This window comes from Pseudorca crassidens, chromosome 6, assembly GCF_039906515.1.
Source record: "Pseudorca crassidens isolate mPseCra1 chromosome 6, mPseCra1.hap1, whole genome shotgun sequence".
Taxonomy (NCBI): domain Eukaryota; kingdom Metazoa; phylum Chordata; class Mammalia; order Artiodactyla; family Delphinidae; genus Pseudorca; species Pseudorca crassidens.
The window spans coordinates 58,371,908-58,443,996 of record NC_090301.1 but is presented as its reverse complement, the minus strand read 5'-3'; the positions used below and the strand labels follow the sequence as shown (position 1 = coordinate 58,443,996).

The window sequence follows — 72,089 nt, the reverse complement described above, 5'->3', positions numbered from 1 at the left end:
GTGTATTCTTAACCACTGCGCCACCGGGGAAGTCTCTAGAACATAAGACTTTGAGTATATATTCTTAGAAATAGGTATTCTAAGGACAAAAAGAAAGATAAATTTTAAATTTCATCTAGTAGTCTAATTAGTGAAAAATACTTGGATTACTCTGAAACTATTTTATGGACATTATAGAGCAAATAATTATGTTAATGTGTTGGGATCCAAAATGTATAAAATGCGCTCAGGATGCCTTCTACCTGAAAGCAAGGAAGTTATCAAAGACTGTTGGGATCATATCAAAATGACACAAAAGTCAATTTCCTCTAGGCTCCCTCTAGCCAAATACAGAACAATTTAAACATCCAAAAGAAAAATGATTGCAACAAATTGAAACACGTTGGATGTATAAAATCCATGCATTCATAATGATATGAAAAAGAGAAAGAAAGCTAATTAATTAATTAGCTAATTAATTACATAAATATACAAAAAATTACTGGTCACCATTACAAGTAGCTAGGGCATTGTATGCTCACTAGGGCTGCCATAACAAAATACTACAGACTAGGTGGCTTCAACAACAGAAAGTTTTTTTCTCACAATTCTGGGAGCTAGAAATCCAAGATCAAGGTGTCAGCAAGGTTGATTTCTTCTGAGGCCTCTCTTGGCTTGCAGAGGCCCACATTCTCCCAGTGTCTTCACATGGCCTTCCCTCTGTGTATATCTGTGTCTGAATTTCCTCTTCTTGTAAGGACACCAGTCTTGTTGTATTAGGGACTACCCTAATGACTACATTTTATCTTAATTGCCTTTTAAAGACATCTCCAAACACATACTGGGGCTTAGGACGTCAACATATGAATTTGAGGAACAACACAATTTAGTAACAACAGGCACCGAGTCCTTACTTTGAAAATTAAAAACTAAAGGAAAAGAGGAACTTCTCTGGCAGTCCAGTGGTTAGGATTCCATGCTTCCACTGTAGGGGGTACGGGTTTGATCCCTGGTCGGGGAACTAGGATCCTGCATGCCGCACAGAGTGCGGCCAAAAAAAAAAATTTGTTTTTAATTAAAAAATTAAAAAAAAAAGGAAAAGAATGTATCCTGCCCATCCTGTACAAAATACACTAAATCACCCTAATTGAGGAGGAAAACCCAGTTAATAAATTTAAACAGAGGGACTTCCCTGGTGACACAGTGGTTAAGAATCCACCTGCCAATGCAAGGGACACAGGTTCGAGCCCTGGTCCAGGAAGATCCCACATGCCTTGGAGCAACTAAGCCCACGCGCCACAACTCCTGAGCCCGCGTGCCGCAACTACTGAAACCCATGTGCCCAGAGCCCATGCTCTGCAACAAGAGAAGCCACCACAATGAGAAGCCCGCACACCTCAACAAAGAGTAGACCCCGCTCGCCACAACTAGAGAAAACCTGCACGCAGCAATGAAGACCCAAAGCAGCCAAAAATTAATTAATTAATTTAAAAAATAAAAATAGATGTAAACAGAATGATTGAGTTAGAAAAACACTATTTTGTGGTATAGGCAGTGCTTATCAATGGATGATTAAAACTATTAAGGAGAAAGGTTGGTAGTTCACTTTACAATGATTAAGCTGTTACCACTTGAATCTACCAATCAATGTAGCATCACTAAAAGTAGAATAACCAAAAAAAAATTAAAATAAAATAAAAGTAGAACAACCAGATGTTATATGCCTCCTGATGTGATTCAACATAACTTATGTGGCATCGCCTACGAGATATTCTTGCTAAAGAAGCTAAAACTGAATCTAATTCAACCTTTAGTACTGACTTCCAGTTTACAGGAAATACAGTGGATGGGAGGACAAGTTGAATTACACTATGAAGGAACAGTTATCCAAATCCAGAAGGTAAGACATTCTACAGGGTAACTGACCTGATTTTGTCAACAAGTCAATGGCATGAGAAAATAAAGGGAAAGACGACTGTTCTAGATTAAAAGAGACTTAATCACAACAAAATGGAATGTGTTAACCTTGTTTTAATGCTGATTTGAACAAACCAACCATAAAAAGTGTTTTTGAGATAATCAGAAAAATGTGATCATTATCAATGAGGGATATTAATGAAGTAGTGTTAACTTTTAGGTGTGATGATATTATAATATGTTTTTTTAAGTCCTTATTGTTTAGATATATACAGAAGTATTTAAGGGTGAAATGATAGAGAAACGTCAGACATTTGCTTTTAGAAATACAGAAGAGAAAGGAAAGAGGAAGGAAGGGAGGGAGTGATAAATGATAGATATGGCAAAATGTTGATAATTGTTGAAACTGCTAGGCCAAAAGTTCTCAAAAGTAGTCCCCAGACGAGCAGCGGTAGCATCACTTGAGAATCTGTTAGAAATGCTAATTTCTAAACTCTGAGGGTAGGGTCCAGCAATTTACAGTTTAACAAACCCTCCAGTTGATTCTGATGCAACTAAAGTTTGAGAACCACTGTGCTGGACAAAAGGAGGTCTGAGAATTTTAAGTGTTGAATATTTTTCAGTATGTTTGAAAACTGTCATTATAAAAAGAAAGTTAACAAAACACAAGCATTTGTGGTATATGCAAGAGTCTGAAGGAGAATAAATTGTAACTACCTGCAGGGGTTTGTCATAGCATAAATAACCCTAAGAAGTGAATTACAGGGCATGTGAATTATCTCTCAATAAAGCTGTTTGACAGAGAAAGTAAGTTAGTGTGTTTTTCTGTGGATCTCCTTGAAGGTGCCTTTCTAAGGCTTGTATTTTTTTTTTTTTTCCTAAGACAGGCTTCCCTTTCATTCTCTCCTTTAATAAGCATTTATTGAATCTAATGCTGTGCCAGGTACTCTGCTGAGGGATGGGAAGATAAAGATGGATAAAATGCAATTGCTTTCCTCAGTGCTTCCATAGCATAATGGGGGAAAGAGACAAAGGAATCACAGTGTAATAAGTGAGGGTTAAACTGGGGGTGAGTAAATGCGGTATGGCACCAAGACCGACAATGATGGAGGGCTTACTGGAGTAGGGGACACTTGTGCTGAACTGTAAAGGCTGAGTTGAGATTAATGAGATGGGGAGCAAGTCTCAGAGACATGCAAGAATACCACTCACTCACAAAGTCACAATAAAGAGCTGCCAGTGGCTAGGACAGAGCAAGGGGTTCATGGCGGCCGTGGACAGAGACAAGACCCTAAAGGAACCAGCCTGCCAGGCTTTTCACCACTGTTGTCTCCATCAGTATTTCTGTGAATGTACACAAAATGTAGTAAAATCCCTAGCAACTGGAAAATAATCCTAAGAGCCAGACTATGAAATTGTGAAAGTCTGGAGCAATCAAATAAAAGGAAAAATTTGGCCTAAAACCATTGCTCACATTTGTATAGAACTATACTGCTAAAAAGAATGCTAAGAGACTCCTTTGTATAGAATTGTTAGCTAAATATAACTACCTAATCATTTGTGAATAAATTGAAATGAGCTATCTTGGGAAAGAATAGAAATGTCACTATTCTTTAACCACAGATTCCATCTTAGATATGGGGCTTTGAAGCAGGTATTTCAAGCTCTTTGAAGATTTTTTTAGTGTTATTGTTCTAATCCACATTATTTTTTTAAGTCAAAATCTCAGGAATGTTGTGCCTGTCAAATATAACTATCTTCTGTTGCATTTTCTATATTAACTTTAAAGAAAGTGAAATGTAATGAATATATATATATTTTTTTTTTTTTTTTTTTTTTTTTTTTTTTTTGCGGTACGCGGGCCTCTCACCGTTGTGGCCTCTCTGCTGCAGAGCACAGGCTCCGGATGCGCAGGCTCAGCGGCCATGGCTCACGGGCCCAGCCTCCCTGCGGCATCTTCCCGGACTGGGACATGAACCCGTGTCCCCTGCATCGGCAGGCGGACTCTCAACCACTGCGCCACCAGGGAAGCCCTGAATAGATTTTTGACAGCATTAAACCAATCGAAGAATTCCATAAGTAACAAAATGAAAGATTTTTCCATAGAAATATAATTAAAATGTATTACCAATATAAGCAAGGAACATATCTCCCTGTTACTTGAATAATACATGCTAAAAGAGGAAATTTCCTCTTTAAAATAAAAGTCTATAAAAGTTCTATAAAAGTCTATAAAAGTTCAATAAAAGTCTATTAATTGAGACTATGATAAAGCAAAGATTTGGCTTTCTATGCATTAGCATGGTATATAAAATAAGAATTTTCTAGGACTTAATATAAACAAGGTTTCCAGAGTAATATTGTTTAAAATCACCAATCATATTTTTCTCTATGTTAAACCTGAGGTTTGCCCATTAATTATAAAATATTGTTGAGTGTCACAGCATATTAAATAGAATACAGGCTTTGGAGCCAGATAACCTAGACCTGAATTCTGGTACTACTGCTTACTAGCTATGTCATTTGGACCATCTTATTTGTCTCAGCCTCAGTTTCCTGATCCTACCACCATCTTCCTCACAAAGGTTTCATGAGGTCTAATGAAAATGGTGTGTACAGCAGCAACCAGGTTACCTGGCACAAGATGAAAGCATTCTTCAGATATTATTAGTTCCCTTCAACTATAGTCTCCTGTACAAACAAAACTTAGTGCCTTAACACAAATATTTAGTGTTTCTCACATTTCTGTGGGTTATCTGGGTAGTTCTGCTTTGGGTGGAATTGCTAGGCTAGGCACTGGGATTGCTAGAAGATCCAAAATGGCCTCACTCATTTGGCTGACATTTGTTGCTAGTCAGACGGGGCTGTTGCTTAGGGCACCTCAGTCCTTCTCTACATGGCCTTTCTCTGTCACTCAGGCATCTCACAGCGTGGCGGCTGGGTTCAAAGAGGGAGCATTTCAGTAGCAATAGGCAGTGGAAGCTGTCAGTTCTCTTAAGGTCTAGTTCCAGAAGACCTAGAATGTCACTTTGTCTATATCCTACTGGTCAAAGCTAGTCTAGATTAAAGGAAAGGGAAATACGCTCCATCTCTTAATGTGAAGAGTGGCAAGTATATTTGTAGGAGAAGTATTTGTGGGGGACAATCTTTGGAAACTAGCTACTTTAGTCTACCCTCTGGCCACAACAATTCACATCCTCCCAATGTGCAAAATATACACACTCTTCAGAGCTCCTAAAATCTCGTACTTTTATGGCATCAGGTCAAAGTCCGGGACTTTGTCAGTTAAATAAGGTCCAGGAGCAACTGAAGCTCTTCAAGGGTAGTCTCTCAAGTGCAGCCCTTATTTGCAAAGACCTGTGAAAAAGAAAACTTATCTGTCCCACCTGCATCCAGCAATACCATGGTGAAAAAGGGACAGTATAACCACAATAGACACCTCCATTCAAAAAGGGGAATAGATATGATCCAGCGATCCCACTCCTAGGCGTATATCCAGAGAAAACTCTAATTCGAAAAGATACATGCACCCCAATGTTCATAGCAGTGCTACTCACAATAGCCAAGACATGGAAGCAACCTAAGTGTCCATCAACAGATGAATGGGAACTTCCCTGGTGGCACAGTGGTTGAGAGTCCGCCTGCCGATGCAGGGGACACAGGTTCGTGCCCCGGTCCAGGAAGATCCCACATGCCGCTGAGCGGCTGGGCCCGTGAGCCATCGCCGCTTAGCCTGTGCGTATGGAGCCTGTGCTCTGCAATGGGAGAGGCCATAACGGTGAGGGGAGAGGCCACAACAGTGAGAGGCCCGCATACCACACAAAAAAAAAAAAAAAAAAAACAGATGAATGGATGAAGAAGATGTGGTATATATACATATATATATATATAATGGAATATTAGCCATAAAAAATGAAATACTGCCATTTGCAGCAACATGGATGGACCTAGAGATTATCATACTGAGTGAAGTAAGTCAGACAAAGACAAATACATCACTTACATATGGAATCGAAAAAAAAAATACAAATCAACTGATTTACAAAAGAGAAACAGATTTGCAGACATAGAAAACGAACTTATGGTTACCAAAAGGAAAAGGGAGTAGGGGAGGGATAAATTAGGAGTTTGGAATTAGCAGATACAAAATACTATACATAAAATAGATAATAAGGTCCAACTGTATAGCACAGGGAACTATATTCAATATCCTGTAATAAACCATAATGGAAAAGAATGTGAAAAAGAATATGTATGTACATGTGTGTACATATATATTATCTATCTATATAATTGAATCACTTTGCTGTATACCAGAAACTAACACAATGTTGTAAATCAAATATACTTCAATTTTAAAAAAAATTTTTTAAAGGGTGGGAGGGATAGGAGGTACATAGCAGTCACCAGACTATAGTCATTCTGAAATTAGGCCAAGCACATACTATCATTTCCTCCAACTCTGAGATCAGAGAATGTGCCTTAATTAAGGCCCAGTTCCACATGCTGGGAGTATCAGATTCTCTAGGCCCTTGGCTCTGCCCTCTGAGTCATTCTTCATTTTCCATAAGAAATTGTCCAGGGACTTCCCTGGCGTCGCAGTGGTTGAGAATCCACCTGCCAATGCAGGAGACACGGGTTCGATCCCTGATACAGGAAGATCCCACATGCTGTGGAACAGCTAAGCCCGTCCACCACAACTACTGAGCCTGCACTCTAGAGCCCTCAAGCCACAACTACTGAGCCCATGCACCGCAACTACTGAAGCCCGCATGCTCTAGCACCCATGTGCCTCAACTACTGAGCCCACATGCTGCAGCTGCTGAAGCCCGCGCACCTACAACCCATGTTCTGCAACAAGAGAAACCACTGCAATGAGAAGCCCATGCACCGCAACGAAGAGTAGCCCCCACTCGCCACAACTAGAGAAAGCCTGTGCATAGCAATGAAGACCCAGTGCAGCCAAAAAAAAAAAAAAAAAAAGAAACGGTCCATGTTTGCAACTGAGTAGCAGTCTCTGCTTGCTTCTTGTCCAGAGGAAGTTGTGGGCTCAGAGGCCTCTTTTGTTTTTACACTATCTCTGTCCCTTCAGGCCATGCTTATATAATTCCTTTTTTAAAATCTTGAAGGGCTTCCAGTGTATCAAATTTTAATCCACTCTATTCGATAAAAGCCACACCCTCAAATCTCTGTGAGACAGGCTCCCTCTATCTTGGATTTAGAGTCAGGTGCTATGGGACAATGCCTTTAAGATTCTCAGGGGTCCTTTTGTCTAGCAAGGAAAATCCAAGAGGTGTGCACTTAAAATTCTTAGAAGCCCTGTCATCTAGTTGGCAGCACCTTGGATTTGATTCTTGCCAGCAAAGTCCTGGCTAGGACTCTATATTCCTGTTTCATCATATGCAGCTTAGAGAAACCAACTGGTACGTGTAATATTCTGCCTGCAAATCTCCTTAGCCATGTTGACAAGTTCATGAGGTATGTTTTCTATCTTGTATTGATGTATTACTATAGTCAACAGGGTTGCCAGACTTTCCACCACTACTTAACAGGGGTTGCCTTTTCTCCAGTATACAATAACATTGTTATCACCCTCCTTCCAACTTCATTTACAGTTTCCTCAAAGCCCTTCTGGCCTCTGCCCTCCAGCTGGTCCCAAAGCCAATGCCACACGTTTTTAGCTTTTTATTACCATAGCACCTCACTTCCAGATTCCAATTTCTGTTGTAGTTTTCTATTGTTATATTAAAAAGAAAAAAACAGCCCCAAACTTAGTGACTTCAAATGACTGCAGTCATAGTGGTTGGATCTATAACATACACATGCTTCTTTACTCACATGTTTGGTCCCTCAGTGCTCTTCCTGTGGCCTCTGTCTCCACATGATATCTCATCCTCCAGGGTCACCATATGAGGCAGACATCTCTCCAGCAGGATAGTCAGCACTTCTTACATGATGGCTCAGGGTTCCAAGGTGCAGGAGGTGAAGTACCAGCTCTCTTAACCTGCGAGCTTGGAAGTCCCGGAAAGCCACTTCTGTTGTGTTCTGTTGGGCAGAGCAAGCCACGAGACCAGCGCAGATGGAAGGGGAGTGGAAATAAACTCCATGTCGTGAACTGAATGTTTGCATACCCCTAAAAATTCATATGTTGAAATCTAGTCCACAGTGTGATGGTATTAGGAGGTGGGGCCTCTGGGAGGTAAGTAGGTTTTGAGGATGGAGCCCTCCTGAATGAGTTTAGTGCTCTTCTGAGAAGAGGCCAGAGAGCTAGCTCTCTCTTCCTGCCATGTGGGGAGGATACCACATGAAGTCAGCCATCTACAGCCTGGAAGAGGGCTCTCACCAGGACCCAAACATGCTGCCACCCTGATCTCAGGACTTCCTGCCTCCAGAACTATGAGAGATAAGTTCGTTTGTGCAGTTTTGCTATGGCAGCCCGATCTGACTAAGGAATGACTAAGCTAAGAAGTGACTACGCTTCACTTCTAAAGAGGAGGAACAAAATGTGCATTCAGGGAGGGGAGGAACTGTTGGGGCTCAATTGTAGCCCCAATTTTATCACAACAGTTAAGTCTAGCGCTGCCTTGTTTAGAGTAAATTGCAGGAAGTCTGGGGTCTGACTCCTTATATGTTAGTGCATGTACGTGTGGAGGTAGATCTCTGACTAGAATAAGCGCTGCCACTCTCACCCTCAAACCCTGATTCAGGTCATTGGGGAATGTTATGCCAGACATTAGAAGATTGCTGAGTTCCCCGTCCCTTTTTCTCTTTCCTTCCCTCCCTCTTTTTCTTTCTTTTTTCTCTTTCCTGTTTTTTTTTTCTTAAAGAGGCCATGATCTTGGTAAAGAAGTTAATCTTGCTTCTAAGTCAAATTAATATTTCCTTTGACTCAATCACCTTTTCTTCAACTATAAAATGCTATTTCAGTCAATTACTATTTGACTGGTTTTCCCAAAGCAGTATAAGAGAGTGTGTCAAGTAGTACATTACTTATTACTGGTAGATTCCACTCCTGGCTCTTCGACTTACAGACTAGAGACTCAGACTCACCACTAAGAGTTCAGTATGTGTAATGAGACTTTTAAACAATGGGCATAAATAAGAAATGTTCAATGCATGTAGAAATCTTAAATTCAAACAAAAAGGAAATAAGACCAAATGATTAAAAGATTGAGTTTGACTCTGTTTTTTAAAACCTTAAGTCAGATAACTTCATAGCTTAAGGGTGATAGACAAGTATAGCAAGGCAAAATAAACTAGCCATGGGGCAGAAAATTGTAGTAAATGGTTTATTTCTGTGTAGCATGTCCACTGTGTCATATAGACCTTACTTTAGTCTCTAGTAGCTTTCTTCACTTTATTTTTTTGTTGAGATATATTTCACATACCATAAAATTCACCTTTTTAAGATGTACAACTCAGTGTTTTTTAGTATATTCACAATGTACAACTATTACCACAACCTAATTCTAGAATATTTTCATCACCCCCAAAAGAAACCCTATACCCATTAGCATATACCCATTGGCTCTTTGTGTCTGCCTTCTTTCATAGCAGTACCATATATCAGTAATTCATTACTTTTTATGGTCAAATGGTATATAATTATACGGATAATACCACATTTTATTTATTCATACATCAGTTAATAGACAATTGGGTTTTCACTTCTTGCCTATTACGAATAATACTATGAACATTTGTGTACAGCTTTATTCACTTTAAAGATTCCTATAGAATATCCTAAGTGAACAAGGTTAATGCTTTTTCTTTTTTTAGTTTTTGTTTTAATATTATAGAGAGTTTGGAAAAGAAAGCTGTCTAAAAGAAAACTGATTTCTGGAGGGAGAAATTAGGGCAAATAATGAATAGTTAGATAAAGTGCAGAGTGTGAAGTTAGAAATTACAGGTCCACTTTACTAATCAAACTCATAACCCCAGGAGGATGACAAGAACATAAAAGAGAATTCAAGCTGTTTTTCAAGGGTAGGGGGGATTTATATAACAAAACTTAAATAAAAGTTCTCTGGTTTCAAGATTTACGGGAACTATAAACCAAATAAAATTGCCTTATTATGAAGATTTAAGCAAAGAATTCTTTCTAGCTAGTTATTTAACATCGAAAAAGGCAGAGTGCTTACCTCTCCTGTCCTGTTTCTTGTTTTGAGGGTGTTTTTGTTTTTACATATAATTAATGGTCCCCAGATGTACTTGTTTCTCAGAGCTCTATCTTTTCACTTTCGTCTTCCTTAGGGAACAGAGGTTTCCAATATTCCCCAAGCCCGAAGTTTAAAAAAGACCAAACAACAGAGCCATGTTGACAGCATTTTTAGGAAATGTTCCTTTCGGGTCTAATATCAAACTCTCCTGTGTCATCTCAGCACATGTCTCCACTCATTAACACTGACTTCAGGACACTGTCGCTACCTAAAGCTTCTCTTTCCCCTGAAACTTTTCATTAGAAACCTCTTTGTCTTCACCACCGCTTCCTTTCCACCTGCACTTCATGTGTCCTCTCTTTCATTAAACCAGCTCTTCAGCCTTATCTCTACCTCAAACGTCCTAAGTTGTCAGATTTCTAGCCTCTCCCGGTTCCTTTTCTCTCCCCTGGCCTGGATCCCAAAATATCAGCCACTCTCTCACCAGCCCCCCCAGTTCCCTCAGCCTCGGGCTTTGGCCTCATCAACTCTCTCAGCCATCCAAATAGAAACTCACCTCATTCAATTTCTCTGTTCCAGGACTACTACCCTCCTGCCCCTCCACACTCCTGTGAAAGCCATGCACTCCACTGAGTATAGCTCAGAAATTATTTTATTCCCTTTCTATTCACGGTGGTCACTCCAAATCTTTACTATTCTCCTCAAGTCCCAGACTTTATCCACCATCCTCTTAACAGAAGCAGAAACAAAAGCAAAAACAGAGGCATCAGGCAGGGACTCCTTTAATGCCCCTACATCTGTTAAGCTCTCTGAATCCTTCCTCATCCTTACATCTTTCTTCTTTTCTTCACTGACCGCCTTCTCCGTGCCTTTTGTGCCCTTGGCTTCCTTCAAGACCTCATCCTGTCCACTTGCTCATAAGAGCTTCGGGTTCTTCCACACCATCTCCTCCCCTGAAGTCTCTACATAGCACCCTGAAAACCTCCTTCCAGCTTCCTCATCTCTCTGGATTCACCCTTAACTTCCTAATTAGTTTCCTTGCCTTCAAACACTTTCCCCCTTTACAATCCAATCCCCAGTGCAGACAGAGTATCCAAAAACACAAATGTGGTTGTGCCATTTCCATAATCTAAAATTTTCAGGCTTCCCAGGTGGCGCAGTGGTTAAGAACCCACCTGCCAATGCAGGGGACACAGGTTCGATCCCTGGTCCAGGAAGATGCCACAAGCCACGGAGCAACCAAGCCCGTGCGCCACAACTACTGGGCCTGCACTCTAGAGCCCGCGAGCCACAACTACTGAGCCCGTGTACCACACTACTGAAGCCCATGCACCTAGAGCCCGTGCTCCACAACAAGAGAAACCACTGCAATGAGAAGCCCGCGCACCGCAACGAAGAGTAGCCCCGGCTTGCCGCAACTAGAGAAAGCCCGCACACAGCAATGAAGACCGAATGCAACCAAAAATAAATAATAAATAAATTTTTAAAAAATAAGATAAAATAAAATTTTTCATGGCTTCTCATAGTCTCCAGGATAAAATCCAAACTCCACAGCCTGGTAGACAAGACCCTTCATCCTGTGAGCCCCATCTACCTCTCCAGCTGCATCTCTCCCCACTCCCCAAAGAGCACGTTACACGTCTGCTACAGCAAACACCCAGTCATCATCATATACTTTTCATGTCTTCATGTCCCTGCCTAGATTGCTCTCTGTTATGGGATGAATGTGTCCCTCCTCCCAAATTCATGTGTTGAAGTCCTAACCTCTAGTACCTCAGCACTGACTCTTTGGAAACAGGGCCTTTAAAGAGGTAATTAAGGTAAACTGAGATCAGATGGGTGCTCCCTAATCCAAAATGACTGGTGTCCATGTAAGAAGAAGAGATTAGGACACAGACAAACAGGGAAGGCCATACGAAGACACAGAAAGGTGGCCACCTACAACCCAAGGAGAGAGACCCTCAGAAAAAAACCAACCCTGCTGATATCTTAACCTTGGACTTCTAGCCTCCAGAACTGTGAAGAAATTAATTTCTGTTGTTTAAGCCACCCAGTCTGTGGTACTTTGTTATCACAGCCCAAACAAACTAATATACTTCCTATGTACTATACCAGAATCTCCTTCTAAATACCTACTGCCTCCTTCAAACTTTGTGAATCCCATCTCTTCTCTAAGATACTTTTCGTATTAGCACACAGCCCCTCCTACCTTGAGCTGCATTCCTCCAGGGAGTCCTGAGCTACCTACAGGCTCCATTACATTGTCACCCTCATCAGTCATCAAGGTTCTATATGCCTCAGTTGCTTCTTTAACGCAGAAATAGTGAGAGTAGCATCTATATTACCGTGTGATCAAACTCTAGACACGAAATATTAGGAACAGATATTTCTTTTCAGAGACACCAGTAGCCTAGAAACCATCATAATTTCACATCCATATGAAAATTTCTCAGTATCTCCTAGTAGACCAACAACCTGACGTGATCTGAAAGTATATTGTGTCACACGGATGTTTGTTCAAGAAGTTTCTGTGTATTTTAAAGATTCTTGCCATGTACAATTAATGACATTTAATGATTTTTAACGTTGAGCTTTTCAGATCTTACCTGTAGTATTTATGCCACCTAAAAGTGTGTTTTAAAGCATGGGGGTAAAGGATATGGGAGAATTTTACGTAAGGAAACAGGTAGTTGTAGAGTGTTGCTTTTTAAAGACACCCCCAAAAAAGAGTAATCCTTGAAGATGTGAAATAGGTTACAACCTTTGCCAGACCAGCTGGAGTTCTTACAAGACTGCAAAAGGCATCTTCCTTTAAAGATGGCACTCTCTGCAGTAACGATGGAGACAGAATCTGGCTGCATGCTATCCAAGGTCAAAGGAGTAGAGAGAAAGGAGCAGTGACATGTGTCTATATCCTCACTCATTAGAGCCAGGAAGAGCATCTTAGGCAGGCAGACAACAAAAGAGACTACAGGAAGATCACCTCTGTCATGATGAAGGCACTGGGAGAACTGTGTGCTTGCCATATAGTTGGAGGTTGGAGTCATCTCAGTAAGGCTTGCTTCAAGCACTTTTCAGGGTTATTGTATGACTATCTAGCTTTATTATGACTCAGTTCTAACATTTTAAAGGAAATGAAAATGTGGTAAACACTTCAGGTGCAGAATTTAAGAGCGGAAATTGTATTTTGTAGGTAGAAGATAACACCTCCAAAAATCTAGTCTGAAAAAACAAACACAAAAAGACAGCCCAGGGAATTATGGAGGAAGAGTCGCCACAGACAGTATAATGCACGGAAGACTCCATAGTCTCATTTTCATTGCTGCCAGATGCTCTGCAGCAATAAAGGAAGATAGTCCCATTTCTTGGCTGGTACCTTCCTCACTGATTGCTTAAGTCACTATTCTTAACTGCTAGAAAAAATCACAGTCAAAATCTAATCTGGTCCAGTTTGCAGTAACTCTATTTCCTTGTCTGTTTCCAACTTTTCTTATCCATATTCCATCCTGTATAGACAATGACTTAAGCAATAGGAGAACTCATTGGCCAAGAAATGTAACAGCCTCCCAGGGCTTTTTTCCAGTGATGGGAATGAAATTGTAGGACACTGCTCCTTCCTGCTCTGGGGTTATCAGTGTCAGATTCCTCTCTTTCCCACCGTTTCTGGCTCTTACTCACCATCAAAAGGTATCTTGGGCTTCCCTGGTGGCGCAGTGGTTGAGAGTCCGCCTGACGATGCAGGGGACACGGGTTCGTTCCCTGGTCCCAGAGGATCGCACATGCCGTGGAGCGGCTGGACCCGTGAGCCATGGGCGCTGAGCATGCGTGTCCGGAGCCTGTGCTCCGCAACGGGAGAGGCCACAACAGTGAGAGGCCCATGTACCGCAAAAAAAAAAAAAAAAGGTATCTTATCTCAGGTGCACTGAAGTCCCACTTTAACCCCTAATTGCCAGAGGCATAGTAGCTAATGTTTAGGTGTGAGGGAAGGAAGGGTATCTGGGGCAAAGGTACCAAACAATGGTACTACCTACCAACTTTTCACATCATCTTACGGTCTGCACATTTTCCCGTCCTGTTGATCATTTTGTACTGTGTCTGTGGAAAAGATCTTGGGCTCCAAACCTGAGTTTAAAGTTTAACTTTGCTTCTTTACTCTTCCATTGTACTAAGCACCCTAATTGCTGCCTTGCTGTAGGTTCCTGGTGGTTAAGAACAGCAGTCTCACATCTGCACTACTCATTCTGTTATTATGACATTCAGATGAGGTGATGTATATGAAAGGTCTCTGTGAACTCTAAATCATTATGGAAATATTAATAGTCATTTTTATTGTCATTGTTCTAACATTTCGAATATACTGGGGAAAAGTGCGCTGCAATTCATTCCTTTCTTCACTCATTCAACAAACTGTTGACCTTAGAGATGGAGAGGTAAATATATATATATGTGTATATGTATACATATACACACACACACACACACACACATATATACCATTTCTTCACTTTTACTTTGTCCAGAAAAGCTGTTTAAATACTTTACATAATTTATCTCATTTAATTCTCACAAAAGCTCTTTCAGGTAGGCTATGAGGTAGGTATTATTATCCCTATTTGCGTAGGAGGAACTTTTGGCTTCTATACATGTATAGCTCAAGATCTCATAACTTTTAAGTGGTAGAACTGGTTCTTAGCCCAGGCTTTAAAAAGGTAATTTATTTTTATTGTGGTAAAATATATACAACCTAAAATTTACCATTTTAACCATTTTAAGTGTACAATTCAGTGGCATTAAGTACATTCACATTGTTGTGCAACCATCACCACTATTGATCACTAGGACTTTTTCATCTTCCCAAACTGCAACTTTTTAGCACCGACTCCCCATTTCCCCTTCCTCCCATCTCCTAGTAACCACTATTCTACTTTTTGTCTCTGTGAATTTGACTATTCTAGGTACTTCATGTAAGTAGTATCATATAATACTTGTCGTTTTATGTCTGCCTTATTTCACTTATAGCATGTTTTCAAAATTCATCCATATTGTAGCATGTATCAGAATTTCATTTTTTTAAGGCTGAATAATATGCCTTTGAATGTATACCATATTTTGTTTAACCATGCATTGCTTGATGGACATTTAGCTCACGTCTTTTGAATGACAAACATCTTAACCATTAAACCAAGCCCAATTTTTATTTTAATAGCTATTACGTTGTCAAAATATACTAAAAGCTAAACTGTTGCCCTTAAGATTTTACTCTTGGTGATTCTAGGAACCATTTAATTTCCCTAGCATAATTAGACATTAATAGGATTTCTTGCCTAATGTAATAGTACCAACTCAGATTATCAAGGATGATAGAAAAAGATATCTGCATGAATTGTGTCATTCTAAAATTAGAATTTCTTTTGAAGAATTACTTTTCTCATTTCAAAATTAAAAATCTATTCTTTAAAAACACTGATAAGAGAAAAAAAATCTATTCTTTTAGCAAAAATGACAGTTCTGATCACCAATTCTAATCCAGTGTAGTAAGAAACTTTTTAAGTTTAAAGGAAAATAATCCAATGGCAGTATCTTAACGTAGCCTGGTGTGAATTTACCAGAGCAGAGGGTTGCTCTCTTGTTATGTTTATCTATCCATAGGAGATCCTAACCCAGATGGTATTCCACTTATGATTTGGGAGACATCTAACAACATCATCTGAAAAGTTATACATTGGTTTTTCAGAAATAAATCTTAATGTTTTTTAAGCAGCTAGATTGAGGTATAAATGACATACAATGAATTATGTATACTTAAAGTGTACAACTTGACAAGCTTTGACATATGTATATATCCATTCACTGTCATGCATGTGGATATCCAAACATGTCAGCACCATTTTTTGGAAAGATTATCCTTTTTTCACTGAATTACCTGTATACCTTTGTCAAAATATCATTTGTTCATATACATGTGGCCTATTTCTGGACTCTCTATTCTTTTTCATTGATCTGTTTGTCTATCTTTGTGCCAATATACCTCACTGTCTTGGTTACTGAAGCTTTACAAAGTCTTAAAACCAGATAGGGGACTTCCATGGTGGAGCAGTGGTTAAGAACCCACCTGCCAATGCAGGGAATACGGGTTCGAGCCCTGGTCCTTGAAGATCCCGCATGCCGCAGAGCAACTAAGCCCATGTGCCACAACTACTGAGCCTGCGCTCTAGAGCCCGAGAGCCACAACTACTGAGCCCACGTGTTGCAACTACTGACGCCCACGCACCTAGAGCCCGTGCCCCACAACAAGAGAAGTCACCGCAATGAGAAGCACGTGCACTACAACAAAGGGTAGCCCCCCGCTCACCGCAGCTAGAGAAAGCCCTCGCACGGGAATACAGCCAAAAATAAACAATAAATAAAATAAATAAATTTTTAAAAAACAGATAGAGTTAGTCCTCCAATTTTGTTCTTCTTTTTCAGTTCTTTTGGTTATGTTAAATCCTTTGCATTTCCATATGAATTTTAGAATCAGTTTGTCAATTTCTATAAAACAGCCTGCTGAGTTTTTTATTGGGATTGCATTGAATGTATAGATCAATTGGGGGAGAACAGATGTCTTAACAATATTGAGTCTTCAACCCCATGAACAAAATATAGCTCTCCTTTTATTCAGGCCTTCTTTCATTTCTCTCAGCAATGTTATATAGTTTTTAGTGTACAGGTCCTGTGCATCTTTAATCAGAAAATTATTTCATATTTTCAATGCTATTGTAAATGTTCTTTTCTTAAGAAATTGGGTCTTTAGACTGTATTAATTCATCTTTAACTATAGAATATTTGCATATACTAGAATATGGCTGCCTGTTTTGAGTATACAAATGTTTTAATGTAAAGAATCTGTAAAACTTACCATACTTCCAGTTCTGTTTCTTATTGACTAGGAGTAGAATAAGTAGTCTTTGTGGAAAGGCTTCATCCAAATAGCTAAGCATTTCAGTCCTTATTTATGGTTATTCCTTCCCAGCTACAAAGAAAACATGCTTCTCTCTCTAACTTTCTAATTAGGAAACCCATGAAAAAAATATATATTCAAGTTGCAATTTTGGAGCCAAGTTCTGTTTTTCTGGTGAATGAAAACATTTCCAGCTTTCTGCCACGATCCTGGAAGGTGCTTAACAAATATTTGTTTTGAAAGAATGAATAGTTAGCATATGGGGCACAGAGGCTCTCTGGGAAGATGCTTTTTGCAGTTGAAGGAGTCAGGATCTTTCATTTAAGCTCTGCCTGGGTTTTATAATTTCACTCAACTTGTTTGTACTCACTACTTTGTATTTATTTCAAAGAACTTTTACAATGTGACCCTTGAGGATGCTTAAATGTGGATGGATAGGAAGGAGCCAGTAGAGGTGTGTTGGTTAAAGTTGAGAACAGGAAAAAGCAGTCATAGTATAAGTGAATTCTTTGAAAAATCAGAAGAGAATAGCGTCCAGGGCACAGACGGAGGGTTGGCCTTACACGGGAGCAGGGTAGGTGCCTCTTCCTCTGAAACTGGAGGAATAAAGGTTACAGTGTAGGCTGAAGGGGTGTCGCCAAGACATTGAGGCAGTTGGGTGTGATGGCATCCACTTCCTCTGAGAGTGAGAGGTGGAGCAGTAAGAAAGGAGAACAGGAAGGTGTAGTAGGAGGGTCCCAGTAAAGAATCATATTCTAGATCATCTCCTATTAATGATAACTATATCTTTAGGCTACAAAATTATTCCTTTTCTACCCTCCCCTCAACAATCACACCCCAAAACTTTGCCAAACCCTTTCCAAACCCTTGCTAGTGCCACTGAGGACCCAGTGATGTTAGAGACCATGAATAAATGAATGAAAAACTCATCTTTTAAGAAAAAAAATTGTATGTATATAAGCAGTGTGATTTTTCTGATGATTTCCAGTTACATTGTAAGATCGTAAGAATTAAGTATTAGGAATCATTTTTGTTCCTATGATTTTAAGCACAAACCAATATAATAATTCCATTAGTAGTTTAAAATTTCAGTATTACTTTCTATCAAATCTTTAGCACTTTGAAACTCAAAGGTGAGAAACAGTTTCATTATCTAGACTCTCCTCTACCAGTGATAAGTAATTGATAACCACTGATGTCAGCCATAAAATTACTTTTATTTCATCTATTCTAAGATACATATTTTTTTCACATTTCAATAGCTCAGAAATCAAAGGGTATCTTACAATTGAAGACATCTTCCAATTATAATTGGAAGTATTTTTTTAAAATACACCAAACATAGGTGGCCCTTATGACCGATAGCACCATAGATTCCATGAAATAGACCTTTTTTTAAAAAATTAATTAATTTATTATTTATTTTTGGCTGCACTGGGTCTTTGTTGTGGTGCACGGGCTTCTCAATGCGGTGGCTTCTCTTGTTGTGGAGCACGGTCTCTAGGCGCGTGGGCTTCAGTAGTTGTGACATACAGGCTCAGTAGTTGTGGCACACAGGCTTAGTTGTTCCACGGCATGTGGGATCTTCCCAGATCAGGGCTCATAACCCATGTCCCCTGCATCGGCAGGCGAGTTCTTAACCACTGCGCCACCAGGGAAGCCCCATGAAATAGACCTTTTTTCTCTCCACTCCCTTACTCCTTTCTAAGACTGACAGGAAAAAAAAAATAAAAGGCTTAATGCAGTCACTCTTTTTGAGGGACTGATGGTTAAGAATGTTACCTATCCCCAAAGTATTTATGTTTAAAAAGAGATGGTTGAGATAAGAGAATGACTCTATCTTATCCTATGAGACTAAAGGAGATTTCTATTGGGGAAAGGCCTTTGGGCACCCTCAGATCTACATGTTGGCAACTCTCTGCTCCTCTGAGATGGTTCTGTCTTTATCTCCTAAAAATTAGATAAACTTGCGAGCAAAATGAGGCCTAGGTTTTTGCCTATAGAATAAATAAATGCAACTCCAAAATTCCTTGGGGAGTACAAGTATCCCACCCAAACAAATCTTTTAAAGGGGTTGGTTTGGGGAATTGTTGGTCTCCAAAAATACCTTCTCATCAGGGTACGCCATCTCCCTCTCTTTCCAGAAACTCCATACAGTCTTTGGGTAGTATTTTTAAAATAGTAATATAATAATTTTTAAAAAGGAACAACATGCCCAGAGAGTCTTATTTAAAAGATGTGCATTTTCTGAAGGAAAAGGATAAAAGCTTGAGGCAATATTTGTCAAATAGTATGCTCTAGCCAACTGCATCAGAATCACCTGGGAAGCTAGCTAAAATACAGATTCATAGGTCCATGTTAGGGAATGAGCCACAGAAAATAACATTTTTAACAGGCTGATTCATACCCGTATGGAAATTAGCAATCTTAGACCTCTTTAGAGAAGCTCATTATCTTACAAGAAGTTTTGTCTGGCAAACAGAGCCTGGCACATAGTTACCATAAGTAAATGGCAGGGGCTTGTATTAATTATCGATTGCCACATAGAAAATCACCCCCAGGGAGTTCCCTGGTGGCCTAGTGGTTAGGATTCCAGACTTTCACCGCCATGACCCAGGTTCAGTCCCTGGTCGGGGAGCTGAGATCCCACAAGCCGCACGACGTGGCCAAAAAGAAAATCACCCCCAAATTTAGCATCTTAAACAATGAACATTTATTACCTCACAGTTTCTGTGGGTCAGGAATTTGGAAGAGGTTTAGCTGAGGGAGTCTGGCTCAGGGACTCTCACGAGGTTGCATCCAAGACAGGGTTGCATTCCAGACGGCCCTGGCTACAGCCATCTGAAGGCCGACTGGGACAAGAGGATGGCTCACCCGCATGGTTCTTGACAGTGACGTCCTTTTACTCCTGTTGGCTGCCGTTTGGAAGGCTCAGTTTCTCAACCAGTCGGCCTCTCCATAGGATTGTCTGAATGCCCTCGAGATTACCTCATGAGATGGCCCGTGCTTTCCCCCGAGTGAATGATTCAAGAGAGAGCAAGGAGGAAAACTTAATGCCTTTTATGACCTAGTTTCCAACATCATGCCCCATTATTTTCATCATATTCTATTTGTCACTAAGTCCAGCCTAGTATCAGGGAGAGGAGAATTAAGCGCCAGCTCTTGAAGGGAAGAATACCAAAGAATCTGTGGACATGTCTGTAAATTACTACAGTGCTAATATTTCTTTATGGTAGTACAGAGAGCAGATCTGTGTGAAAGGGCGCCTTGGTTTAACTTCCCCAGAAACGCCCACAACTTCCCACCCATTTTTTAGGGGGAGACTGGCAAAGAACCCAACCCTACAGAGGCAGTTTTATGCCAGACATGACTTGCTTTTCTAATTGTGGATGGGAAATGAACCCCCCCTATACTCTTTCTTCCCCTGCAAACAGGCTTTGGCTCAGCTAGTGGTTAAAATAGCTCAACAACCTGCAATCATAAATGTTATAGAGCTATAGGAAGAGAGAAAAAGCTTGAAGTGGGTGTTATTTTCTCCCTCTGTGGTACCACATAGCAATGGAAATGCCAAGTGGAATTGCCACAACTACTCTGAGACATAGCCCCTGGACCTGTCCATCTGGAGGACAGCACTCCATAAAACCAACAGGGATATGATAATTGACAACTTGCCTTTTAATAACAAATCCTTCATTTTATAAAAATGTGGACTGTAACATTCCTTTCAGTAACCAGCGCTTAAACTATTTATTTTAAAATTTGATCTACAGGGATGCATGAGACCTCTGCAGAACTCTAGAAGCCTGTCAAAGTTATACAGCTTCCAAAAGCATTTAATTTACAACCAGCAAGTGGTTTAAGCAGTGGAAGCATTGGGCTGATTCCAGGGCTGCCTTAGCTAACAATTTGAAGGGAAATTGAGTACATTACAAGACAGAATCAAATTCTGATCTTTCTTTGAATGTCTATTGTCTGTTTTATCAAAGACATTCGATATTGACACAGTGCAGGCTATTGAGTCTCAATAAAATCTATTCTTCACTTTCTTTTACCTCATCTGCAGACTGTTGACATTTTCTTTTATTTCACCACTGATGTTTTTCTTTTACATTGGAGATTTTAGCACTGATGTTGTAATTGCTTATCACACAGCTGGCCCTGTTATGATGTTCTTGTGAATGTCCCTTCATTTTCCTGATGGTCCTGTGATCCAATCTACAATCCATTTAAAAACAAAACATTCATGTGCCATTTTATGCTGTGGCTCTTTTGGAGTTCTATTTCAGCTTCATTAATATTGATGCTGTCTGTCTCCTTGCTTATTTCAGAAGATTCTGAAATTAATCTTCAGAATTTGCTGTGATTTGTTGCTGTTTGGTACATCAGCCCCAGTACAGCTTGTCTCTCGTTAATTTTGTTTTTCTTTATTTTTATGCCTCTGCTATGACTGTTCTCCTACTTGTACTACTGGTGTGTGTCAGGTCCTTTATGGAATCCTGGTTTCGCCTCTGCCTTTCACTGTGATTTTCCATCATTAGGGACCTCTTGAATAAAAATGTAGTCCTTGTTTCTGACAGAGTCCATGTTCCTTTTCTTTTCTTTCTGTGTGATTTTCCTTCATTATGGTTCTTAAATTTCTTGAATAATGATATATGCTATGAACAAATGGACAGAGCAGTAATGCCTTCATCGGTGTTTTCTAAAATGTACCTGCACACAGTGCCACAGCAGAATCTGTACTATGTAAGTAAAAGAATTTTTTAAATAGATTTTGTGCTCTGTTGGTGACAATGCTATGTTGCATTAATAATTCACATTCTTGCTTACAGCATCTGCTTGTTAGAATGGCAGTTCCACAGAAGCCATGTTGGAGAATGGCCTTAGGTCTGAATGTCTTTGAGGAATATAGGTGCATTGCTTTTTTTTTCCCCATAAATTTTCAAAGGCAGTCAGTATTTCCTTCATCAGGAATGCTAAGTTGGAAATTGCACTAATTTCAAAAATGAGGTAGATGAAGCCAAACTTTACTCATTTGAGTTATTTTTGTCTGCCGGGATGAGTAATTTCATTGACCATTTCTGAATAAAATAGCTCCATACTTCTCATTACAAATAGGCAAGGGAACATTATAGGTGATAGGAGAACAGAATTTCAATTTAACAACTACAATTGACTAAAGCCAAGTCAATAAATGCCAAGAAATAAGAGAGTAAAGCTAAAAATATTGGCTGTCTAATCATTAGTGTAAAATGATAGAGAGAGAGTAATGCTAAAATAAGATAACAAAATATACTGTTCACTATTGGTTAAAAACTATCCTTGCTTCAGAATACCAATTACCAACTGAAGAATTCAAAATCAACAAGCAGTTTGATCTTTGAAAATGCCCTATAAGAAACTACCAAGGGCTTTCCTGGTGGCACTGTGGTTAAGAATCTGGCTGCCAATGCAGGGGACACAGGTTCAAGCCCTGGTCCAGGAAGATCCCACATGCCGCGGAGCAGCTAAGCCCATGCGCCACAACTACTGAGCCTGCGTTCTAGAGCCCACGAGCCACAACTACTGAGCCCACGTGCTACAACTACTGAAGCCCGTGCACCTAGAGCCCGTGCTCGGCAACAAGAGAAGCCACTGCAATGAGAAGCCTGCGCACTGCAACAAAGAGTAGCCCCAGCTCGCCACAACAAGAGAAAACCTGCGTGCAGCAACGAAGACCCAATGCAGCCAAAAATAAAAAAATAAAATAAATCTATTTAAAAAAAAGAAACTACTAAAACCTATACACAGCTGATATTTCAGAGTTTTACAACTTTATGATGTACAAATGATTTCAAAGTTAAGCAAAAGAAATCTGGTGGTTTCCTTTAGATGAAAAGCACTGTAAATTGGACATAAACCTAGAAATCAGAAATTTTGAGTTCTCAGTTTATTGTTAATGCATTTCATTAGAATTATATCAGTTCCTTTATCAATACTTTCCATATTTTAAAATAGAAGGAAAAATGCCTAGAAAATGGAATAGAAATCCACATGCAAAATCCACATGAAGTTGGACCTATATCTCACATGATATTCAAAAATTAATTTAAGATGGATCAGAAAAAACTAAAAATAGAACTACCATACGACCCAGCAATCCCACTACTGGGCATATACCCTGAGAAAACCATAATTCAAAAAGTCATGTACCACAATGTTCATTGCAGCTCTATTTACAATAGCCAGGACGTGGAAGCAACCTAAGTGTCCATCGACAGATGAATGGATAAAGAAGATGTGGCACATATATACAATGAAATATTACTCAGCCATAAAAAGAAACGAAATTGAGTTATTTGTAGTGAGGTGGATGGACCTAGAGTCTGTCATACAGAGTGAAGTAAGTCAGAAAGAGGAAGACAAATACCGTATGCTAACACATATATATGGAATCTAAAAAAAAAAAAAAAGTTCTGAAGAACCTAGGGGCAGGACAGGAATAAAGATCCAGATGTAGAGAATGGACTTGAGGACATGGGGAGGGGGAAGGGTAAGCTGGGACGAAGTGAGAGAGTGGCATGGACATACATACACTACCAAACGTAAAATAGATAGCTAGTGGGAAGCAGCGGCATAGCACAGAGAGATCAGCTCGGTGCTTTGTGACCACCTAGAGGGGTGGGATAGGGAGGGTGGGAGGGAGGGAGACGCAGGAGGGAAGACATATGGGAACATATGTATATGTATAACTGATTCACTTTGTTATAAAGCAGAAACTAACACACCATTGTAAAGCAATAATACTCCAATAAAGATGTTAAAAAAAAAAAAGATGGATCAGAGAGCTAAATGCAAGAGCTAATACTGTAAACTCTTAGAAGAAAACATAGGAGTTAATCTTCATTACCTTGGATTAGGAATTGGTTTCTTAAATATGACACATAAAGAAAAAGCAACCAAAGAAAAAATTAGATAAATTAGGCCTCATCAAAATTAAAAATTGGAGTGCTTCAAAGGACACTATCAAGAAAGTGAAAAGACAGCCCACAGAAGAGAAGAAAATATCAGAAAATATTTACAAATCATTTATCTGATAGGGCTCTAGTATCCAGAATATATAAAGAATTCTTACAACTTAATAATAAAAGGACAGCCCAATTAAAAATAAGCAGGGACTTCCCTGGTGGTACAGTGGTTAGGAATCCGCCTGCCAATGCAGGGGACACAGGCTTGAGCCCTGGTCTGGGAGGATCCTACATGCCGCAGAGCAACTGAGCCCGTGTGCCACAACTACTGAGCCTGTGCTCTAGAGCCCGCAAGCCACAACTACTGAAGCTTGCATACATAGAGCCTATGCTCTGCAACAAGAGAAGCTACCACAATGAGAAGCTCATGCACAGCAACGAAGAGTGGCCTCTGCTCGCTGCAACTGGAGAAGGCCCACACGCAGCAACGAAGAACAAACGCAGCCAAAAATAAATTAATTAATTAATATTTTTAAAAAATGAGCAAAGACTTGAATAGACATTTCTCCACAGAGTATATATAAATGGCCAATAAGCGCATGAACAATGCTTACTCAACATCATTAGTCACTAGGGAAAAGCAAATCAATACCACAATGAGATATCACTTCATACCCACTAGGATGGCTACAGTGAAAAAGATGGACAATAACAAGTGTTGACAAAGATGTGGAGAAATTGCAGCCCTCATACATTGATGATAAGAATGTAAAATAGTGCAAATGGGCTTCCCTGGTGGCACAGTGGTTGAGAATCTGCCTGCTAATGCAGGGGACACAGGTTCGAGCCCTGGTCTGGGAGGATCCCACATGCCACGGAGCAACTAGGCCTGTGAGCCACAACTACTGAGCCTGCGCGTCTGGAGCCTGTGCTCCACAGCAAGAGAGGCCGCGATAGTGAGAGGCCCACGCACAGCGATGAAGAGAGGCCCCCGCTTGCCACAACTAGAGAAAGCCCTCTCACAGAAATGAAGACCCAACACAGCAAAAATAAATTAATCAATTAATAAACTCCCACCCCCAACATTGAAAAAAAAATAGTGCAAACACTTTGGAAAGCAGTCTGGCAGTTTCTCAAATAAACACAGGGTTATTATAGGACCTAGCAATTCCACTCCTAAGTATATACCTAAGAGAATTGAAAACACATTTTCATACAAAAACTTGTACACAAATGTTTATAGCAGCATTATTCATAATAGCCAAAAACTGAAAACAACTCAAATGTCCATGAAGCAATGAATGGATAAACAAAATGAAGTATATCCATAAAATGGAATATTATTCAGCCATTAAAAAGGAATGAAGTAGTGATTCATGCTAAAACATGCACAGATCTTGAAAACATTATGCCAGGTTAAAGAAGCCAGAAACAAAAGGCTACATATTATATGTTTCCATTTATATGAAATGTTCAAAATAGGCAAATCTATGGAGACAGAAAGTAGATTAGTGGTTGCCAGTGGTTCTCATTCCATGAGGACACAAGGGAATGGGAAGTTACTGCTAATGGGCACAGGATTTCTTTTTTGGAGTAATAAAAATATTCTGTTACTATATAATGGTGATGGTCACATAACCTTATGAATATACCAAAAACCACTGAATTGTATGTACACTTTAGAAGGGTGAATTTTATGATTTTTTTCTTTGATTTTTCTTTTTTGAATTCTTTATGAATTTTCTTTTTAAAAAGAAGAGAAAAATACCGGAAAAGTGTCTTTATCAAGCAGATTATTCTGAGAACTGAAATACTCTATTAATATGGATAACATGGATTTTTTTATTTGTGTCAAATAGAGGTGATTGTTTAAAGCTGGAAGAATGTAACAGAATTGGGCATTGAGTGTAAATCAGTATTTGAAGGCCACATTCACACTGTCCCATGAAGGTAATACTCTGATAAATTTTCAATTTGTAAACATCTGGATGTTGGACATTACAGTTTTGACATTTCATCAGAATATTTTGATATTTAGACTTAATCTCTTTCCCAACCGTATCCATTATTTGATTCTTTTCAAATACTATATATGCAGTAAATATATGTGGAGTTATAAGTGTTGACATAGTCACTGGCTCATCTATATAATACTGAGTTCCAATTATCACTCAAAGCAAGAAACCCTGGGAAAAGACATTTTTACTTCTGAATCTAGAGTGTAATAATGCTACAATAACATTGAATGTTGAAATATATTTCAGTTAAACTAAAAAAAAAAAATCGGGCTTCCCTGGTGGCGCAGTGGTTGAGAGTCCGCCTGCCGAAGCAGGGGACACGGGTTCATGCCCCGGTCCAGGAGGACCCCACATGCCGCGGAGCGGCTGGGCCCGTGAGCCATGGCCGCTGAACCTATGCGTCTGGAGCCTGTGCTCCGCAACGGGAGAGGCCACAGCAGTGAGAGGCCCACGTATGGCCAAAAAAAAAGAAAAAAAAAATCACTAAGTTCTGATCAGAACTGATTACTTAGTTTACCTGAAGTAATCATATCCATAACTCATATTCTGAGAATTCTTGGCTTTAAATCATGTTATAAATCAGGTAAGAATCAGAAAGTGGCAAATACTCCCAGTTCATGATCTTCCTCTGAAGTCCCCAGGAATGCTCTCAATTCAGTGTTACTTTGCTCTCTTCCTGCTCCCAACAGACAAGGCCATCAAATTACCAGGACAATTTCTGGTGAGCAGCTTAATTCTAAGGTTACATCTGGTCTCATGGATCTTGGCAGAAGGTGATAGATTCCTGATGGATGTACCTCCAAAGATCCTATCAGTTAGCTCCCCATCATGATATCCTATCTTATTGGTTCCTACCACTGTCTGAAAGCCTGAAAGCAAGTTCCATATCGTGCTGCTATCCTTCCCACACTTTTTGGTTCCCATTATGACTTATGGGTCACCTTCTGGCCAACACAGCCTTGTTCCTTGAGGGAGCAATATAGGCAGAGAGCCTAAACACTTTAGTGATTTGATTTACATGAAGCCGGTCCTTTCATCTACCACAAAAGAGTCTGCAGAAGGCCAGCAGCAAATTGCCATCCGGTGCAGCACTTCAAAGGGGACAGGATAGTTGTGTGCAACTTCCAGAAATTCAGCCAAATTAATTTGTAGTATTCACCCACCATCAAATGGATTTTCTGGAATCACATGCTTCCTGGATACAATCTTTGTGAAAGCAGAAATAGGAAATATGCAGGGAACTATATACTTTCATTATTCTTAAAAAGAAAAGGCCCGCTGAAATAAGGGCTGTAGAACAGCTTTCTCCCCAGTTTCACCCATAAAAGACTCCTATATGTAAAACACCTGTAGAGCATGGATTATCTGATATGTTTACCGTAAGTCCACTACCCAGTATATTGCTTATCCAGTCATGAACCTGTGCAAACATTTGAAACAAATGAAAGCCAAGCATCTGTAGACCTGGAATCTGAACACCACTGAACACATTTGGTAGCCCTGAAAATCCTGCCTGTTTTTTCTTTGATGTTGCCCATGAAGAGTGAATTAATTCTCTCCAAGCAATAGAATGAAGCAGGGTTGGAAACAGGTTCAGGCTGGTGTATCCTGTTCTTCACAGAAATTTCCAGGGTACAAGAAAGATTTCTTTTTTCCTTTTTTAAAGAATCCTCCTGGATTTTATTTTACACAGAATACAAAATAGCTTCAGGAATAGAAAACTGGAAAGACAAAGCAGAAAAGACATGGTTCTACATAATTTATAATTATGTAACAGGAGGGCAAGTCATTAAATGCATAACAAACAGTTGAGCTTAATGGAAGAATTCTCCTTTCCTGGCACACATACTTTTGGAATTCCCACTCTCTGCTGTCCAACAAACACACCTGTTATGTTCTGAGCCCACGGGAGATGTGATGGAAGTAAAAAGAACGTTACAGACTCCCCAGGCAACAGCACACTGTTCAGAAGTAGCAGATGCCTGGTTAGCTTGACATTCTATGCAAAGAACCATAATGTGGTTCCTGCAGGTGGCACAGTTATCAACCACAATATCCCAGGCCCAGATTTTCCACTTTTTCATTGCATCTTTTCACTTCAAATCGCTTCTCACCCACACCACTGGTGGCGCTGCTCAGGATATCCACGACCAACACTGCTGCTGTCTGGAAATGCACAGTCTGTCTTCTGGCCACTACAAGAAATATTTCTTAAATTGCTTAAGAATATGGGTAGTTTTACCTGGACCAAGCAAGGCCACACTTCCCCTGCAGGAGACTTAACCCAGGAACTAAAACATCTAATGAAAAAGGAAAGAGAAAGATAACCCAGCCTTCCCTAAGGAGGCAGGCTGCAGATCATCTGATTCCTTCTGCTGCATGAGCCAGCAGAAAGTACCAAAAAGGAGCAAAATATCTGAATGGGCTTTTTTAGTTGGTTTGTTTGTTTTAAATTTTATTTGGTTTTGGCTGTGTTGGGTCTTCGTTGCTGCGCACGGGCTTTCTCTAGTTAGGGTGAGCGGAAGCTTCTCTCACTGCGGTGGCTTCTCTTGTTGAGGAGCACGGGCTCTAGTCACACGGGCTTCAGTAGTTGTGGCTTACGGGCTCAGTAGTTGTGGCTCACCGGCTCTAGAGCACAGGCTCAGTAGTTGCAACACATGTGTAGTTGCTCTGCAGCATGTGGGATCTTCCCAGACCAGGGCTCGAACCTTGTCCCCTGCATTGGCAAGCAGATTCTTAACCACTGTGCCACCAGGGAAGTCCCTATCTGAATGTTTTGAGCAGAGGCCGTGTCATCTCATTACATGAAAGCGAGGAAGAGAAGAAAATCCATGTCTTTAATCACAGTGACCCTGCCCACAGGTAATTGTAGTCTAATAAGTTTCTTGACTTCTGACAAGAGTATCAACTCCTTGTCCGTGGAGAAACGGACAGATTTCCCTTTCCCTTTTTATAGTTTACAGAACACAAAATCGTTATCTAAGAAACTAGCTTTCAGCCCCAGATAGGCTTTGGCTGACAGAGCGCCCACCTCCATGCCTTGCTCCAGTCTGAGTTAGATACTTGGTGAGGTAGATACTTAGCAGTCAGAATGTTACCCTGAGCAATATCTGGGCAGGCACCAACACCAGAACTGACAGAATTCTTGTCTCTTCCAGGAACCATCTGCTGGTTCTTATCACAGGATGTGGGCCCAATGCCCTAACCGGTACCATCAGACACTTTGCTTCTTGAGTTCTGCCTTTTCCTAATTGCCTAGAGACAGAAGAGAGACTTCCCTCTCTGGTTTCAGAATTCCTTGCAGAAATCCTGTATTGATTGACTAGTCATCTCTTTCACATCGGTGAAGATGGGGCCTTTAACCTTGACCTTTTTCTCAGTCCCTTATAGGATTTCTGAATCCCTTTTGTTGGTGAATTATAAAGGCTTTTAAGAAACATTTGCAAAAAAAAAAAGAAAAGAAAAGAAACATTTGCTTTTTCAGCAATTCCATTAATCGTAGTGCTCAAAGCATGAGTTCCATCTTATGGCAGCATCCCACCAGGGGCAAGCAGAAGAATTTCTGACTCTTCAAGTTCAAAGTTTATGCCTCTCTGTTGGATCTTCCACTCAGTTGATGTGTTTTTCTTTTGGAAACCTCGAACTCCCCACTCAAGTGCTTGGCAAAGATAAGAGGCGAGTTCTAAACAAAATGAATAATCTTACCTTTACCTATATACACTATCAGATCTGCCCATTATCCAGAATCTCTTTGATGACTCAGCTCATCCAAAAATAATGACCAATTTCTCTATAAAGGCAGCAGGGTGCGGTGGGATGGCGATAATTCTCTTACGTGCACTAATAAAGAAAATTTAGCAATAATATCAGGAAGACCATCATATAATGGAAACTGAAAAACAGGGCAGCATCAAGCTACAGACAAAAATTAAGGTCTTTGAAATTCTGGCAGAGCTCAGTCTCTCTCAAAAAAATATAAAATTCAACATCACGCCAAAATACTTGAATCACAAATGAAGACTTACAAAAACCATATGGTAGCAGAGCTCTTCAAAAACAGTTCCCTGCCCAGGACATGTGTGTGGCATCAGAACAAACTAGCTCCTACATGATGAGCCAAAGTGAAGGTGTGGGGATGATTACAAGCCAGAAGAATTGTTGGAAGGATATTCACTGACATTTTGCTTCAAACAATGTGGCCTCTCAGTGGAATACTGGAGAAAAATCAATGACAGCTCTTCCTGAGGAGAGATTTTGAGTAGGGGACAAATTTTAAAGGACAGGGTTATAGACAGTAATAGGAACTGTGAATGGTGGTGGCTGCCATACATTTTAACAAGAACATGTGAGCCTGGGCTTCGCTGGTGGCGCAGTGGTTAGGAGTCTGCCTGCCAATGCAGGGGACACGGGTTTGAGTCCTAGTCCGGGAAGATCCCACATACCAAAGAGCAACTAAGCCCGTGCGCCACAACTACTGAGCCTGCGTGCCACAACTACTGAGCCTGCACTCTGGAGCCCATGCTCTGCAACAAGAGAGGCCACCGCAATGAGAGGCCCACGCACCGCAACAAGGAGTGGCCCCCGCTCTCTACAATTGGAGAGGGCTTTGTTGCACAGCAACAAAGACCCAATACAGCCAAAAATAAATTAATTAAATAAAATTTTAAAAAAAGAACATGTGAGCCATATGTAGGAAGAAATGCTTTACAACACAGCTGTTACTAGAGAAGAGTCACTATCTTTGGCATAACTAGTTAGTGATTGATCTTGTTAAGGAGACTTTTCTCCCCCATGTTTCCACCAAAAACAACAAGAACAACAAAAAACACAACACAATAGCACTGAGTGGCAATGGTTTGTATTTCACTAGAAGTTCCATGATTCTTAAATTGAAAGTGCAATGATAAAATTTCAAAGGATGCTATAAGACCAACCATCAGGTTGGTCTTATTTGAATGATCAGAGCAGAACAGTCTCTTGAATTACTTCTTCATCTGATGCATCCCATTTAATAATGGTGGAATATTGCATTATTGTTCTCAGCTATTCACCACACCTCCCGTAAGAGAGTTATATATCCTACACATTTCCATGTGACTTGCAGTCCCTTTGTATAGGAGACACATACTTCCTCAGTTTATTAACATTGGGTTTAGCCATGTGATTTGCTTTGGCCAATGAAATGTGAGGTGTAATCGACATGTACATATAAACAGAAGCTTAAGTGCCATTGCACAGGTCAACCATTACACCATTTTCCCTTTGCCACAATAATGAGTGTCCTTAATAGGTGTTGCTCCTTCAGCCTGGATCCTGAAATGAACACATATTGAGCACAGCCACAGCTGACACATTCCATGAGTGACAAATAAACCTCTGAGCCACTGAGATTTGTGCATGTTTCTTATTGCAGTAAAACTATCAAAACTCATTCATACAATAACCATGTAGGGAACTCCCTGGCTGTCCAGTGGTTAGGACTCAACGCTCTCACTGACAAGGGCCTGGGTTCAGTCCCTGGCTGGGGAACTAAGATCCCACAAGCCACGTGGCGTGGCCAAAAAAAAAAAAAAGTAAATTAGTACAGTAGCTATCCATTAACAATAGTTGTCAACTATGCAATATATATTTTGCAGTGCTAGAGTCCAAAGAGCTTAGATAGAAACATGCCTCACAAAGAAGTATAATTGATGCGAATCTTAATTTTCTACCTAGGAATTTTTCACTTATTTGGAAGGTTGATAACAGGTTGTAGAGTATAATATATCCAGCTTCTCCATCTTCATTAAAAAGATTTTCATTGTACTCAAGTCAAATTTAGACTGTTATCAGACTGGTTCAAGATGGCGGAGTAGGGCTTCCCTGGTGGCGCAGTGGTTGAGAGTCCGCCTGCAAATGCGGGGGACACGGGTTCATGCCCCAGTCCGGGAGGATCCCACATGCCGCGGAGCGGCTGGTCCCGTGAGCCATGGCCGCTGAGCCTGCGCGTCTGGAGCCTGTGCTCCGCGGCGGGAGAGGCCACAGCAGTGAGAGGCCCGCACACTGCAGAAAAAAAGTCTTTCAACAAACAAAAGTCCAGGACCAGATGGCTTCACAGGTGAATTCTATCAAACATTTAGAGAAGAGCTAACACCCATCCTTCTCAAACTCTTCCAAACAATTGCAGAGGAAGGAACACTCCCAAACTCATTCTATGAAGCCACCATCACCCTGATACCAAAACCAGACAAAGATACTACAAAAAAAGAAAATTGCAGACCAATATCACCCATGAATATAGATGCAAAAATCCTCAACAAAATACTAGCAAACAGAATCCAACAACACATTAAAGGCTCATACACCATCATCAAGTGGGATTTATCCCAGGGATGCAAGAATTCTTCAGTATATGCAAATCAATCAATGTGATACACCATATTAACAAACTGAAGAATAAAAACCATGTGATCATCTCAATAGATGCAGAAAAAGCTTTTGACAAAATTCAACACCCATTTATGATAAAAGCTCTCCAGAAAGTGGGCATAGAGGGAACCTACCTCAACATAGTAAAAGCCATATGTGGCAAACCAACAGCAAACATCATTCTCAATGGTGAAACACTGAAAGCATTTCCTCTAAGATCAGAACCAAGACAAAGATGTCCACTCTCACCACTATTATTCAACATAGTTTTGGAAGTCCTAGCCACGGTAATCAGAGAAGAAAAAGAAATAAAAGGAATACATATTGGAAAAGGAGAAGTAAAACTGTCACTGTTTGCAGATGACATGGCACTATACATGGAGAATCCTAAAGATGTCACGAGAAAACTACTAGAGCTAGTTAATGAATTTGGTAAAGTTGCAGGATACAAAATTAATGCACAGAAATCTCTTGCATTCCTATACACTAACAACAAAAGATCAGAAAGAGAAATTAAGGAAGCTATCCCATTCACCATTGCAAGAAAAAGAATAAAATACCTAGGAATAAACCTACCTAAAGAGGTAAAAGACCTGTACTCAGAAAACTATGAGACACTGATGAAAGAAATCGAGGATTACACTAACAGATGGAGAGATATACCATGTTCTTGGATTGGAAGAATGAATACTGCAAAAATGACTATACTACCCAAAGCAATCTACAGATTCAATGCAATCCCTATCCAATTACCAGTGGCATTTTTTACAGAACTAGAACAAAATATCTTAAAATTTATATGGAGACACAAAAGACCCCAAATAGCCAAAGTAGTCTTGAGGGAAAAAACGAGCTGGACGAATCAGACTTCCTGACTTTAGACTATACTACAAAGCTACAGTAATCAAGACAATATGGTACTGGGACAAAAACAGAAATATAGATCAATGGAACAGGATAGAAAGCCCAGAGATAAACGCACGCACCTATGGTCAAATAATCTATGACAAAGGAGGCAAGGATATACAATGGAGAAAAGACAGTCTCTTCAATAAGTGGTGCTAGGAAAACTGGACAGCTACATGTAAAAGAATGAAATTAGAACACTCCCTAACACCATACACAAAAATAAACTCAAAATGGATTAGAGACCTAAATGCAAGACCGGACACTATAAGTCCCTTAGAGGAAAACATAGGGAGAACACTCTTTGACATAAATCACAGCAAGATCTTTTTTGATCCACCTCCTAGAGTAATGGAAATAAAAACTAAAATAAACAAATGGGACCTAATGAAGCTTAAAACTTTTGCACAGCAAAGGAAACTACAAACAAGATGAAAAGACAACCCTCAGAATGGGAGAAAATATTTGCAAACAAATCAATGGACAAAGGATTAATCTCCAAAATATATAAACAGCTCATGCAGCTCAATATTAAAAAAACAAACAACCCAATCCAAAAATGGGCAGAAGACCTAAATAGACATTTCTCCAAAGAAGACATACAGATGACCAAGAAGCCCATGAAAAGCTGCTCAACATCACTAATTATTAGAGAAATGCAAATCAAAACTACCATGAGGTATCACCTCATACCAGTTAGAATGGGCATCATCAGAAAATCTACAAACAACAAATGCTGGAGAGGGTGTAGAGAAAGGGGAACCCTCTTGCACTGTTGGTGGGAATGTAAATTGATACAGCCACTATGGAGAATAGTATGGAGGTTCCTTAAAAGACTGAAACTAGAATTACCATATGACCCAGCAGTCCCACTACTGGGCACATACCCAGAGAAAACCATAATTCAAAAAGACACATGCACCCCAATATTCATTGCAGCACTATTTACTATAGCCAGGTCATGGAAGCAACCTAAATGCCCATCAACAGACGAATGTATAAAGAAGATGTGGCACATATATACAGTGGAATATTAGCCATAAAAAGTAATGAAATTGGGTCATTTGTAGAGACGTGGATGGATCTGGAGACTGTCATACAGAGTGAAGTCAGAAAGAGAAAAACAAATATCGTCTATTAACGCATATATGTGGAACCTAGAAAAATGGTACAGATGAACCGGTTTGCAGGGTAGAAATAGAGACACAGATGTAGAGAACAAACGTATGAACACCAGGGGGGGAAAGTGGCGGGTGGGGGATTATGGTGGTGTGATGAATTGGGAGATTGGGATTGACATGTATACACTGATATTATAAGATAAATAACTAATAAGAAAAAGAAAAGAGTGATAAAATTTGTTGGAGGCCAACAGGAAAAAAAAAAAAAAAGACTGTTATCAGCCTAATATCTCTCCAAATAGAAACCACATGCTGGGTCTTCCCTGGTGACACAGTGGTTAAGAATCTGCCTGCCAATGAAGGGGACACAGGTTCGAGCCTGGTCGGGGAAGATCCCACATGCCGCGGAGCTACTAAGCCCGTGTGCCACAACTACTGAGCCCGCGCACGTAGAGCCCATGATCCACAACAAGAGAAGCCACTGCAATGAGAAGCTCCTGCACCGCAACAAAGAGTAGCCCCCACTCCCTGCAACTAGAGAAAGCCTGCACAGAGCAACGAAGACCCAACGCAGCCATAAATGAATGAATTAATTAAATAAAATTAAAAACCGCATACTGACCTTTAAGGGAATCTTCATTTTAGGACAAAATATTACTAATTTCCAGTATAATTGTATAGAGTAAGAAATGAATTTATGTTTATGAGTTTTAATAAATAATTCAATTGCTCTGCAACATTCCAAACAGTATTAGAAGCAAAGTCATATATTAGAACAGAGCACAAAAGCAGTAGGAGCCAGACGACTTTCTATGGGTTGTTATAGCTAATGAAGCTCCAGACCATAATTAGTCCCTCTCTCAGTTGTATTTTATCATGAGAACCCATCCTTTAGAATGTCTAGGCTTAGCATCTTTAAGGCCAAATACTGCAGACGCAATTTTTGAAGAAAAATTATTTCAAGTTCTGTATCTGCACAATGTCAAAATGTTTGGTGAAATCAGTGAAAATATTAGGCAAATCAGTTGTTTGATATAATGTTGGCACAAAGTAAGTCCTTATTCCTGGCTTTGGTCTTATATTTAGAAATATCTTTGCTTTCCTGTGATTAGAACGATATGTATCATTTTCTTTGGATTCTCATATTGGGGATCAAATAAGAAGACCTAGGGAAGTGCAGCCAGGCCTCTGTAGAGGGTGGTTCCCTGCCCACTAGCGTCACCTGGGGCGGCAGCTCCACTAAGCCATCTGAGCCTTTGCCATCTGAGTATTGGCATAGCCAGGTCCTCCTAGCTTGAGGAAGGACAACTTGCCGGTCTGTTCCTTGCCGTTTACCCTAAAAAGGAACCTTCCTGAATGCCTGTTCCCCAATCTCAGCCTACGCTCGGCCAGGCCTCCCCGCAGGGCCTGCTGTCCTGGTGGCCTGGGACCGAGTGAAGGGGACCTTCACTCAAAGGGACACTCAAACACTGACCTACATCATTGCTGAGGAAATCCATACCAAATGCCTGCACAAATCAGTCTACACCTTCTTTCCTTTTCCTTTTCCTTTTCCTTGTATTTAGGAAAGAAAATATTGGCTTTGTACTTACCGATGGAGAGCTTGACTCAGCCTCTAGGCCAGACAGGTTTTCTAATACTTCTACTAAATTTAACAAATCAGTCAGTCGCAGACAGAGCTCCTGGACCACCCCGCTTTGCCTCCCCTCGAAGCAAATTGGCACTTTGTCCTATTGTTGTCATGCATTTTACTTCCACATATGTTGTAAACCCCACACTACATTATTTTGTTGTTGTTTAAACAATTATCTTTTTAAAAGATTGAAATAATAAGAAAAAAATCTTACACATTTACCTACATTTTTACCCTTTCAATTGCTCTTTATTCCTTTTGGTGGATCCATATTTACAACTGATAATGTTTTCCTTCTGCCTAGAAGATTTCCTTTAACATTTTTTGTAATGTGGATATGAATTCTTTCAGCTTTTTAATGACTGAAAAGTTCTTTATTTTGCCTTCATTTTTAAAATATAGTCTAGTATAGTATATATATGACTATTTTCATTTTTTAGTACTTTAAAGATGTTGCTCCACAGGGTTTTTGGTTTGTATGTTTGTTTGTTTTGTCTTGTTTTGTTTTTTGCTTACATTGTTTCTGACAAGAAATGTTCTGTCATTACCTTTGTTTTTTTTTGTTTTTTTTTTATTACCTTTGTTCTTCATACATGTCATGTTTTTCCACCCCCTCTGTTTGCTTTTAATATTTTCCCTTTGTAACTTGTTTTAATGAATTTGATTATGATGTTACATTGGTGTAGTGTTTCTTGTTCTTGGAGCTGGTTGAACTCCTTGGATCTAGTTTTTATTACATTTGGAAATTTTGGGGCTTTTATTTCTTCAAATACATTTTTTCTGTAAACCCCTCCCCCTGTCACCTTTCCATCGGGGCTCCAGTTACATATATATTAGGCCGCTCGATGCTGGCCCACAGCTCACTGATGCTCTGTTCCTTTTCTTCCCCCAGACTTATTTTTGTCTATGTTCATTGTGTATAGTTTATATCGCCACGTCTTCAAATTCACTCCTGATTTTTCTGCAGTGTCTAATCTGTTGTTACTTAATCCTATCCAGTGTATTTTTTCATCTCTGTCATTGTTGTTTTCATCTCTAGAAGCTCAGTTTGTGTCTTTCACACTTGCTGTGTTTCTACTTAACATGTTCTATCTTTCCTCTAGATCAGGATCTCGCAACTTCAGCTCTACTGATGTTTGGTTTGAATAACTCTCTGTTGTGGAGGCTGTCCTATGTATTGTAGGATGTTTAGCAGCATCCTTGGCTTCTACCCACCACATGCCAGTAGCACCACTACCTTCAAGTTGTGATAATCAAACTGTCTCCAGAAATTGCCAAATGTTGGCTGGGGGAAAACAAATCAGTCCTCTCTTGAAAACTACTGCTCTAGATTTTGGAACATATGTGATACAGTTATGATAACTATTTTAATGTCATTATCTATTACTTCTATCATCTGTACCAGTTTTCTCCAATATCTATTGTTAATTTTTCTCCTTATAATTTTCTTGCTTCTTCACGTGCCCGATACCTTTTTTATTATATGCTGGACATTGTGAAGTTTACTTTGTTGGTTATGGATATTCTCATATCCCTATAAATATTCTTGAGCTTTGTTCTGGGATGCAACTAAGTTACCAGGAAAAAAATTTGATCCTTTCAGGTCTTGCTTTTAAGCTTCATTAGGTAAGACCAGAACAGCATTTAATCTAGGACTAATTTTGCCCTGCTGCAGAAGCAAGACGCTTCTGCATGCTCTACCCAATACCCCATGAATTATAAGGTTTCCCAATATGGCTGGTGGGCATTGGCACTATTCGTGGCCCTGTGTGAGGTCCTCATGGGTCGTTCTTTACATGATCTAGTATAGTGTCCTCACACACACGTGCTGGTCAGCTCTCAGGTGAATACTTCAGGGAGGACCTCTGGACATTTGGGGGGGGTTCTTTCTCTCTGAGAAGCTTTCTCCTCTCTGGTTCATTGTTCTTCAAACTCCAGCAGCTTTGACCTCTCTCAGCTTCATCTCTTCAACTCCCAGCTCCACCTGCTCCACTCAGAGATCATTGCATTCTGCTTGGGTTCCCCCTCCTGCACTGCAGCCTGGAAACTGTCCCCAGGTACTAAGCTGTGATAATCATTGGGGTTGCTTGCTGTGTTTCCCATCTCTCAGGGATCACTGTCCTTCATTATCTTATGGCCAATGTCTTGAAAACCATTGTTTCATATATTTCATCTGATTTTTTTTTTTTTTTTAGTTTTTTCAGGCAGGAGGGTCAATCTGGTCTCTGTTACTCCATCTTGACTGGAAATGAGTACATTTTTAAGTTACCTGGAATTGACGTGGGTGTTAAACTTTCTGAATTATTGAATTTCTGAGAATAACTGTACATTGCTCTTACTCTTTTTTTAAATATTTTATTTATTTATTTATTTGGTTGTGCTGGGTCTTAGTTGTGACAGGTGGGCTCCTTAGCTGCAGCTCACCAGATCCTTTCTTGTGGCATGCGAACTCTTAGTTGTGGCATGCACGTGGGCTCTAGTTCCCTGACCAGGGATCAAACCCGGGCCCCCTGCATTGGGAGTTCGGAGTCTTAACCTGTGTGCCACCAGGGAAGTCCCTGCTCTCACTCTTGATTGAAAAGTTTGGATTGAAATAAAATTCTACTCAATATAATTTTCACTACAAACTGAAGACATTTTTCCCTTGTTTTAAGCATCCAATGGTGTGTATGGGAAGTCTGATGTTTGTTTCATTTTTGTTCCTTTGTAAATATTTTTTTCTACAGGATTTTAGAATCATCTCTTGACCTACAGTGTTCTGTAAGTTCAAAGTGATCTGTCTAGATATGTTTTTTTAAAAAATAGTATCTGTGAAATCATGAGTTAACTAATTTTAATTTTACAACCCATTATAAAATAAATATATGATCATTAAGATACAAAATGTTTATCCATGCCACTTAAAATCATCTTTAGTATCACTAGTGTTATATCTTCCACCCTTTGGAAAACTTTGGATTAAAGCATAGTGTTAAACAGCAAAGGAAACCATAAACAAAATGAAAAGACAACCTACAAACTGGGACAAAATATTTGCAAATGATGCAACCAACAAGGGATTAATTTCCAAAATATACAAACAGCTCATACAACTCAATATCAAAAAAAAATAAACAACCTAATCAAAAAGTGGGCAGAAAACCTAAATAGACCTTTCTCCAAAGAAAACATACAGATGGCCAACGGGCACATGAAAGGATGCTCAACATCGCTAATTATTAAAGAAATGCAAATCACAACTACAGTGAGGTATCGCCTCACACTGATCAGAATGGCCATGATCAAAAAGGCTACAAATAATAAATGCTGGAGAGGGTGTGGAAAAAAGGGAACCCTCCTACACTGTTGGTGGGAACGTGAATTGGTGTAGCCACTATGGAGAACAGTATGGAGGTTCCTTAAAAAACTAAAAATAATAGAGTTACCACATGATCCAGCAATCCCACTCCTGGGCCTACATCCAGAAAAGATGAAAACTCTAATTCGAAAAGATACATGCACCCCAATGTTCATAGCAGTACTACTTACAATAGCCAAGACATGGAAGCAACCTAAGTGTCCATCAACAGATGAATGGATGAAGAAAATGTGGTGTGTATATATATATATATATATATACACATACACAAAGGAATATTACTCAGCCATAAAAAAGAATGAAATATTGCCATTTGAAGCAACATGATGGACCTAGAGATTATCATATTGAGTAAAGTAAGTCAGACAGAGAAAGACAAATATTATATTACATCACTTACATGTGGAATCTAAAAAATAATACAAATCAACTGATTTATAAAACAGAAACAGACTCGCAGACATAGAAAACAAACTGTGTGGGGGGAGGGATAAATTAGGAGTTTGGGATTAACAAATACACACTACTACATATAAAACAGACAGGCAACAAGGATTTACTGTATAGCACAGGGAACTATATTCAGTATATTGTAATAACTTATAATGAGAAAGAATCAAAAAATTATTAATATATGTGTGTATATATGTATAACTGAATCACTTTTCTGTATACCTGAAACTAAGACAATATTGTCAATCAACTCTACTTCAATTTTTAAAAAGTATAGTATTAAGAAAAATTATAATAGCTCATTAGGGAAAATTCAGAATGGGTGAAGATTACTAGGTATCTTCTCAATGGATGTTGTCTAGGTGATCCTTTGGGGTTTTCTGACTATATAGGTGTGTGTGGTTTTCATGATCTTCAGGCAATTTTACATCCAACTCTAAGTTGTATAAAACTGACGCAAATGAGTCTTGTCTGTAGACGTGACAATAAATTGTTTCTGGTGAAGATGCAATTGACTGTCACCATGTAAAAGAGATGATTCCAAACATTACATTTTATTGCCTGTAAATATTGTTTTATCACCTATTGGCAATTTCATTTCAGCATTCCTGGTTGCTACTATATGTGTTTGTTCTTTGAATTCTCTTTTGAAAAAGTTTTAACCTCTCACTGTTTCTCTCATTATTTATTTATTTATTTATTTATTTATTTTTTGCGGTACGTGGTCCTCTCACTGTTGTGGCCTCTCCCGTTGCGGAGCACAGGCTCCGGATGCACAGGCTCAGCGGCCATGGCTCACAGGCCTAGCCGCTCCGCGGCATGTGGGATCTTCCCGGACCGGGGCACGAACCCGTATCCCCAGCATCGGCAGGCAGACTCTCAACCACTGTGCCACCAGGGAAGCCCTCTCATTAATTATTAATAAATTAAATAAGATCTTTGACCTGTGTTTTTGTATTTACATGACAATCATGATTTTGCCTTATTTTTAAGTATATTTTAATAATAGCATATATGAATTATTATAATGTGCATTATTACTCTATTTATCATGTTTGAGAGGATTTGGAGAACACTTCAAACTGGACTTTGGAACAAAGTGCCTTTTTGCTAAGCCTTGGCTTGGTATCAAATTCTCTATGACAAATCCAGCTGGCCACTCATTTTGTAAATAAAGTTTTGTTGGCACACAGCCACGTTCATTCATTTACATATAGAGTTGACAGTTGTAACAGAGACCATTTGACCCACAAGCCTAAACTATTTACTATCTGGCCTTTAATAGAAAAAGTTTGTTGACTCCTCTTTTACGATATGACACCAACCTGCTTTAGCATATAAACCGCAAATGAAACTTCTATTACTTTTTTAGCTTGAGATGGTTAGGGTTTTCTGTACCTCCAAATGGATGTACAATGCCATTTGCAGGGATAGAGGGAACTTCTTCATTTTGGGAGACTGAATATCATAGTGTTTAATATCTCCCACTGGCCTTGAAGTCAGAGTGTCCTGGGTTTGAATCCACACTCTCTCACTTACAGCTGAGAGACCTTGATCAGGCTGTTAAACCTTCCTAACCTTTAACCTTCCTAAGCCTCAGGTACCTCATCCATAAAATAGGGATAATGATATTTTATATGGTAGTTGTAAGAATTAAATGAGCTGCAATATGTAAAGAGCTTAATACCCAGAACATAGAAATCTGTGTTGTTATTGGGTATGGGCAAACTTTGGAAAGCACAGAATAATTAGATCTATGCCTGTTTTTGTAACATTCAAAATAAAGTCCAATATCTGTCACCAGCCTACCCAACTTAAAGTTTCTCTCCACTATTCCAAAGAAATTCTCTTCTTCTTACTCAAGAGGTAAAATACTTTGTTTGATTAGTTGGGGACACTCCAAGAGGAAACCTCACTAAGGTATCCCTAGCAAAATCTCATCTTTATTATGGTAGACTGATTGCAAAAAAAATGGCCCCAATTCTTCTCTTCTAGGTATGCATGTCTCTTATGATGTGACTTTGCATCCCATGTAGAAGTGGAATCTATTTTCCCTGCCTTTCTCTACTGGCCTTGTTACTTGCTTAACCAGTAGAAGCAGCAGAAGTGAATGTGCCAGTTCTGAGCTAAGGCCTGCAAGAAGACTTACACACTTCTGCTTGCTCTTTTGAACCCTGCCTTCACCACGACAAGCATGGGATAGCCTGCCGGAGAACAAGAGTGCAGAGATGAGTTGTCTCGTCCATGAACATCCTGCTTCAATCAGCTCCCAGCTGACCTGCCCACTGAGATCAACCAAGACCAGCTCAGATCAGCAGAACTACCTAACCAATGTATACATTCACGAGCAAAAATACATATTTATTGTATGTCAAAATAAATTAATGTCCGATAATTTCTATCACTGAAATCTTGGCTACTGAATGATTGCTCTCTGCTGTTATTTGCTAGGGGAGTGTCGAGCATACGTATCTCACACATAGGACTAGAGTGATAATCCGAAAATGTGGTCCTAACTCAACCCTGTTGTGTCAGGACATTGCTGAAGTGATTGATCCAGATGCATACTCAAGTAGAGAATTTCCCATGAAAGACTTGGACAGAAGTCACAGCTCTTGGCTACAGAGATCATGTAACAGTGTTATGAGAACTTTTAAAGAAAAAAGGTAAGTAGTCATTCCATTTACAAAACCAGTTCTTACAATAGTGACCGTTAGAACCAAAATGTTTGCATGACAAAAGGACTTTTGAGTCCCCTCTGGTTGGCCTCCTGTTTAGAAATAGTAGTTAACAAAACAAAACTGAGTACTGCTAGAAAGTGCACTGTTCCTTGGGACTCTAACAAGAAGTGACCTGATTATATTACGGCATGCTTTTCCCAAGGTAGTTAAAAAGAAAACAACATTCTTTTCTGGGTCTCTGGTGTTTCCCTTGTAATTTTGAGGATGACTATGCCTTTGCCTTTCCACTGTACTGACCCTTTGCCATCCTGTGTCACTTTAAGCCAGTCATTTAATATGTACTATGGATAAGTTCTCATGTCTCTTCTAGCCCATGTCAGTTGCAGATACAAATTTTTTGCTTACCAATTTTTGTTCTCAGTCATCGGACATTTATTTCATATCTATTATGTGCCAGGCATTTTACTAGTCACTGGAGATACAGCAGTGAATAATGAGACATGGCCTTTGCCCTCACATTAATAATGATAACAAAAATGACAGCAAGCATATCATTAACAATAACTGATGCCATACTACATTATAGGTTCCGAAACACTTTCACAGGCATTTTTATGTTTGACCCTCGCTGTGGCACTGTTAAATGGTTAGGACAAGTTATTATCATCTGCATTTTACATATGAAGAAACTGAGACTCAGTAACATTAAGTAACTTGGCCAAGTCTACAAGGAACTCATATTATCACTTAGGATCTAGAAATTTCAATCCTGATTATTTACAAAAAAATATTTTATAATGAAATGTTTCAAACTTACTAAAAATAGTAGGATGATAGATCCCATATACCTAAAACCCCAAATTTTAAATTATCAATATTTTGACCGTATTTTCTTCATCTTTCCCCCATTGTTCCTTTGCAGAAATATTTTAAGCAAATCCCAGAGATCAAGTTATTTCATCCCTTCATACTCAACATAAATCTTTAAAAAGTAAGGCATTATGTTAACATAACCACAATGCCATTTTCACACTTAACAATATCAATAATAATTACTTTGTCTCATTGAGATACAATTTTTGATGTTTACTTGGAATAGAATGAAATTTAAAAATCATTTTGCTATTCAGTCACATACTGACTAGCCCAATGTTGTACAAATTTGCCTCATCACAACAGTTTGTTGGATTCTAGATCATCCCTCCTCCCCCAAAGCACATATCTTGTGGTAGAGGATACTATTTGGCCTCCAATGTCTCATCTCTCCCTTTTCCTTATAGATTTGTTATCTAGAAATATGGTCATGAGGAATAAAGACTGTATTTCCCAGCATTCCTTGCAGCTGGATGTGGCCATGTGAGTAAATTCTACTACTACAGATGTTAAGTGAAGTGTTAAATTAGCTCCTGGGTAACATTCTTTCTTTTTTCAAGATTTATTTATTATTATTTTACTTTATTTTTTGGCTGTGTCGGGTCTTAGCTGCGGCATGCGGGATCTTCGTTGTGGTGCGCAGGCTTTTCTCTAGTTGTGGCGTGCAGGTTTTCTCTCTCTAGTTGTGGCACACAGGCTCCAGGGCGCGTGGGCTCCGTAGTTGTGGTGCATGGGCCCTAGTTGAGGCGTGCGAGCTCACTAGTTGGGGCACACAGGCTTAGTTGCCCCGCGGCATATGGGATCTTAGTTCCCTGACCAGGGATCGAACCTGCACCTGCATCCCCTGCATTGTAAGGTGGATTCTTTACCACTGGACCACCAGGGAAGTCCCCTGGGTAACATTCTTAAGGGGAAAGACTATGTTTTCTTTTCCTTTCCTCCTTTTTGCTGACTAGAATGTAGAATCAGTAGCTGGAACTTACATCTTGACCTATAAGGCTGTGTCCTAAATAAAATAGGTGAGACATCAAGAGAGGCGGAAGATCCCTGATGATCATGGAGCTGCCATATCAGTTTAGAAGTAAGTTTCTATTTTGTAAACTTCAAGCCAATGTTATTTATCTTGGTTTCTGGTTGTTTTGACACATGTAGCCAGATGAATCCTAACTTCTATACACTTCTGTGTACATCTTCCCCATCCCTCAAATATGATGGAACTAGCACACAGAAAAAGGGGTTAGCTCTGAGCTAATGCCTCCAGATCTAATTTAACTATTCACTGAGGTGTATTCCATTCAACTTGATGTTTTAAAATGACAAATTGTCAACTTCCAAAACTCCTTTCCATTGAGTCTGTCCTTGTAATATGATCAACATCTTTTCTGTCTTCTTAATTGAAAGATCACCCAAACGCACCAATTGTTTGGTTCTTGAAAAAAGTGTTTTGTTCACAAGATTTGCAGAAAGGATTTGGAGAAGAGTGGAAAGGGCCTGAACTATTGTATGCATAGCAAGCATGGGATAGTGAAATCAAGTCCAGCCTTGTGACCTGTCTCAGATCTCTGAAAATGCATCACTGATTTCAGAGCTGGTCTGGGTGAGCTGCAGTGATCTGTCACAATTGATATTGTCATTATCAGAAGATCACGGTATATGTACAGAAGTTGAACTATTGTTAACAGTTCTACATTTAAAAGATTTCTTACGGAATTTTACAGCAGATAAATCAACCCCTGATGACACAGTGAAATAGGACCAGGATATTAAAGCATTTAAACATGGGTTTTTAATTTGTTAACCAAACATTAAGACATTTCCTCAGTCTTTTTTCATATTAAAAAAAAAAAGACTTGTAGTAACAAAGAAAAGTATTAAAGTTTCTTTCAAAGGTGCCCGCTAATTTCGAATATTCCAAAACTTTGCATTATGTAATCAAATAGAAGCTAATAAAAAGGAATGCACAACTGAGAGACTGGGCATTATATTTTTCTATTATCAGTAATTCTCTATTAAAGCAGTCTATCACATTTTACTTTAAAGAGATGCAAGTGATCGAGTTATGAGATCAATACTTTTATTACAGTATTTTAAGCCAAAAGAGAAACTCTGGTAGTTACTGAAATTCTGTACTTGCTGTTGTTCATCTGCTGATGAGAAGTTTAAAGAATTGTAATGCACTTGCCAATTATGCGTGTGAGAGCAAAATGTAAATCAAAACACTGCAAAGTTTACACTTGCAAGAAATTAGTAGGAAATAATTCTTAATAAAGAAAGCATAGGGAAGATGTAAAATCCTGCTTTATATCTCACACTGACTTTATTATTTTTTAATGGATAACACAAAATATTTATTTCTCACTTCTATGAATTCCAAAATGGGTGTTCATGTTTGGTGAGCAGCTGCGGAGGAAAGACTTTATTTTATTTATTTATTTTCAACACTTCATTTTTTAAAATAAATTTATTTATTATTTATTTATTTATTTTTGGCTGCGTTGGGTCTTCGTTGCTGCGTGCGGGCTTTCTTTTTAGTTGAGGGGAGCGGGGGCTACTCTTAGTTGCAGTGTGCAGGCCTCTCATTAAGGTGGCTTCTCTTGTTGCAGAGCGTGGGCTCTAGGTGTGCGGGCTTCAGTAGTTGTGGCACATGGGCTCAGTAGTTGTGGCTCACGGGCTCTAGAGCGCAGGTTCAGTAGTTGTGGCACATGGGCTTAGTTGCTCCGTGGCATGCGGGATCTTCCTAGACCGGGGCTCAAACCCATGTCCCCTGCATTGGCAGGCGGATTCTTAACCACTGCACCACCAGCGAAGCCCTATTTTTTTTTTTTTAATATTTATTTATTTAGGCTGTGCCGGGTCTCAGTTGCAGCATGCGGGGTCTTAGTTGCAGCATGCGGACTCTTAGTTGCGGCATGCGGGATCTAGTTCCCTGACCAGGGATCAAACCAGGGCCCCCTGCATTGGGAGCATGGAGTCTTACCCACTGGACCACCAGGGAAGTCCCAGAAAGACTTTAATTTTCAACTGCCACAGACAGTGAAAAATAGCTCTCAGATGTTAACTCTCTGCACTCTGTTAGGAAGCTCCCTTTACATGTATATACATATATTATTGCAGACAGTATTTTCCAAAAGGGACTGAAACAGTATCTTATATCCTGAGTGCTCTTTTTACAATGTGATCTTAACACTCCTCCCATGGAGAGGTGGAGTTTATGTCCTTTCCCCTCAAACCTGGGCAAATACTTGTGACTGTCCCAATCAAGAGATCACAAAGATACCATGCTATTTCATCTTGCTCTCTTGGACACTGGTTCTAGGAATTCACATGCATGCTGTGAGGAAGTCCAAACTAGCCCATGCAGAGACACCATGTGGAGAGACCATGTATAGATGTCCCGACCAGCATCCACTGACAGATGCGTGAATGAAGAAGACTCATCCAGATGAGTCTAGTCCCTGCTCTTTGAGTTTTCCCAGCTGAGGCTTCAAATATGGTGGAGCAGAGACAAGCCATCTATACCCATTGTACTCAATCTGAATTCCAGACTGGCTGTGGGGAGGAGAAACAAGGAGATGTTGGTCAAAAGGTACAAACTTCCAAGTCATAGGATGAATAATTTCTGGGGATCTAATGATGTACAGCATGGTGACTATAGTTAACAGTATTGTATTGTGTACTTGAAAGTTGCTAAAAAAGTAGATCTCAGGGCTTCCCTGATGGTGCAGTGGTTAAGAACCTGCCTGCCAATACAGGGGACACGGGTTCGAGCCCTGGTCTGGGAAGATCCCACATGCCATGGAGCAAATAAGCCCGTGCGCCACAACTGAGTTGCGCTCTAGAGCCCGCAAGCCACAACTACTGAGCCTGCATGCCACAACTACTGAAGCCCGCTCTCCTAGAGCCCGTGCTCCGCAACAAGAGAAGCCACCGCAATGAGAAGACCATGCACCGCAACGAAGAGTAGCCCCCGCTCACCGCATCTAGAGAAAGCCCACGTACAGCAACAAAGACCCAATGCAGCCAAAAACAAATAATTAATTTATTTTAAAAGAAAGTGGATCTCAAATGTTCTTACCATCACCACTACCAAAAAAAAAAAAAAAAAAAAAGGTAATTATGTGAGGTGATGAATGTGTTAACTAACCCTATTGTGGTAATCATTACACAATATACATTTGTATCATATCTACATGTTGTATACCTTACATTTACCCAACGTTATGTGTCAGTTATATCTCAAAAAAGCTGGGTGGGGGGGCTGGGGGGAAAGAAGCAGTAGATTCCTTTAATGATTCAAGTAGTTAAGAAAAAGCCCTAGCTGATATTTCTGTTTCTGCTTTTTTTTTTTTTTCCCTATTTTGACCTATAGAGGAATGTGCATATGTTTGCAAAAAATTTTGTTGCTGTTCAGGGTAAGTTTACTGTACAGAAATTACATTTTCTGCAAATGGAAGCAACATTCTCTCTTTCCTCTCTTTCTTTAGTTCTTACCCTGGCTCAAAATGTAATTCCTCAAGTCAAAATATTTTACATAAGTAGGGCCATCTAAAATAAAAAGGAAGGACTGGAACCTTCATTTTGTCGAGCCATTACATTACAAGGGAGGACTTCCTGGCCCAGGAGACTCATAAGAGGAGGCATCTTACCAACAGGAGCAGAACTGCCCAGCACTTCTTTTGCTACCTTTTGGCTTACTCACACCATAGCCCCAGGTCTTGAAACCAATCTTCCTTCTAGTCAAGAGAAAAGGATTTGGATATTTGTAATTTATAAAGTCAGTTTGTTTGTTTTGTAAAGAAAAAGGAATCTAGAGTTGTGTGCATTAGAAGCATGATTACTAGGGGAATTTTATTCTGAAGCAAATGCATGAATATTCTTACAAATGCTCATAGTCTAGTTGCTCCAAAAAGCCCTAATGTAGAGCTTTTTTCCTTGCTGATTCTTCTCTACTTCACCTCCTTGAAATACTAACACATGTTTTATCAAATCTATAAAACTCAACGCTATGTGCATCACCCCCTCTCTTATTCCATCATCTCACTAACTAATATCATTGCCCACTTTGGCAACTGCTCACCTACCAAGGTGTTTCCAGAAAGATTCCATAGTAGATTCCATATTGGCATAGCCAATTCCATATTGGCTCTTCTACTCACTTTTTTTTTTTCCCTCTTGCTAAGTCTCAAGGGACTGGTCTAATGCCCTCTAACCATCCTCCCTCTTTTTTTTTTTTTAAATAAATGAAGCCTTTAGGTTTGTTTTAGTGTTTCCTCTCACCTAGAAGCTCCACTGGCAGGTTGAGGCCCTTGTATGGTATCCAGTGATAGATGCTGAATCCCATCCTTACTGGTATTTGCTCCTCGGAGGTAAAAAAATAAATGTTTTATAAAGCTCAAATTGGCCTTATCAAACAAAACATCTGCTAGATCAGTGAATGACGGGTGACAGCAGGAGACAGCAGTGCTGGCCTCTCCAATAGAAGTCACTGCAGTTAATGGAGGCTATTACAGGAAAATTCTGGCAATAAGTTTTCTTTTTCTTTTTTTTCTCCTCCAGACAGCTAAAAAATTTTTTAAAGAAAAAAATGTATTCAGTTGCTAGGGTAACTGTGGTTTCAAAACTACCGTAACAAAAGCCAGATATCACATATCAAACTACCAAATTGTTAATTTGACTGGTATTTTAAAATAACTACTTAAAAGAGATGTTTTTTTCCTTATCTAGCTATGGAGAACAGAGAAAAGGGGAATATAGGAGGAAAATAAGGAGGAAAGAAAGAAAAAGGAAACTGGTAGACTCGTTTAAGAAATGTTTTTGCTTTGCTAAATATTTGTTGGAAATAAAAATCCTTTCACCATGTTACAGATACATATGAATGCAGGAATTATTTAGTCAGATTCAAAACAGAAGGAGGATACTGGGTTATCCTGTTTTCAATTTCTCTTCCCATATTCAAACCCTGCCTGGGTTTGAAATGAACAGATTTCTGTGGACGCTTAGTAAAGGAACTAGTCACTTAGGGGAGTTAGACATGTTCCGAAATCTTTTATGGGTGATTGTGTTTTTCCTGTGTCTTGCTTTTCATCATTTGATTTAAAGGGAATATAATAAAGCCATTAAGCACTTGGACTCTGGAGTCAGACATGGCTGGGTCTGAATTCCTTTTCTATCTCTTACTAAATTCCTTTAACCTCTATGAGCCTGTGTCTTCATTTATAAAAAGGATAAATGACTAGGTTACTTCAATAAACAAATTGCAAGGAAAGAAAAAGAGGGAGAGGGACCTATGATTAAAAGAGACATGAGAGACTAAATGTGTGGATATTGCTTAGATCTGGTTTTGGAAAAAAAAAAGCAATTGTAAAAATCATTTATGAGATAATTGGGGGGACTTGAACACTGATCAGATGTCTGATAATATTAAGGAATTATTTCAAATATGTTTATGTATGATTATAACATGGTATTGTGATTTGGGTTTTCTTTTTTAGTTGTCTTTTGATATTTTGATAGTAATGGAATATTTACAAGTAAAATGATATGACGTCTGAGATTTGCTTTAAAATAAGGGAGGAGGAAATGGATGGGGTAGGGGTTAAAGAAGTCTGGCTATGAGCTGACAATTATTGATGCTGGGTGATCAACATAGAGGGGTTCATTATAATATACTCTCTAGTTTTAAATACATATTTGAGATTTTCCATAATAAAAGTTTAAAAAGAGAGATATCAATAATACTCATAATACTTACCTGATAAGATTATTGTGTTCATTAAATCACATGCTGTGTGTAAAGCACTTGGCAGAATGCTTGGCATATAATAGGTGCTCAATAAATGTCAGCTATTATTGTTAGAGACAACATCTCCTGTTTCCCATGTGCAGACCTGTGAAAACCAGACCATAAAATGTGTTGCTGACTGGAGCAGCTAACCTCACTCCTTCCCGAACAGGCAGCTGCTAGCTGTTGTTGCATTCATCCTCTTCCAACCTGATTTTGTACTAGGCCCCGTACTTTCCACACGCACTAAAATTCTGTATTATAGTTGCTGTTGAGTTTGCTTTTAGTTCCACAGTAAGTTTTCGTTGGGAATTTCAATGGAAAATGGGAGGCAACTATTAATAAGTATTGAGCAGTTGCTAGGAATTTCCCTACACAGTTTTATTTAACCTTTCTAAAAATCCTTCGAAGTCGAAATTGTTAGCTTCATTTTCGAGAGGAAGAAACTGAGAAGCTTCCTGGCCCACCCAAGGTCACAGCATTAAGTGGTGGACCTTAACTCACACTCAGCTCCTGAGAGCCCCAAAGGGCTTGTGCTTATCCAGGAGCCCTGGCCATCAGCCTCCTTGCCTTTCTTTCCTTGTCCTCGCTTAAAAACAACCACAATCCAGAAAAAGTTAAGTTGTCCCCAGTCAAAGGAGTCCGATACCGTATTTATCTGTCCTGTGGACTTCCTGGCAGGCTGGTTTGCCGCAGGGTGGTAAAAGAACTGCACATCTGATAAGGAGAGTCACAGGCTTGGGTGGGAGCTTGAGGCTGGCAGAGGGGGTTCTCAGGAAGAAGTATTAGAAAGAAAAAGGACTTCAGGATTGCCCTGACATTTGTGTTTAATTTTCCTCTTGTTCTAAATGCTATTCAACTTTTATGGGAAGGAGAAAGCAGAGAGAGATACCTTATACGAGACCATGCAATTCCAAAAATTAAAACCAGGCAGCTACCATCCAAAACCGTGGGCCCCAATTCAAGCCCCAGCTGTCATTTAGTTCCGTGGTTACGCCGACACCCTAAACTTGCAAATCATCAGTTGACTTTAGAATCCAGCTTATTGAAAGCGGGTCAATTCCGTGCTAGGAGAGTATCTGATTACAACCGGAGTTATTGGTTGTTTATATCGAACATTCCCGGGAATGGAGCGGAGAAAGAGACACCAGAAGAAACAAACTCCAGCGACCAAGTGCCCAAGGAGATAGTGCCTCAAACTAGAGGCTCAGCCTCTTGGGCCCCGCTCCAGGGCGTCGGGAGGGGTTGGGTTCTTCCAAACGCCGCCGGGAAGTGGCCTAGCTAATTAACCCTTTCCCTGCAAAGCCCAGAGGCCCTCACTCTCAAGGCCACTCCCGCAGCCGGGCTGCAGGAAGGAGTCGACACCACCCCTCGCCAGAGAGGACCGCCCACCTCCCCAGGCCTGCCTATTCCCTGCTGCGAATCCGGGTCTCTCCGCCTAGCGCTGGGCTAAGGTCCTCTTAATTAGGAAACAATAGCTGTTTAGGAAGAAGCGCAAATACCCCGAGCTCTGCGCACCCAAGCCTGGCATTCTCGAGAGCTCCCGCGGGGCGAGGAACCCGGCAACTCAGAGCAGAGGGAGATGAAGAGACGGAGCCCGCTTGCGGAGGCCTGGGCGTCAGGAATAGCCCGACCCGTCTCCCGGGGCCCTGCCCTCAGCCTTTCCGTGTGGCGGGGACCTGCCGGGTGGGGAACCACCCTCTTCACTGCTGCAGATTTGGAGGGGAGGGGCCAGAAGCCCTGGGGGAGAAGGCGCGGAACGCGGGGTTTAGCCCCTCGGATGTAAGGGCGGTCCCCAGTCCAGCCTCAGGCCCCCGCGCCCGGCGCGCGGGGTCACAGCCACGAAGTCCTTTTCCTCCCCGAAGGGAGCCGGCCCTCGATCCCTCGGAGGGTGGAGATTCCTCACGTTCCCTCCGCTCGCTCCCCGGGGTGGGAGAAGAGATGTGGGATTAGGCTGGAGTGAATATTCCGTGTGCTCTGTAATCACACACACAGTGAAATCTTCACCGTTGACTTAAGTTACTTGGCGCTGCGAGGGCTGGGGCCCCGCGTATTGATTAAACGCAGCCTCTATTTACCTAAACAACAAATGTAGAGATTAGCAACGTTCACTTGATCACAATAATGGGGTTGACAATTAAGGGGCAATGCATCCCAGATGTAACCGAGCCTTGGAGGAGGGCGGGCGGGCGGGCGGCAGGCTTCTTGGAGACGGGCGCTCGGGGGCTGCGGCGGTGAAGGTGCGGAGCCGGACGCAGAGCAGGGGGCGGCGCGGGGAGCGCGGCCTGAGGCGGAGGGGAGGACCAGCAGCAGCGAGGCCTCCGGCCACGCGGCAGGGGAGCCCCGCAGCTGGCTTTGGGGGACCCGAACATCCCCACTCCCAGGGTGGCATCTGGAGCGCGGAGTCTGCCTCCCCGCGGCGATGTCACCTGCCTCAAGGCCGTCTCGCCTGCTGCCGCCTGGCAGGGAAGGAGGATCGACGCCGCTGACGCGTGCCCGAGTGAGTGTGTCAGTGTCATCAATGTGCATTCTGCCTGCGGCAGCGGGGGAAGTGGGAGGGGCAGGAGGAGGCGCACGTGTCTAATGTGTGCGGAGCCTCCCTCTGCCCCTCCGTGTACCCGGCTCTTGATACTTCAAGAGGCGAGTCAGGGTGGAGGTGTCAGTCTGGTCTCTCGATGGGGGTGGGTGTGACAAGAGAGGACGCTAGAGTGGCTGAAATTCAGAAAGCATGAAAGTGTCGGCCCAGGACAGGCCTGTTCTCGGAGATGTCACAGGAGCACCCGGGTGCTTGGTGGGACTCTTAACCGATCTTCTTTCTCAATCTCTCACTAAGCTGTAGAGCCCTGAGAAGTCCTGGGAAGGGAGGCAGGGTGGGGAATGAAAGGAAGCAACTCAAGGAAGAACTCAGGAGAGTAAGATATGGGGTAATAAAGGACAGATGAGAGCGGTTGTGGGGAGAGGGGTGTGTGTGTGAGGTCACCAACCGCCTAGAAGAGTTTCCGTATCCTGGGGTCCCATCGCAGGTTGGCTGCAAAAGACACAGGTGGCAACTCTCCCAATGCATGCAGTTTCTCTGTTTTTCCCCTCTTCCCTCTGTGCCCCATTATCAACCCGGAATGCTTCCCATTCCACATATAGACACAAATAAAATGATTTGTCCCAGACACCCATGGACAAGCCAGGACGAAGCCCTTTCCCGCCAAACCACTAAGGCCGGGAAATAAACTGCGCCTGCCCAGGCTCTAGGCGCTGGAGCCCGCGAGAAGACTTGAGTGGTAAGAGGATATAGAGAATTGGAAAAAGGGAGGGAGAAAGGAAAAGAGAAGGTTAGGAAAGAGAAGAAGAGAGAGGAGAAAAGGGGGAGGGGATCTACAGGGACAGAGTTGGACGTGGGGTTCGGTTACTATCGCCCCCTCCGCGCCCAGGGTCTTTAGGCCCGCTGCCTGTCCCCCATTTCAGAGCTGAGGGCGGACTGGGGGAGGGGGAGATAAGACAAAGGGAATTCTCCCCTGGGAAGTGTGAAGTGCGTCTGTCCTCTCCTTTCAGGCTCTGGAAAAACTGGCTGGAATTTCCTTGTCGTGAGAAGACCGACGAGTCTGCAGTTCAGGAGACAACTACAAACAGACTTTGGGGCGGGAAGGAGGGCGGGAGGAGGGGGCTGGCAGGGGCCTGCTTTGATCGCTTTGGCTCTGTTGTAATTTTGTCTTCGCCAGTTAGATTAGCTGAAATAGTCAGCCCGAGCGAGGAGGTCGGTTCCGAGGAGTTCTCTCCCTCCCCACCGCCCCCTCCCCCGCGTCGTGTGCAAGCGGGGAGCTGGGTCGCGGCTCCTCCCCGAGTCGCGCCTGAAACTTCAAGGGCTAATGGTTGTGTGTTCCTGCCGTAATTAGGAGGCCACACCGCACTCGAACACTCCGTTAAAACAAATCTGTAAGTCATCCTCCCCGTCTCCGGGGACAGACCCGGGGAAAGGAGGCAGCTGGGACTGCTCGCGGCAGTGTCCTCCGCTGGGGGAGTGGCGTCGCTGTGAACCCCGGCCTCGGTCCTTCTAAGCTCTTCCTTAAAAAGAAGAGAAAAGGGCCAAAGAATGGGCACCTCGCCATCCATCGAACGAGCCAGGGGAGCCTGTGTCTTTGCTTGAAAAGTTTTCAGAATAAATCGCTCTGGTGGGTCTAAGCAGTGATGAAGAGAGGCTGGACCCGTGTTTTCTCCAGAACATTGCGATAATGTGAAGGATATGGAGTCGTCCTCCCCCCCACCCCTTTTCTTTTTCCTCTCCATATAAATCATTTGCATTGTTTAAGGTACATTGATCAATCTAATGGCTTGTAATAGGCTCCTAATTGCCACTTGCAGAGTTCTGAAGGCTCCGGTTTGAACGGGGAAGGTTCTCGATTCCAGACCAAGGAAGAGCACCACGATGACCAGGTCATCTGCAGTCTCAGAGTCTCAGGGGAGGGAGGAAAGGGGGCTTACTAGGGATATTTGCTATACCTTTTTTTCTTTCTTTCTTTCAAATTGCACTAATGAGCAAAGCCCAGGCTGTGATTTATTGATTAGTGTAGACAGGATGATTTTGCTTTTATCAGACAAGAAATCTTCCTTATTTGCATTCCTTGTGTCTGTATATAATACAGTAAAAAAATTCCTTAGCCACAAACCGCTCTTAGTCATACCTTTTCTTTTTATTTACTTATTTCTCACAGCGTCAGATTAGGAATTGTGATAGAAAATAATATGGGGGAGGCGGACACTGTTAAAGGAAGGAAGAAAAAGCCAAACTTTCTCCAGTATGGATGGAGTCCTGGACATATGCCTAAAGTCCTGTTTCACAACTTGCAGTTGTGCCTCCTTCAAACCCTGAAAGGAGGAGGGAGAGTTGGAAGTCTCTTCAAAGCCTGCGTATGAAAGAGTAAAACTGAGGAAACTGGTACCCTGGCTGGGAGAAGCTGATGAATGACCAGAATTCCCTGGCCTTTGGCTTTTTAAAAAATATTAGCTTAAGGTCTGAGTGAAAAGATTGCTTTAATATCTCCAAAGATGGTTCGATTAGAGTTCGCTGAGACACAAATGTGCTCCATTTTGGTAGAAATGCCCTAAAAGAGAAGGAGGAAGCCAACAGTGAATGGCACATTTGCTTAGGTCTAATACCCTTCTGTGGTAGTTGGTGAGGGAGGGAGGAAGGTAAAACCCCAAGCCGAATAGGCCCCCCGTAGTTTCCAAGCAAGGCAGTAAACAAATCTATGATGCTTGTCGAATAATCTTCCAATAATTGCAGTCATTAAAATCATCACACAGTCTACAGTCACCTTCCTTCCTTTGACACACCAGAGTCTTTCCTTTAATTGTTCATGCATTTTTGGCTCAGATAAACAGATCAAGGCAGGCTTAAAATATATGGCCCAGATACATCTAGCAGCAGAAAATTAGTTGTGTAGCAAATGTTTGGAGTGTACTTAATAGACTAAGCGTTTTCAGTTTCTCCAGTAGACCTTATAGACAAAACGGATTTGCATCTCCTGCCATCTCTAAATAGCAGTAACACTTCTGAGATGGAGAAAAGATGAAAGTTCCAATGGCCTGGTGATCCTTCCTGGCTCTTTTATTTGCAAGGGCTGGGATGGAATGAGGGTGTTATAGAACAAATACTAAATGAAAGCTCAATGGAAATTGTGGGAGAGTTCCTCAGTTTTCAATTTATTTTCTCCACCCAGATGATCTCAAGGCTAGTGCTTTTAAAAATATAGATATGTTAACTATAAAAGATTCCCTTGTAATCAAAAGCTGCATTTCATTTTCACCCATAACTGACAAACTCCAACTGCGGAAAAGACTCATTGGACTCAACAGGCGCTATGGTCTGTATTGGCTTCCTCAGCCCCTGCTCATGGCAGGTGACTGTGGTACACAAGGGCAGCTTTTCGTGTGTGTGGTTTTTTTGTTTTGTTTTTTAACTCATTATTAATGTATCTCCCCAAATCCCACACTGTGCTGACCTGATAATCACTGCTGTAGTGTAGATCATGCAAATGAAAAGCATAATTAATCGCGCAAATTATCCAGAAAGGGAGAGCGGTGGCTAAGCAAATAAATAAAGGCATGCGGGAGGAGGACAGGTCAGATAAATGCTTTTTACGGGCTCCTCTCCCTGGCTTCTCCTTTCCCTGCTCCCGGGCACCCAGGTCCTGGTGGCCGAGGCTTTGACAGCAGCTAGCAGAGCCCAGGTGAGAACCTTCGGTTCCTCCTCCCCTCTCGCCCACATCCTCTAGTCTCCCCAACTCTACCTCACCCCACCCCTGTGCAGTATATCCGCTGCTCAACTCTGCGACTGGCCAAAGCCCCTGGGAGACTGGGCAGCCACCTAATATTTCGAGTTATTCAGAAGATAACTGTTCCTCCCCCGTCTCCCTGTGCATCAGGGAGAAGCTTTTTTTTTTTTTTTTTCCTGTGGCGTAGGAGCTCCAATCCTTCGGATCCGCGCTAATGACGGAATTGTTTCCCCGGTTTTGCCCACTAAATGCAGCAACTTGAGCAGTTGCTCAGATCAAAGCTCTCGGGAGAGGCAGGATGGGGGAAACAATATTTGTTCAAAGGAAGTGAACTCTTTCCTTTAATTACCCCATTCTTCTTTATTAGGATTCCTATTGAAATTTTTTGTAAAAAAATTATGTTGATTTAACCATAGTGTATTTACGATGTAAATATATTCCAAGATGAAAACGTCATGGATCAATTGTAAAGGACCCGGATACATAATTTTAAAAAATCAGTTTCAGTGTATATGAGGTTCTCACCCCACTTTCGCTGCTCAGTCAGATTTGTTTATGCAGAATCGACATTTAATAGTGCTAATTGCACTCCAGTTAAATTGCCCTGATTGCAGAAAGGGAAGCAATTTTCGTGCTCTCTGTCTGGGTTTGGAAGAAATTGTTTTATATTCACCTCTTTATAAAGAAGTGGAGATAAGGCACCGGGGCCTTTGCACAAATTGCACTTAGAGGCTGACTGGCAGCATTCAGGCGCTATAATAGAGCATTATTTGGCCGTTTTGAATAATGTAAAGCGTTTGCTGAAAGCTATTCTCCTGAAAATTGCTTTAACTTTTAAAAGGGTGATGATTCACTCCAAACCAGGCCTTTGTTACACTGTCATTATTTCCCCAAATGTTTTAACAGTCAGCTCAACACTTCAGCATAACACATTGATCTTTGTTTAAAAACTAGATTTTTTAGAGAATGAAAAAAACTGTCACACACACACACACACACACACACACACACACACACACACAAACTGGACTTCTTCTGAAAGATTTCCATGGGGGCCCCACTTTAGAGTTGAAGTGCCCGGAGCGTCTGCCTGCGATCGTTTGGAAGATTTCCTAACTTTTATTGTGATCCGGTGATGTGTATCTAAAGGAATATCCGAGTGCCCACGTAGAGAGCCTGACAGCTGGAACTACACTGAAAACGGAGGGAGGGGGAGGGGGAGGGGAAAGGAGGAAGAAGAGGAGGAGAAGAGACAGGCAACCAAGGCGCCGGGAGCCCGAGGTGCCAGCGTGAATTGTTTTAAATGGTTGACTTGAAAATGTCACGAGTGCTAAATGGCTTTTCGGATTGTCTTATTTATTACTTTGTCAGGTTTCCTTAAGGAGAGCGTGTGTTGGGGGTGAGGGAGGATGTGGATGGGGAAAACCTCCGCGCTTCTCCTCGGGGCTGCACTGGGTGAGTCGGCAACGCCTGGCTGCCACTTAACAATCCCTCTATTAGTAAATCGACGCGAAGACTCTACGCGAAGCCGAGCAACAGTCTGACCTTCCAGGGCAGAAGTCACCTGTTGGGAAGGGCTCCCGGGTCCCACTGCCGGGCTTTCTGGCTCTTCCGGGCTGCTTGGACTCCCCCTCACCCCTCCACCCCGAGTGTCCCGGGGGCTTTTCACACCTTTCCCCCCCGCTTCCCCCGCCGATTGCTACCACAACCCCCCAGGGCACAGAGTTTCATTATAGCCGCGCCGGTCTTCTCACTCTCTCCCCTTTCTCTGTCATACGTGCCTCGGTGCTTTCGCCACCTTAGATCAAAGTGCGGGGGGAGGCATTTTGAGCAAAGATATTCTAACGACTAGCAAAGAAAGCAACCCAGATAGCCTTCTCCACCTACGGAGTGCTCCGGGATACACGCCGGCTCCATCTCAGTGCCGAGAGAAGAGCCACGGTGGTCGCACTCTTGCGCCAAGAGATATTGCAAAAGAAGGAAGAAAACGCTGGGGGCATAGTTCCATGTCCTCCTCACATGCTCCCCCTCCTCAACAACTCGCCTTTTGCACCCAAGCATCTGAGGTTCGTGGTTTAAAATGTCTTTGAAAGCAGGTTGTGGGCTTTCAGGAGAATGTGGTACATTAAAACCAGTACCCAGGTCTGTCGAGGGCACTGGTATTTCTGGTTCAAAAGCTGCCCCTGGCTGCCCTGAAGAAGAAAGAGAAAGGGAGACCCAGAAAGAAGAAAAACAGCTCAGCGGGTGCCGAGGGGCTCCAGGACGCTCAGTTGTCCGTCCGAGGACGTGTCTCCTCACACCGACAGGATCCGGAGAGGACTTCAGGATGCTTCCAGACTGCAAAATGTGGAGGCGCCCACGTGTGGCCTCGTCCCAGGCACTCGTGGACAGAGGTCCGGGAGAGAATCTCCCTGAGCACGTCCACGAAAGCAGGGCTAGGGGCGAGCCCACTTCTCAACCCGGCTTCCTTGCCCTGCAAAGCAGCCTCTAGGCCTAGGCGGTCTGGAGTGGGAGTGGGCTGGAGCTGGGGCAAGAAAACTCGCTTCCAGGCTGAAACGTGACATGCAAATTTTCACCGGGTTAAACAAACAGCCTAGCAAGCTTCAGCTTCAGCGGGGGGGCTATGGGGGCGGACGCGGCTCGCGCGGGTCTGTGTTTCCAAAGTCGTTACATTGTGAAAATAAGCAGCTTCGTGCAGCGTGTTGTATGGGCTGATGCTTCCCACCCCCACGCCAGCCCCCAGCGAAACCCGGCAGACAGCACGTCCCACTGTTTAGTCATATTTGACAACTGGGTTAGCCTGGTATCTAGCCGCTGGCGAAACGGTACAAAGGGTGCCCGTAATTACCACTAGAAGCTTCTGGTGTGAGTGGCACTTGTATTACCCCCCGGGTCAGAGGCCAGAGCGACAATTAGGAAGTCACTTAGGCCGCTAAGGGAAATGGCGGGATGCGGGAGGCTCCAGGCCCTCCCAGCAAGTCTGTGGGTGTAGACCTGGACGGAGAGGCCTATTTCTCTCCTCTCGGAGGAGCTGTCCCTTCGCCCCCTTCTCTTCAATGTGACTCTGAGAGTAAAACTGAATCCAGTGGGAATAAGGAACTAGGTAGATAAATGACAATGATAAAATCGCAAGCGAGAATGATGGATTCCAGCTGAAGTTGTGCTCCGCGGGTGAGAGCCTGGACACACAAAGTGAGCGTTGACATTTTCGTCTCCACTTGGGTCTTGCTGGTGCGGCCTCAGCCTCGGGCCCCCTCCCCTCCTGCCTCCTTTCCCACAAGTGGAGAGTCGAGGACTGTCCGTCTTAACTTGCATCATCTCGGGGAGGTTCGGGGGGCTTGTGGCTCGGTCTCAACGATAGTTAAACCTGGCTTGGTGCGTGTGTGTAAATTTTTAATTGCGCTGTAATTTCTTCAATCTCTAGCCCGCGACCCCCCCCCCCCCCCCCCGCCAGCCGCGGTGACTGGCACGCGCCAGGAGCCCGGGCTCGGGCCCCTCGGCGCGTCTGATTGGCTGCGGGGCAGCTCCAGTCTGCTCTGCCTGCGCCCTCATTGGGTGAGAGGCGCCGCCAGCGGCACTTCAAAGCGGGTGCTCCTAGCACTTAGGCTGAGTTTAGCCGGCGGGAGCCCGGAGTCCGCTCGGCGCGAGCGCGGGGACACGGGAGCCGTGCGGTACCCGAACAGTTCTCCCGAGCAGCCGCCAGGTTCAGCCCCGCTCCCGGCCCCGCCGCGCCGCCCAGGGACCTGCTATGGCCACGTCTATACTTGGGGTAAGTCGGAAGTGCGGCATTTGCTTGTTTTAACTGGAGTAATTTTTCGTTATGGCTTCTCCGGGTCCGCGGCTCTGGAGAAACTGTTGCTGCCCGACTGCAGCCTCAGCTTCTTTTAGCACTTTCCACATTTCCAGGACTGATTCTTCCCAAGTTATTGGAACCCAGGAGGTGTCTTTGTAAGAAAAGGATTTGTTAAGCAAGTCCTTTTAATATTCGGTTTTAGAGGTTTCTTTTCTGCCCCTCGTGATTTATACCCCATCCCCCCTTGCTTCGGGGATTGTTGCAATTACGCGACATTGGTGTTTCCAGAAAACAGCGTTAATTGTTTTGCAGTCCATGTAGTCACGTTAACAAACATTTACACTTTTGCGGATCCCCAGTTTGTCTGTGACTCTGAAATCCATCGCGGGGGTCGCTTCTACTCGGACTTCTTCTTTTCGTAATTGTGTGTATATGTGTGTGTGTGTGTGTGTGTGTGTGTAAACATTTAAAATGTTTTCTGTTAAAAAGTCAAGTCCTAGCCACCCTTGGGAAGAGTGCCCCAAGTTTCCCCCACCCCCGGGTCGCTATTTCGGCCGCCTCTGCCCTCACCTGGCGTTTGTTGTCGATGTGTTTACCTCCGTGCTTCACCCCGAAGGGCGATTTGGGGGCTCCTGTGAGACGAGCGGGCTTATGGCGAACGGAAGGCGAGCGACTCGAGTCCGGTTTGGGGCAGGGTTTGCAGCGACTGAGGCGGGGAGAACCGAGACAGCTTTGATTTGTAGTCCCACTGAAGAACAAATTTCCAGCGCCGGGACCCTCGCCCTTGTGATCGCCTCTGCCCCGCGCGGGGTGCGGTGCATCCTCGGCGAGCGTGCGGGGAGGAGGCGCGAGCCGGGGAGCCACGACCCCCCGGGACCAGCCGCGGGAGGACGAGGCTGCTCACGGGTGCACTCTGTGTCTTCCTCCCACTTGTTCCTGCCCTCCTCCTCCTTGCTCCCTCCCCCACCCCACCCACTCTAGGAAGAGCCGCGCTTCGGAACGACCCCGTTGGCCATGCTGGCGGCGACCTGCAACAAGATCGGCAACACGAGCCCGCTGACGACGCTGCCGGAGTCGAGCGCTTTCGCCAAGGGCGGCTTCCATCCCTGGAAGCGCTCCTCGTCCAGCTGCAACCTCGGCTCCAGCCTCTCGGGCTTCGCCGTGGCCACCGGCGGCCGCGGCTCAGGCGGCCTGGCGGGCGGCTCTGGCGCAGCCAACAGCGCCTTCTGCTTGGCCTCCACGTCCCCCACGTCGTCCGCTTTCAGCAGCGACTACGGCGGCCTCTTCTCCAACTCGGCGGCGGCCGCGGCGGCGGCGGCCGGGGTGTCCCCGCAAGAGGCGGGCGGCCAGTCGGCCTTCATCTCCAAGGTGCACACGACGGCGGCCGACGGCCTGTACCCGCGCGTGGGCATGGCGCACCCGTACGAGTCGTGGTACAAGTCAGGCTTCCACTCAACGCTGGCGGCGGGCGAGGTGACCAACGGCGCGGCGTCGTCGTGGTGGGACGTGCACAGCAGCCCAGGCTCGTGGCTGGAGGTGCAGAACCCCGCTGGGGGGCTCCAGAGCTCGCTGCACTCGGGCGCCCCCCAGGCCTCGCTGCACTCGCAGCTCGGCACCTACAATCCCGACTTCAGCTCGCTCACGCACTCGGCCTTCAGCTCCACGGGCCTCGGCTCCTCGGCCGCCGCCGCCTCGCACTTGCTCTCCACCAGCCAGCACCTGCTGGCCCAGGACGGCTTCAAGCCGGTGCTGCCCTCCTACTCGGACTCCAGCGCCGCCGTGGCGGCCGCCGCAGCCAGCGCCATGATCTCGGGCGCCGCGGCCGCCGCCGCCGGGGGGAGCTCGGCGCGCTCGGCCCGCCGCTACTCCGGCCGCGCCACCTGCGACTGCCCCAATTGCCAGGAGGCGGAGCGGCTGGGCCCGGCCGGGGCGAGTCTGCGGCGCAAGGGCCTGCACAGCTGCCACATCCCGGGCTGCGGCAAGGTGTACGGCAAGACGTCGCACCTGAAGGCGCACCTGCGCTGGCACACGGGCGAGCGGCCCTTCGTGTGCAACTGGCTTTTCTGCGGCAAGCGCTTCACGCGCTCGGACGAGCTGCAGCGGCACCTGCGGACTCACACGGGCGAGAAGCGCTTCGCCTGTCCGGTGTGCAATAAGCGCTTCATGCGCAGCGACCACCTGAGCAAACACATTAAGACGCACAACGGGGGCGGCGGGGGCAAAAAGGGCAGCGACAGTGACACGGACGCCAGCAACCTGGAGACGCCCCGCTCCGAGTCCCCCGACCTCATCCTGCACGACTCCGGCGTCAGTGCCGCCCGGGCGGCGGCGGCGGCGGCTGCAGCGGCGGCGGCGGCGGCCTCGGCAGGAGGCAAGGAAGCCGCGTCTGGCCCCAACGACTCTTAGAGGCCGGGCGAGAGGCGCGAGCGAGCGAGTAGAGACAGCGCGAGCGAGCGAGAGGTTCGGAGGGCGAGCGGGGTATGGACGGGCGGGAGCTCCACGGCCGCCCCCGGGCCGGCGCGAGGTAGAGCGGCATCCGGCTCGCGGGCCGCCGCTTGCCTGCCACGCTAGGAGCTCCCCTCTGCTGCCCGAGCCCAGACGAGAATCAAACGCGTGGTCCAGGAACAAAAGCGAAGCATCTTTCGACACAACACTTTAAAAAGCTGCACGCACAGACACACACACACACCGGAGACCTACAACCACAAGCACGCACACTCGAGCGCGCGCACACACACTTACCACTCGCACAAACTTCTCGAGCGAAGAGCAATACACAGAAACGCTCCGTCCTCCCCCACCGCCCACCCCCTTCCACCACCCTTCTCTGTCCTTTTTTCCAAAAGCAAGTCACCATCCTGCAAAGGACTGTCAGAACATTTGAAAACAAACGGGACCTATAAAAACAGACCCTTTGCGTGGATTATATTATATATAAAATGCTCCAAGTCCTGCTTGATATCTACTTACAATAAGACTTTTTTTTCTTATAAAAGGAAGCATCAAAAAAGGCCGAAGGTGAGAAATTAAACTGGAAGTCTAGTGACAGTTTCTCTGTATTTCATAACATCTGTATAAATAGGGTTCAGAAGGTTGTGTTCTCTTTTATTTTCTTGTAAATGTTCATTCGAATAGAGTTTTTTTGGTGAATTCCTGAAATTCAGGGAGTTTTTTTTTTAATTTTCTGATGCACTTTGTGAAAGTCAGTATATATGTAAAAGATATTTAAAATGTTGAGTTATCATTTCACTCACAAACACGTAAGTTAAGGTCATCTAAAGAAATTAAATGCGTTTATCTGTATGAAGAAAATCGTGACATCATATTTTCACTTTGGTATTATTAAAGGACTCTGAACAATACACTTTCTTTTTTTTTTTTGATCCTGTTACCCCCTCAATAACCTTTAAGTGGGCCGACTTTTTTTTGTTGGGAAAAAAATCCCTTAAGTTAGTTTTAGGTGATGTGAGGTTTATGTGAGTTATAAAAGCGATACGTTTTTGAGAAGTGAGAATTATTTATTTGTATATATACAAATTATTTATTTGTATATTAACAGCGTAAATTAAATTAGGTTATAAGAAGGTGTAGTTGTATTACTAAACGAGAGAGCTCTCAAAAGGTGACATTTTAAAACTCTGGAGCCCCTTCAAAAAAGCAAAGGTCCTTGGCAGCTTTAACTGGGGAGGTGCCTACCCCTCCCGGAGGGGTCTGACGAAACTCCAGTGGGTTTGTTTGTAAAGCGGTTTTAAAACAATCTTTGAAAGGAAAAAGCTTTTTAAAAGAAGTCGTAGCTCCCAAGACCCTCTACGTTGGGAGGTGACTCAGGGGAATAAATCGCTAGAGTCAATACCCCGGAAAAGACATTTCATGCCTAAATGAAAATCTTGTTAAATGTTATTAATTTTGACTTAGAGCACACAGCAGCCCCCTGTGCCTTGTATTCCCTTATTAGGGATTCATGTCTTATCAAATATCTAATTAATCTCCTAGACATCATTTGTTCTGGCCAACTTTATCTCAGCTGGTCCACGGGGAAAACTCCAAATATTCTCCGTGACAAAGCTCCCTTGAAGATCTTTTTAATTGTCTAAATTAACTGCACCAAATTTGCATGTCAAACGGTAAAGGGCAACCTGAGATAAAATGTAAACGTTTTAAAAGCCCCCAAACTAAGCACTTGATTTGATAACTAGGCTTTTTAATGTTATGGAAGACAACTGCTCCTTTCCTTTTCAAAGACGGCTGATCTATGCAAATAGTGAATTGGAAATGCCTAGGTCCCCGCGCCGTCAAATGGCCCTCGCAGGTTATTTGAATATCAGTGGCGCTGCTTCTGAAAAGGTTCAAGGATGCTCTCTGACTTCTTTGTGATTACTCAGTGCGGCGTCTTATTCTGAAGAAAAAAAACTCAGGAATAATTAAAGGCTGGGATCAGGCCTGGGAACACATTTGGGACAGGAATCTCATTTAGACAGTCTCTTTCAAAATAAGGCACAGTTAAATTGACCAGAAGGCAATTATTGAAATGAAAATTATTTTCACTCTCTTTGTCTTCTGACCACCAACTTAACAGCCCCAGTTTAAAAAAGAGGGAGAAGAGAGGGAGAGACGAAAAGAAAATTGGTAAATGAGATAATTTCCCAATTCGAAAAAATGTTAGTTTAGAAAATAAAGTACATATTTACAGAATAAAAATATTTCTAAAAAGCTCCCCACACAATAGGAAATGCAAGTAAAGTCAGCCGCAGTGGGGGGGAATTTTTTTATTATTATGACTGCCTTGGGAACTTGAATGAATGTTTTTATTTTTATGGGGGAAAAATAAATTGTTGTTATTAATAGTCAACAAAATTTTTCTCGCAAACTGCAGTGAAAAGCCAATTAGCAAAGTAGCGGTAAAACGTACAGCGAAGGTCCCCAGAGGGGCGTTTGCAGCGTGGCGCTGGGTGGCTTCTTCCCGCTCCTCCTTCTTGCTGTCCCCGCAGCCTCGGCTGCCCCTCTCTTCCTCGAGTGTTTCTTTTCTTTGGCCATTTTCGCTCCCCGCTCAAACAGTTTATCACCGGGCGCCCCAGCCCACACTCCTCGCGCCTCTGGTCCAGGTCTGGCCTGGAGCAGCTGGCCAGGGGGACGTTCACCCTGGGGGCTCGAGGCCGAGGTGCTGGAGGCCGGGAGGGTGCCCGGCGTGTTTGGGGGCTGAGGGCGGGCGGCGCGGAGGTGAGGGTGTGGTGGGGTCTCCCGAGGAATGAGGGCGCCCGGGCGTCTGTCCCAGGCAGCTTTGTTTCTCGTGGATAATAAAAGCAGATCAAAGGGCCTGGCCGTGCAGGTCCCGCTCGCCGCGCGGCTCCCTCCGCAGCCCAGTGATCAAGGCCTCTGCGCGCTGCCTCCGCCCCGCGGGTCAGCCGACGTCCATCACCGCGGCTTCCGGGAACGGCGGGCGGCGGCCGGGCCCGAGCGTCCAGTCGGGGGGTGGGCAGAGCTCGCGGAACCTGCACGCGGAGGGAGCGGGCCCCTGCCCCCAGCCGAAACCAGCAGGCAAGGCAGACCCCCGCGCTCCTACCCAACCCCCAGCCCCAGGGGGCTCTGGGGGGCGCGGGTATACCTTGTCTTGAGCGGGCAGCCACCCGCTGCGGCCGAGCAAATTGGAGAGAGCGTGCGTGGGAGGAGAGTCCACGAACCCGGGAAGAGTTCGGTCTCCACCCGAGGTGGAGCCGCGTCTCCCCTGGGCCACCTGGGGGCTACGGGGCCCGGGCCAATCTGGCTCCTGGGCCCGGGAGAAACGGGAGGCCGCGGCCAGGGGTCGGGGCGCAGACAGGGGCTGCTGCTCGGAGGCCGGTGTGGGGCGAGGGGCGCAGACAGGGGTCCTGAGTCCGCTCAGGCCCGGGTGAGGGGAAATGCGATTTCGTTTCAGCCGGTTTCTCCCAGCGTTTCCTGTGCTGTAGTTTCCTGCGTAGTAGAGGAACGAAGACCAAGTTTTCCTCGACTCTTCGCCTAGCCAGCGCCGATCCACACCCTCCCCCGGCGATTTCCTTTTCTGGCTTTACATTTTCCCCCGCGGAGTGAATTGGATCCTACCTGATGAAGGGGGGAAAAAAGAAAGAAAAAAGAAAGAAAAAAGAAAGAAAGATTTTTCTTTCCTCAAGGAGGGAAAACAACATTAGTTTGACACGATTAGATGGTGCACCTGAGCGGCTTGTCTGGACATTCCGTCAAATCATTATAAGTCGTGTAAAATTGAATTTCTTTTTATTCAGATGGAAACTTTATTTGTTTTAACTCTAATCTTATTTGCATCTATTATCTGTATTCACCAAGGCTCTCTCCCACTACAAAAATGCAGATGAAGTAAATCTTACATAAATCCCGCCCATTTGTGTAATTGGTATACTAAGTGTTTATTTTAAGTGAGAATAATTTAGCTACAAATTTTCTTAAGGAATAACATTCTTAACACATTAAAAAAACTGAAAACTCTGATTTGCTTTTATGTTTGACAGTCGCTCTTGATTCCCTTAAGAGGAGCTTGGCGAGTGCGGCTCGCTGGCGCCATCTAGAGCTCCGGGCCGGGAAGGCCGCGCTGTCCGCCCTTGCTCGCCGCTTCGAGCGCGGGGAGTCGGCGTTTGCCGCGAGCTGCAGCAACCCAGCGAATCGAGCAAAGAAAAGCGAGTTTTTGTGCTTCGTGGGGGACAAGCCCCGCTACTGGGCGGCACTGCTTAGTAATGGCCGGTATTAAATGCTCCCAGACAAAGGAAGTCTTTTCTGGAACTTGCTAACTGAAAATCCAAACGAAACAATATAACGCCCTGCTTGGCCCTAGTCTTAGAATTGGCGCATTTAGCATTTCCTTCAAGGCAACTTTAGGGTCTTCCAACTTGGAGGTGAGCACGCTGGGCGCTGTTGGCGGCGACGTGAACCCCGGCATGGGGACCCGGCCGTGGCTGCAGCGCCCCTGCGCTCTTCCCCCAACTACCCGGATCTGAAGGCTCCCGGTCGGCGGGACCCACGTGGGTTATCTGGGACCGACCGAACCAAGCTGATTAAACCAGGCAAGCAGACCGTCCCAGGTCCCCAGGCGCCCCCTGTGAAGGGGAGGAAGCGAGGGACCTGCAGTTTTCTCCGGCCTGGACCCGGGGATGGCCGAAGCAGCCTCCTGCCTCGCCTCTGTCCTCCAGGCGCCGTCCCGCCCGAGTCGGGTGCTGGGGGCTGCTGGGCAGGCCGGGGCCCTGCGGGGAGCGCAGGGCCCCCTAGGGCTGCCAGAAGTCCCGAAACCCCTGACCCCAGACGCTTGCGAAGGGTCCGCACTCCCTGCTGGCGCAAACTGACCCCTTTGGCCCCCACCTTTTCCCTTTGAAACCCAAATCTAAAATCGGGTAACACTTGGGGGCGTTGATCAATTTTCTCTCCACTCTGCCTCGCCCTCCTCCCGCCGCCCCTTTCCCTCCTCTTCCTAGTCCACTACCCAACCCCGCGTCTTCAGACGTCGTGCAGTGGCTTCTTCCCCTCCTTTCTTGTCCCCCACCCTCCCCGCACGTTTATTGTATTTTAATCTTGAAAGCTACATCTCCAAATCCCGCGCCAGAGGCCGCAGAGGCGCCGGAGCCCGCAGCAGCTAGAGCCGGCCCAGGCGCTGGGGCGCCGGGCTCCCCGATCTCGCGCCAGGGAAACGCCGTGCATTTCCGGGAACTCGCAGCCACCTTTGCAGCCGGTAACTCGGTTGGGTTTGTATTTGCTGTTTTAATACAAACCCCGCCGCACTGCCTGTTTCAAAAAGATGTGCTAATTACTACTTGGATAGCAGGGCGCAAAGTCCTTGTCCATTTCCCAGTACAAAGTAGGTTGCTAGAAAATTTGAAATTGCCTTTCAGCCTAAAGCTGCCTTACCTGAATGTCATAATTACAGTAATTATGTACATCCAAATTACATGCTAATTAAATTAGAATCAAATCATTCTAAATCGAAATCAAATGAGGTAGTGAAGAATTAATCAATGACAACATAAATAGAGAGCTTCCTTCAGAGATATTTATTGTAACGATCCAAGGAGGGATTTGATCTGAAAAAGTCACCTGTTTATTTACTTTCAAATTAGTAATCAGTTATTATCCCTTCTCCATAATTTTAACCGTTCGGGGTTATTTACCCCCACCCTTTCCAGATGCTGGAGTTTATAGAAATATGTATGAGGTAAATACATACAGACATGCCTACCCTATATGTTATTGATATAAATATATACAGTGTGTTTGCAACTCCAGTTAAGGGGAAGGTTTCAGTAGGTCCGTGGAAACATGTTCCGTCAGGGCCTGTTCTCAGGGACCCGGGAAAGAAAAACAAGGTTTAAGATTTTCCAAGACCCTTGCACTCATACCAGGGATTTTGCATTGTTTTGCAAACATCTAACCGTTTCAGGGTGATTCATTTATAAAAGAAATGCAAAGTGATGTGTTGTCCCCCCCGACCCCCTCCTCGGCAACCCCGATTTGTTTTCTGCTTGCAGATTGCTGGCGAGAGTCAACATTTTCACTTTTGCCCCAGGAGCGAGAGATTAGCAGCGGCGCCCTAAAGCTCCCTCTTCACCTGTGGAGCCCGAGAGACGAGAGAAATTCGCTCGCTTTCCTAACTAGTGAAGGCAAGTCCGCCCTCTGACCTCCGTAGGCGAAAGGCGCTGGAGGCCGGGAGAGCTTAGGCTGGAACTGGCAGGCGAGGGCGCGTAGCGGCCCGGGAGTGCTGGTCCCCAGGGCGCAGCTCCCGTGGTCCGCAGCCTGGAATTTCTTCTGAGTGGGCCACTGGCAGGGTCGCGGGGGGGGGGGGGACGGAGACCCTTGCCGTGAGCTAGCCCGCATCCTTTCCCGTTACACTTTGTCGGTGGGGAGTCCAGCGGCCTCCTCGTACGGGAGGCGCCTATTCTAGGAGGCAGACGCTCCCCCTAATTCTCAGGCTTTCATATGGGTTTGAGGTATGTTCAGAAGGTTGCCAGGCACGCGTCTAGAAGGAAAGCACCACCGTACGCAGGGGTGGAGGCGCCTGTGGGGATGGGAAGGGGCACGCCAGCCCGGGACTCACTCCAGCCCCCTTCCGGCCTCCGGTCTAAGGCGAGGTCCTTGGAAGCCTCGGTCCGGTCAGCACCCAAACCGCTGGACCTCCACTTCTGACCGCCCCGTCGGGAGGACCTTCGAACCGAAAGGACTGGGTTTTTTCCGTGCCTACGAGTCGCGGAAAGGCGACTCACGGGCAATTTGGGCCAGAGTGTGCGTTTTCCATGACAAGCCGTTCCTATGTTTCACCCCACACCTCGCTTCATTATTACTGTTACATTCTGAGGGTGATGTTAAGTGTGGCGTGAAGGGAGGAGAAAGGGGGAAGGGCATGAGGATCTGCTTCCTTTTCTGTCAGCAGGAACGGGGTTTGAGGAGCTTCATCAGCTCTCAGTTGCCATGGCATTTCCCAAAACTTAAGAGTTCCCTCGGTCTTATTTGTTCCTCACAACTTTAAAAAAGCATTTCTCCTTTTGGATCCGAAAAACCCGCTCCCAAGGTCTGCAGCTATTGCATACTTTTAGCTCTTTTCAAGAAGTGGTAACTATCAAGGTTTTCTTTTCAGAAAACCGAAATAAGATTTCTTAATACCCCTCAGCTACTGAAGCTAAAATGCAGCCTTCTCCCTGATCTTAAACACAGGGTGTGGAGGACGCGGCCTTGTTGAGCGGCCTCCACCTGCGCCTTGGCCGAGTGGTCGTTAGGTAAGGAGAGTGGAATGGCCCAGGTGGATTTGAAATCTTTGAGATTCAATGCTAAAACATAGTAAATATTTGATGGAAACTGGGAAACGCCGAGCTCCCAACAGCGTGGACGGATGTGATTCACTATCAGCAAGCCATCTCTTGGAAGAACAAGGAAGGTCTCTCCAAGCCTTTCAGATAAAAAGCTTTCTTCAGATTAAAACCGTATGATACAAAGTAAGATCTCCATTTCCTACTGCAAGGTAAGCAGACCTGCCGCTGTGCTGCAGCAACCTCTGCCTATTTTGGCACATTTATTAGATGAAATTATGACTAACTTACCACATAGACGTTCAGATAAACAAGTCCTAACCTAGTAACCTGATCGTGCCTGACCATTTGTAAATCGACAGCACCTCCTACAGGAATTAATTTGCTAGTGTTAAATTATGTTAAATGTTAGGCCAGGGAAAAGGGGAGGAGGGGACCCCAATAATGTCTCCCAAGTTGGCCAGTGCAGTGCCAGGCCACTGAACAAATGTCACCAGGCACACCCAGATTTCTTTAAAAGAATTTCTCTATTAAGGGTAAGAAGAAGGACATATCACCAGACTTTTCCTGTGGTTTTTCTAAAAAAAAGTCACTCACTGTTGGGGACTCTTGTTCTTGAATCATATTCATTAAACTTGGAGGATTCTCTTTTGGCGTTAGTACTTAGGGGAACCTCTACACTTACAACTAGATATCTTTTTTATTATGAGGTTTATCTCTTTGGTTTTTACCTTGTATTTCAAAAGCAAAAGTATAATTAGATGCTTAATGTTTTATTTTAAAAATCACTTTCAATTCCTTTTACCCTTATCATTAGAGTGTGCAGAACAAGTCAGGTGAGCCTCTTTAAAGCTATTTATTACCATGTTATGATTGTATGTGAAAATGCCTCCCTTCAGTCTTTAAGTTTGCCAAGTTGGAATGCTAGCCCCTTGGGGCTGTGTAGCATCCTTTAGTGACCAAGTCTGAAAGCCAAACAGCAAACCAACATTTCCTATAATTACATGGGAATTTTTCTCACCATTGGATAGATAAGAATGTTGGGGCTATTGGTACTTTATAGTTTCTCAATCTTAACGGTGAAGGATAAGTAAACCAGAGATTTGAAAAATTCTTGCAGCCACTTATAAAGTTAAAAGGGGACCACACTTTTGTGGAAGTCAAAGTGTTAAGAAATGATAATGTATATAATTCACTTTAATTACAGGATGCTTTTCAACATTTCTCTTCATGAACACTGGTTCAGAAATCCTTTAAGGCAGTAAATATTGCATAGGTTTTGACATTATAAAAATTATAAAGTCTAAAAAGGCATAAGATAGAAAATAATCAGTGCAACACCGATGAACTCAAGGTGTAAATTAGCGGTCTTTATCAATCTCAAATGCATGCTTTTTTTAAATGAAGCGGGAAAGGGATCTTTGAGGTGCACTGTAAGTTATTGAAGAGTACCGTAGAATGAATTCAAGTTCTCCCCTCCCAACTCTCTTAAAAATATAAATAATCAAACGGTTGCTTATGCCTTTAGTTAGCTGCTTGCAAATCAGAGGACATCTCTGTGTGTGCATATACAAGACAAAGATACATATACCAGACTACACAGAGAGGTTTTACTTAATTCTTCTTTCAAACTTCTTTCCTATAAAATTTATGAAATTAGGACTTCCATTCTCAAAACCATCCAAACTAATCAATATTTGTATTGTATTAAATAAGAGGTGTTTTTAAAATGTGGAACCCTGATAACAATACTTGTGTCCATGATGGTTAGTATATATTTTTTGGAATTCCATGTTACTTGTAATTTGAACTAAATGATTTTTTTCTATAGTTTTCCTTCACCATATGCTTTGAAACACAAGGGGAACCTTGCAGCTAAATTTAAACATACCTTATATACCTATACTTATGAAATATATCTAAACAGTTTACACTGGTTCATTTGTGACGTTATGTAAATGCTTCCCCTTTAGAAGTAAAATCTGTAATAGCTGAATGTCAGTAGTAGAAGGGCCATCTGTCCTAGGTAGAATAATGGTCCCTTAATGACATAGCAATCCCAATACCTGGAACCTGTGAAGATGTTAGG

General features: G+C 43.1%; 1 protein-coding gene across 2 annotated transcripts; it reads left to right on the top strand.

Moving 5' to 3' along the window:
* The first annotated feature begins 53,925 nt into the window (after window positions 1–53,925).
* Window positions 53,926–63,582, top strand: SP9 (Sp9 transcription factor). Of its 2 annotated transcripts, none has more exons than XM_067739881.1 (2): window positions 53,926–54,098; window positions 61,212–63,582. In XM_067739881.1, exon 2 carries the CDS (start codon window positions 61,245–61,247, stop codon window positions 62,634–62,636), a length of 1,392 nt encoding a protein of 463 aa, XP_067595982.1. In that variant the 5' UTR covers window positions 53,926–54,098; window positions 61,212–61,244; the 3' UTR covers window positions 62,637–63,582. The 2 variants fall into 2 exon arrangements, with proteins under 2 accessions (XP_067595982.1, XP_067595980.1); XM_067739879.1 differs by lacking the exon at window positions 53,926–54,098 and adding an exon at window positions 60,064–60,206.
* Window positions 63,583–72,089: the final 8,507 nt, after the last annotated feature.

What these genes read in the sequence shown, in the direction of transcription:
- SP9 (XM_067739879.1), top strand. Translation starts at nt 60,186, where the DNA reads ATGGCCACGTCTATACTTGGG. An exon ending in TGGCCACGTCTATACTTGGG is followed by an intron (nt 60,207 to 61,211) that starts GTAAGTCGGAAG and finishes CACCCACTCTAG; the next exon opens with GAAGAGCCGCGCTTCGGAAC.